Below are 72,089 nucleotides of genomic sequence, written 5' to 3'. Positions count from 1 at the left end.
CCTAACCGACGTTATCCTCTAAAATATTAATCGGAATCAGGCTTAATTGCCTGTTTCGGTGTGGTACCACTTTTCTACGTGATCCAAACCAGAAAAACCCAGGATCTGTCCATTCAAATATGCGAAAAATGCGAAGGTATGAGATAGATGATGGCAAATACCAGACCTAACCCAGACATAACCGGCGTTATCCTCTAAAATATTAATCGAAACCAGGTTTAATTGACTGTTTCAGTGTGGTACCACTTTACAACGTGATCCGAACCAGAAAAGACCCAGGATCTGGCCAACAAGCATGCGAGAAATGCGACTGTATGAGCCAGATGATGACAAATACCAGACCTAACCCAGACATAATCGGCGTTATCCTCGAGAATATTAATCGCAACCAGGTTTAATTGACTGTTACAGTGTCTTACCACATTACTACGTGATCCAAACCAGAAAAAGCCCAGGATCTGGTCAACAAGAATGTGAAAAATGCGAAAGTATGAGCCAGATTGGGGCAAATCCCAGACCTAATCCAGACATAACCGGCGTTATCCTCTAAAATATTAATCGCAACCAGGCTTAATTGACTGTTTGAGTGTGGTACCACTTTTCTACGTGATCCAAACGAGAAAAAGCCCAGGATCTGACCATTCAAATATGCGAAAAGTGCGAAGATATGAGCTAGATGATGCCAAATACCAGACCTAACCCAGACATGACCGGTGTAATCCTCTAAAATATTAATCGCAACCAGGTTTAATTGACTGTTTCAGTGTGGTAACACTTTACAACGTGATCCGAACGAGAAAAGACCCAGGATCTGGCCAACAAGTATGCGGAAAATGCGACTGTGTGAGCCAGATGGTGGCAAATACCAGACCTAACCCAGACATAACCGGCGTTATCCTCGAAAATATTAATCGCGACCAGGTTTAATTGACTGTTACAGTGTCTTACTACATTACTACGTGATCCAAACCAGAAAAAGCCCTGGATCTTGTCAACAAGTATGTGAAAAATGCGAAAGTATGAGCCAAATTGGGGCAAATACCAGTCCTAACACAGACCTAACCGACGTTATCCTCTAAAATATTAATCGGAATCAGGCTTAATTGCCTGCTTCGGTGTGGTACCACTTTTCTACGTGATCCAAACCAGAAAAACCCAGGATCTGTCCATTCAAATATGCGAAAAATGCGAAGGTATGTGCTAGATGATGGCAAATACCAGACCTAACCCAGACCTAACCGGTGTTATCCTCTAAAATATTAATCGGAATCAGGTTTAATTGACACTTTCGGTGTGGTACCACACTACTACGTGATCCAAACGAGAAAAAACCCAGGATGTGGCCATTCATGTATGGGAAAAATGCGAAAGTATGAGGGAGATGATTGCAGATACCAGACGTAACCCAGACCCAACCGGCGTTATACTATAAAATATTAATCGGAATCAGGTTTAATTGACACTTTCGGTGTGGTACCACATTACTACGTGATCCAAACGAGAAAAAACCCAGGATGTGGCCATTCATGTATGGGAAAAATGGGAAAGTATGAGCTAGATGATGGCAAATACCAGACCTAACCCAGACCTAACCGGTGCTATCCTCTAAAATATTCATCGAATCCAGGTTGAATTGACTATTTCAGTGTGGCACCACATTAATACGTGATCCTAACGAGAAAATAACCCAGGATCTGGTCAACAGGTATGCGAAAAATGCGAAAGTATGGGGGAGATGATTGCAAATACCAGACATAACCCAGACCTAACCGGTGTTATCCTTTAAAATGTTGATCGAAACCAGGTTTAATTGCCTGTTTGAGTGCGGTACCACTTTTCTACGTGATCCATACCAGAAAAAGCCCAGGATCTGGCCATTCAAATATGCGAATAATGCGAAAGTATGAGACTGATGATTGCAAATACCAGCACTAACCCAGACCTAATCGGCGTTGTCCTCCAAAATATTAATCGCAACCAGGTTGAGTTGACTGCTTCAGTGTGTTACCACGTTAATACGTGATCCAAACCAGAAAAAACCCAGGATCTGGTCAACAAGTGTGCGAAAAATGCGAATTACGAGTCTGATGATTGCAAATACCCAGACATAACCGGCGTTATCCTCTAAAATATTGATCGAAACCAGGTTTAATTGACTGTTTCAGTGTGGTACCACTTTACAACGTGATGCGAACCAGAAATGACCCAGGATCTGGCCAACAAGACTGTGAAAAATGCGAAAGTATGAGCCAGATTGGGGCAAATCCCATACCTAACCCAGACATAACCGGCGTTATCCTCTAAAATATTAATCGCAACCAGGTTTAATTACTGTTTCAGTGTGGCACCACTTTACAACGTGATCCAAACCAGAAAAAACCCTGGATCTGGTCAACAAGAATGTGAAAAATGCGAAAGTATGAGCCAGATTGGGGCAAATCCCAGACCTAATCCAGACATAACCGGCGTTATCCTCTAAAATATTAATCGCAACCAGGTTTTATTGACTGTTACAGTGTCTTACCACATTACTACGTGATCCAAACCAGAAAAAGCCCAGGATCTGGTCAACAAGAATGTGAAAAATGCGAAAGTATGAGCCAGATTGGGGCAAATCCCAGACCTAATCCAGACATAACCGGCGTTATCCTCTAAAATATTAATCGCAACCAGGTTTTATTGACTGTTTGAGTGTGGTACCACTTTTCTACGCGATCCAAACCAGAAAAAGCCCAGGATCTGGCCAATCAAATATGCGTAAAATGCGAAGATATGAGCTAGATGGTGGCAAATACCAGATCTAACCCAGACATGACCGGCGTTATCCTGTAAAATATTAATCGCAACCAGGTTTGGTTGACTGTTTCGTTGTGGTACCACGTTACTAGGTGATCCAAACCAGGAAAAAACCTGGATCTGGTAAACAAGTATGCGAAATATGCGAAAGTATGAGCTAGATGATGGCAAATACCAGACGTAACCCAGACATAACCGGAGTTATCCTCCAAAATATTAATCGCAACCAGGTTGAATTGACTATTTCAGTTCGGCATCACATGAGTACGTGATCATATCGAGAAAAGAACCCAGGATCTGGCCATCAACTATGCGAAAAATGCGACTGTATGAGCCAGATGATTGTAAATACCAGAACTAACCCAGACCTAACCGACGTTATCCTCTAAAATATTAATCGGAATCAGGATTAATTGACTCTTTGGTGTGGTAGCACATTGCTACGTAATTCAAATGAGAAAAAATCCAGGATCTGACCATTCAAGTATGCGAAAAATGCGAAAGTATGAGCTAGATGATGGCAAATACCAGACCTAACCCAGACCTAACCGGTGTTGTCCTCTAAAATATCGATCGAAAACAGGCTTAATTGACTGTTTGAGTGTGGTACCACATTACTACGTGATCCAAACGAGAAAAAACCCAGGATCTGGCCATTCAAGTATGCGAAAAATGCGAAAGTATGAGCTAGATGATGGCAAATACCAGACCTAACCCAGACCTAACCGGTGTTATCCTCGAAAATATTAATCGCAACCAGGTTTAATTGACTGTTTCGGTGTGGTACCACATTACTACGTGGTCCAAACCAGAAAGAACCAAGGATCTGGTCAACAAGTGTGCGAAAAATGCGAAAGTATGAGCCAGATTGGGGCAAATCCCGGACCTAACCCAGACATAACCGGCGTTATCCTCTAAAATATTACTCGCAACCAGGTTTAATTGACTGTTTCGGTGTGGTACCACATTACTACGAGATCCAAACCAGAAGAAGCACAGGATCTGGCCAACCAGTATGCGAAAATTGCGGAAGTATGAGCCAGATGATTTCAAATACCAGACCTAACGCATACAGAACCGGCGTTATCCACTAAAATATTAATCGGAACCTGGTTTCATTGATTGTTACAGTGTGGTACCACATTACTACGTGATCCAAATCAGAAAAAGCCCAGGATCAGGCCATTCAAGTATGCGAAAAATGCGAAAGTATGATTCTGATGATTGCAAATATCAGACCTAACCCAGACATAACCGGCGTTATCCTCGAAAATATTAATCGCGACCAGGTTTAATTGATTGTTACAGTGTCTTACCACATTATTACGTGATCCAAACCAGAAAAATCCCAGGATCTGGTCAACAAGAATGTGAAAAATGCGAAAGTATGAGCCAGATTGTGGCAAATCCCAGACCTAATCCAGACATAACCTGCGTTATCCTCTAAAATATTAATCGCAACCAGGTTTAAGTGACTGTTTCGGTGTGGTACCACTTTACAACGTGATCCGAACCAGAGAAGACCCAGGATCTGGCCAACAGGTATACGACAAATGCGACTGTATCAGCCATATGATTGCAAATACTAGAACTAACCCAGACCTAACCGACGTTATCCTCTAAAATAATAATCGGAATCAGGCTTATTTGACTCTTTCGGTGTGGTACCACAATACTACGTGATTCAAACCAGAAAAAGCCCAGGATCTGGCCATTCAAATATGCGAAAAATGCGAAAGTATGCGGCAGATGATTCCTAATGCCAGACCTCACAGAAACCTAACCGGTGTTATCCTCTAAAGTATTGATCGAAGCCAGGCTTAATTGACTGTTTCAGTGTGGTACCACATTACTACGTAATCCAAATCAGAAAAGCCCAGGATCTGACCAAAAAGTATGCGAAAAATGCGAAAGTATGAGGGAGATCATTGCAAATACCAGACGTAAGCCAGACCTAACCGGTGTTATCCTGTAAAATATTAATAGCAACCAGGTTTGATTGACTGCTCCGTTGTGGTACCACATTACTAGGTGATTCAAACCAGATAAAGCACAGGATCTGGTCATTCAAATATGCGAAAAATGCGAAAGTATGCGGCAGATGATTCCTAATGCCAGACCTCACAGAAACCTAACCGGTGTTATCCTCTGAAATATAGATCGAAGCCAGGCTTAATTGACTGTTTCAGTGTGGTACCACATTACTACGTGATCTAAACCAGTAATAACCCAGGAACTGGCCAACAAGTATGCGAAAAATGCGAAAGTATGAGACTGACGATTGCAAATACCAGACGCAACCCAGACCTAACCGGTTTCGTCCTCTAAAATATTAGCCGAAAGCAGGTATAATTGACTGTTTCAGTGTGGTACCCCTTTTCTACGTGATCCAAACCAGAAAAAGCCCAGGATCTTGCCCTTCAGGTATGCGAAAAATACGAAAGTCTGAGCTAGATGATGGCAAATATCAGACCTAACCCAGACATAACTGGTGTTACCCGCCAAAATATTAATCGAATCCAGGTTTAATTAACTATTTCAATGTGGCACCACATTAATACGTGATCCTAACCAGAAAAAGCCCAGGATCTGGCCAATCAAATATGCGTAAAATGCGAAGATATGAGCTAGATGGTGGCAAATACCAGATCTAACCCAGACATGACCGGCGTTATCCTGTAAAATATTAATCGCAACCAGGTTTGGTTGACTGTTTCGTTGTGGTACCACGTTACTAGGTGATCCAAACCAGGAAAAAACCTGGATCTGGTAAACAAGTATGCGAAATATGCGAAAGTATGAGCTAGATGATGGCAAATACCAGACGTAACCCAGACATAACCGGAGTTATCCTCCAAAATATTAATCGCAACCAGGTTGAATTGACTATTTCAGTTCGGCATCACATGAGTACGTGATCATATCGAGAAAAGAACCCAGGATCTGGCCATCAACTATGCGAAAAATGCGACTGTATGAGCCAGATGATTGTAAATACCAGAACTAACCCAGACCTAACCGACGTTATCCTCTAAAATATTAATCGGAATCAGGATTAATTGACTCTTTGGTGTGGTAGCACATTGCTACGTAATTCAAATGAGAAAAAATCCAGGATCTGACCATTCAAGTATGCGAAAAATGCGAAAGTATGAGCTAGATGATGGCAAATACCAGACCTAACCCAGACCTAACCGGTGTTGTCCTCTAAAATATCGATCGAAAACAGGCTTAATTGACTGTTTGAGTGTGGTACCACATTACTACGTGATCCAAACGAGAAAAAACCCAGGATCTGGCCATTCAAGTATGCGAAAAATGCGAAAGTATGAGCTAGATGATGGCAAATACCAGACCTAACCCAGACCTAACCGGTGTTATCCTCGAAAATATTAATCGCAACCAGGTTTAATTGACTGTTTCGGTGTGGTACCACATTACTACGTGGTCCAAACCAGAAAGAACCAAGGATCTGGTCAACAAGTGTGCGAAAAATGCGAAAGTATGAGCCAGATTGGGGCAAATCCCGGACCTAACCCAGACATAACCGGCGTTATCCTCTAAAATATTACTCGCAACCAGGTTTAATTGACTGTTTCGGTGTGGTACCACATTACTACGAGATCCAAACCAGAAGAAGCACAGGATCTGGCCAACCAGTATGCGAAAATTGCGGAAGTATGAGCCAGATGATTTCAAATACCAGACCTAACGCATACAGAACCGGCGTTATCCACTAAAATATTAATCGGAACCTGGTTTCATTGATTGTTACAGTGTGGTACCACATTACTACGTGATCCAAATCAGAAAAAGCCCAGGATCAGGCCATTCAAGTATGCGAAAAATGCGAAAGTATGATTCTGATGATTGCAAATATCAGACCTAACCCAGACATAACCGGCGTTATCCTCGAAAATATTAATCGCGACCAGGTTTAATTGATTGTTACAGTGTCTTACCACATTATTACGTGATCCAAACCAGAAAAATCCCAGGATCTGGTCAACAAGAATGTGAAAAATGCGAAAGTATGAGCCAGATTGTGGCAAATCCCAGACCTAATCCAGACATAACCTGCGTTATCCTCTAAAATATTAATCGCAACCAGGTTTAAGTGACTGTTTCGGTGTGGTACCACTTTACAACGTGATCCGAACCAGAGAAGACCCAGGATCTGGCCAACAGGTATACGACAAATGCGACTGTATCAGCCATATGATTGCAAATACTAGAACTAACCCAGACCTAACCGACGTTATCCTCTAAAATAATAATCGGAATCAGGCTTATTTGACTCTTTCGGTGTGGTACCACAATACTACGTGATTCAAACCAGAAAAAGCCCAGGATCTGGCCATTCAAATATGCGAAAAATGCGAAAGTATGCGGCAGATGATTCCTAATGCCAGACCTCACAGAAACCTAACCGGTGTTATCCTCTAAAGTATTGATCGAAGCCAGGCTTAATTGACTGTTTCAGTGTGGTACCACATTACTACGTAATCCAAATCAGAAAAGCCCAGGATCTGACCAAAAAGTATGCGAAAAATGCGAAAGTATGAGGGAGATCATTGCAAATACCAGACGTAAGCCAGACCTAACCGGTGTTATCCTGTAAAATATTAATAGCAACCAGGTTTGATTGACTGCTCCGTTGTGGTACCACATTACTAGGTGATTCAAACCAGATAAAGCACAGGATCTGGTCATTCAAATATGCGAAAAATGCGAAAGTATGCGGCAGATGATTCCTAATGCCAGACCTCACAGAAACCTAACCGGTGTTATCCTCTGAAATATAGATCGAAGCCAGGCTTAATTGACTGTTTCAGTGTGGTACCACATTACTACGTGATCTAAACCAGTAATAACCCAGGAACTGGCCAACAAGTATGCGAAAAATGCGAAAGTATGAGACTGACGATTGCAAATACCAGACGCAACCCAGACCTAACCGGTTTCGTCCTCTAAAATATTGGCCGAAAGCAGGTATAATTGACTGTTTCAGTGTGGTACCCCTTTTCTACGTGATCCAAACCAGAAAAAGCCCAGGATCTTGCCCTTCAGGTATGCGAAAAATACGAAAGTCTGAGCTAGATGATGGCAAATATCAGACCTAACCCAGACATAACTGGTGTTACCCGCCAAAATATTAATCGAATCCAGGTTTAATTAACTATTTCAATGTGGCACCACATTAATACGTGATCCTAACCAGAAAAAGCCCAGGATCTGGCCAATCAAATATGCGTAAAATGCGAAGATATGAGCTAGATGGTGGCAAATACCAGATCTAACCCAGACATGACCGGCGTTATCCTGTAAAATATTAATCGCAACCAGGTTTGGTTGACTGTTTCGTTGTGGTACCACGTTACTAGGTGATCCAAACCAGGAAAAAACCTGGATCTGGTAAACAAGTATGCGAAATATGCGAAAGTATGAGCTAGATGATGGCAAATACCAGACGTAACCCAGACATAACCGGAGTTATCCTCCAAAATATTAATCGCAACCAGGTTGAATTGACTATTTCAGTTCGGCATCACATGAGTACGTGATCATATCGAGAAAAGAACCCAGGATCTGGCCATCAACTATGCGAAAAATGCGACTGTATGAGCCAGATGATTGTAAATACCAGAACTAACCCAGACCTAACCGACGTTATCCTCTAAAATATTAATCGGAATCAGGATTAATTGACTCTTTGGTGTGGTAGCACATTGCTACGTAATTCAAATGAGAAAAAATCCAGGATCTGACCATTCAAGTATGCGAAAAATGCGAAAGTATGAGCTAGATGATGGCAAATACCAGACCTAACCCAGACCTAACCGGTGTTGTCCTCTAAAATATCGATCGAAAACAGGCTTAATTGACTGTTTGAGTGTGGTACCACATTACTACGTGATCCAAACGAGAAAAAACCCAGGATCTGGCCATTCAAGTATGCGAAAAATGCGAAAGTATGAGCTAGATGATGGCAAATACCAGACCTAACCCAGACCTAACCGGTGTTATCCTCGAAAATATTAATCGCAACCTGGTTTAATTGACTGTTTCGGTGTGGTACCACATTACTACGTGGTCCAAACCAGAAAGAACCAAGGATCTGGTCAACAAGTGTGCGAAAAATGCGAAAGTATGAGCCAGATTGGGGCAAATCCCGGACCTAACCCAGACATAACCGGCGTTATCCTCTAAAATATTACTCGCAACCAGGTTTAATTGACTGTTTCGGTGTGGTACCACATTACTACGAGATCCAAACCAGAAGAAGCACAGGATCTGGCCAACCAGTATGCGAAAATTGCGGAAGTATGAGCCAGATGATTTCAAATACCAGACCTAACGCATACAGAACCGGCGTTATCCACTAAAATATTAATCGGAACCTGGTTTCATTGATTGTTACAGTGTGGTACCACATTACTACGTGATCCAAATCAGAAAAAGCCCAGGATCAGGCCATTCAAGTATGCGAAAAATGCGAAAGTATGATTCTGATGATTGCAAATATCAGACCTAACCCAGACATAACCGGCGTTATCCTCGAAAATATTAATCGCGACCAGGTTTAATTGATTGTTACAGTGTCTTACCACATTATTACGTGATCCAAACCAGAAAAATCCCAGGATCTGGTCAACAAGAATGTGAAAAATGCGAAAGTATGAGCCAGATTGTGGCAAATCCCAGACCTAATCCAGACATAACCTGCGTTATCCTCTAAAATATTAATCGCAACCAGGTTTATGTGACTGTTTCGGTGTGGTACCACTTTACAACGTGATCCGAACCAGAGAAGACCCAGGATCTGGCCAACAGGTATACGACAAATGCGACTGTATCAGCCATATGATTGCAAATACTAGAACTAACCCAGACCTAACCGACGTTATCCTCTAAAATAATAATCGGAATCAGGCTTATTTGACTCTTTCGGTGTGGTACCACAATACTACGTGATTCAAACCAGAAAAAGCCCAGGATCTGGCCATTCAAATATGCGAAAAATGCGAAAGTATGCGGCAGATGATTCCTAATGCCAGACCTCACAGAAACCTAACCGGTGTTATCCTCTAAAGTATTGATCGAAGCCAGGCTTAATTGACTGTTTCAGTGTGGTACCACATTACTACGTAATCCAAATCAGAAAAGCCCAGGATCTGACCAAAAAGTATGCGAAAAATGCGAAAGTATGAGGGAGATCATTGCAAATACCAGACGTAAGCCAGACCTAACCGGTGTTATCCTGTAAAATATTAATAGCAACCAGGTTTGATTGACTGCTCCGTTGTGGTACCACATTACTAGGTGATTCAAACCAGATAAAGCACAGGATCTGGTCATTCAAATATGCGAAAAATGCGAAAGTATGCGGCAGATGATTCCTAATGCCAGACCTCACAGTAACCTAACCGGTGTTATCCTCTGAAATATAGATCGAAGCCAGGCTTAATTGACTGTTTCAGTGTGGTACCACATTACTACGTGATCTAAACCAGTAATAACCCAGGAACTGGCCAACAAGTATGCGAAAAATGCGAAAGTATGAGACTGACGATTGCAAATACCAGACGCAACCCAGACCTAACCGGTTTCGTCCTCTAAAATATTGGCCGAAAGCAGGTATAATTGACTGTTTCAGTGTGGTACCCCTTTTCTACGTGATCCAAACCAGAAAAAGCCCAGGATCTTGCCCTTCAGGTATGCGAAAAATACGAAAGTCTGAGCTAGATGATGGCAAATATCAGACCTAACCCAGACATAACTGGTGTTACCCGCCAAAATATTAATCGAATCCAGGTTTAATTAACTATTTCAATGTGGCACCACATTAATACGTGATCCTAACCAGAAAAAACTCAGGATCTGGCCATTCAAGTATGTGGAAATTGCGAAAGTTTGAGGTAGATGATGGCAAATACCAGACGTATCCCAGGCCTAACCGGTGTAATCCTCTAAAATATTGATCGAATCCTGGTCCAATTAACTATTTCAATGTGGCACCACTTTACTACGTGATCCGAACCAGAAAAAGGACAGGATCTGCCCAACAAGTATGCGAAAAATGCGATAGTATGAGCCAGATGATTCCAAAGACCAGACGTAACCCAGACATAAACGGTGTTATCCTCTAAAATATTGATCGAATCCAGGTTGAATTGACTATTTCAATGTGGCACCACATTAATACGTGATCCTAGCCAGAAAAAAGCCAGGATCGGCCCAACAAGTATGCGAAAAATGCGAAAGCATGAGCTAGATAATGGCAAATACCAGACATCACCTAGACATAACTGGCGTTTTGCTCTAAAATATAGATCGACACGAGGTTTAATTGACTGTTTAAGTGTGGCACCACCTTAATCCGTGATCTTAACGAGAAAAGAACCCAGGATTTGGCCAACAAGTGTGCGAAAAATGCGAAAGTATGAGGGTGATGATTGCAAATACCAGACCTAACCCAGACATAACCGGCGTTATCCTGTAAAATATTAATCGCAAGCAGGTTTAGTTGACTATTACTGTGTTGCACCACATTACTGCGTGATCCAGACCAGAAATAAACCCAGGATCTGGCCAACAAGTATGAGAAAAATGCGAAAGTACGTGCAAGATGAGGGCAAATACCAGTCCTAACCCAGACATAACCGGCGTTATCCTCTAAAATATTAATCGCAACCAGGTTTACTTGACTGTTTCAGTGTGGTACCACATTACTACGTGACCCAAACCAGAAAAAAACCAGGAACTATGCAACAAATATGCGAATAATGCGAAAGTACGAGCCAGATGAGGGTAAATACCAGACCTAACCCAGACCTAACCGGTGTTATCCTCCAAATTATTGTTCCGAACTAAGTTTAATGGACTGTTTCAGTGTGGTGCCACACTACTGCGTGATTCAAGCCGGAAAAACCCCAGGATCAGGCCAAGAGGTATGCGAGGAATGCGGAAGTAGAAGCCAGATTAGGGTAAATACCAGACCTAACCCAGACCTAACCGGTGTTATCCTCTAAAATATTGATAAGAACCAGGTTTCTTGGACTGTTTCAGTGTGGTACCACATTACTGCGTGATTCAAGCCAGAAAAAGCCCAGGATCAGGCCAACACGTATGCGAAGAATGCGAAAGTATGAGACAGATAAGGGCAAATCCCAGACCTAACACAGACCCAACCGGAGTTATCCTTTAAAATATTGATCGAAACCAAGTTGAATTGTCCGTTTCAGTCTGGTACCACATTACTACGTGATCCAAACCAGAAAAAAACACAGGATCTGGCCAACAGGTATGCGAAATATGCGAAGGTATGAGACATATGATTGCAAATACCAGACCTAACTCAGACCTAACCTGTGTTATCCTCTAAAATATTGATCGAATCCAGGTTTAACTGACTGTTTCAGTGGGGTACCACATGAGAACCTGCTCCAAACCAGAAAAAAAGCCCAGGATCTGGCAAAGATGTGTGCGAAATGTGCGAAAGCATGAGCCAGGTGAGGGCTAAATCCAGACCTAGCACACACCTAGCCGGTGTAATCCTCGAAAATATTGATCCGTACCAGGGTTAGTGGACTGTTTCAGTGCGGAGCCGCATTACTGCGTGATTCAAGCCAGAAAAAGCCCTGGATCAGGCCAACAGGTATGCCAAGAATGCGAAAGTATGAGACAGACGAGGACAAATCCCAGACCTAACCCAGACCCCACCGGAGTTATCCTTTAAAATATTGATCGAGGCCACGTTTAATTGGCTGTTCCAGTGTAGTAGCACATTACTACGAGATCCATACCAGAAAAAGCCCAGGATCTGGCCAACAAGTGTGCGAAGAATGCGCAAGTATGAACTAGATGATTTCAAATACCAGGCCCAACACAAACTTAACCGGTGTGATCCTCTAAAATATAGATCGAATCCAGGATTAGTTGTCCGCTTCAGTCTGGTACCACATTACTACGTGATCCAAACCAGATAAAAACACAGGATCTGGCCAACAAGTATGCGAAGAATGCGAAAGTATGAGCCAGATGAGTGTGAATACCAGACCTAACCCTGACCTAACCGGTGTTATCCTCTAAAATATTGATAAGAACCAGGTTTCTTGGACTGTTTCAGTGTGGTACCACATTACTGCGTGATTCAAGCCAGAAAAAGCCCAGGATCAGGCCAACACGTATGCGAAGAATGCGAAAGTATGAGACAGATAAGGGCAAATCCCAGACCTAACACAGACCCAACCGGAGTTATCCTTTAAAATATTGACCGAGGCCACGTTTAATGGACTGTTTCAGTGTGGTGCCACACTACTGCGAGATTCAAGCCGGAAAAAGGCCAGGATCTGGCCAACAGGAATGCGAAGAATGGGTAAGTATGAGCTAGATGATGGTAAATACCAGACCTAACACAAACCTAAACGGTGTTATCCTCTAAAATATTGATCGAAACCAAGTTGAATTGTCCGTTTCAGTCTGGTACCACATTACTACGTGATCCAAACCAGAAAAAAACACAGGATCTGGCCAACAGGTATGCGAAATATGCGAAGGTATGAGACATATGATTGCAAATACCAGACCTAACTCAGACCTAACCTGTGTTATCCTCTAAAATATTGATCGAATCCAGGTTTAACTGACTGTTTCAGTGGGGTACCACATGAGAACCTGCTCCAAACCAGAAAAAAAGCCCAGGATCTGGCAAAGATGTGTGCGAAATGTGGGAAAGCATGAGCCAGGTGAGGGCTAAATCCAGACCTAGCACACACCTAGCCGGTGTAATCCTCGAAAATATTGATCCGTACCAGGGTTAGTGGACTGTTTCAGTGCGGAGCCGCATTACTGCGTGATTCAAGCCAGAAAAAGCCCTGGATCAGGCCAACAGGTATGCCAAGAATGCGAAAGTATGAGACAGACGAGGACAAATCCCAGACCTAACCCAGACCCCACCGGAGTTATCCTTTAAAATATTGATCGAGGCCACGTTTAATTGGCTGTTCCAGTGTAGTAGCACATTACTACGAGATCCATACCAGAAAAAGCCCAGGATCTGGCCAACAAGTGTGCGAAGAATGCGCAAGTATGAACTAGATGATTTCAAATACCAGGCCCAACACAAACTTAACCGGTGTGATCCTCTAAAATATAGATCGAATCCAGGATTAGTTGTCCGCTTCAGTCTGGTACCACATTACTACGTGATCCAAACCAGATAAAAACACAGGATCTGGCCAACAAGTATGCGAAGAATGCGAAAGTATGAGCCAGATGAGTGTGAATACCAGACCTAACCCAGACCTAACCGGTGTTATCCTCTAAAATATTGATCAGAACCAGGTTTAGAGGACTGTTTCAGTGTGGAACCACACTACTGCGTGATTCAAGCCAGAAAAAGCCCAGGATCAGGCCAACAGGTATGCGAAGAATGCGAAAGTATGAGACAGATAAGGGCAATTCCCAGACCTACACGCGACCCAACCGGTGTTATACTTTTTTTCTTTTTTTTTTTTTTTTTTTTGTCGTGGGGAAAATCTTCGAAAGACTCCCTCCCACCTCCTTGGGGAGACGTGGGAGGGGTGTGTGGGATTCCCCGCGCTCGTACAACGACAGGCGCGGGACCTACCCACTAAAAACCCCACGGTGACCCTTCGGCACGCTTTGGGAGGATACCGGGAATCGCTCGAAGCATTCTTCCGGTATCCTCCCCGTGCCCGCGCTTTCGCGCCCATCCCCCGGGGGGACAATCGGTCCCCCCAGTAGACACACTGCCTCATAGCGGCGGGACGGGGCCACTCCATCCCGCCGCTATCCGTCCCGGGGCTGCGTTTAGTGGCGGCTGCGAGCCCCAACTCGCAACCGCCCGCGACCCCGTTTCCACCCCTCGGCGGCCGGGCGTTCATGGCCGCACCAGACCGCCGAGGGTGCCTCCCCTTGCGTCGGACCGGTAGGGGGAGGCACTCCTACCCCCAACCGGTCCGACCCGCCGCCGCCTGGCGGGAGGAGGGTCCCCTCAGGACCCCCCTCCCAGCCTAGGTCATCCGCCACGCCGAGGCGGCCGCCCGCGACGCCTTACGACCGGGCGACGACCTCGGGCCACCGCACGAGCGCGAGCTTCAGCGCGCCGCTGAAGCTCGCGTTCCCTCCCCGCGGCCTCCTTCTGCAACATTACGTTCTCGCAGAAGGAGGCCACGGCCCTCCACTTCTCCTCGCTGCCGAGCATGGCGGGGACCACGCCCGGCAGCGAGACATCCCGCCCGACGACGCCGACCAGGACACGGCGCTCCCCCTCCCACGCGGGGCATACCTCCAGGGTATGATCCGCCGTGTCCTGCTCAGCGTCGCAGTGGCAGCAACGCGCCGTCGGCTCCTTCCCTATCCGGCACAGGTATCTTCCGAAGCTGCCATGCCCGGAAAATACCTGTGCCATCCGGTAGGTGGGGCTGCCATGGCCTCTGTCCAGCCACTCCTTCAGGAGTGGCCGAACCGCCCCGACAGTCCGGTGCCCCGCGGTTGGCAGAGCCAGCCGCTCCTGCCACGCGAGCAACACGGACTGCCGGGCCTGGCGCTTCAAATCGCCCCAAGCAGGTTCCTGCCCGCCCGGGACCGCCCCCACCCCCGCGCGACGGTCGACGCGGTGCCGGTACATCACCGCGTGCGACCGCGCGAGCAGGTCCATGGGCGGCATCCCCGCTAGAACCGTCGCCGCCTCATGTGACACGGTCCGATACCCGCGGACGACCCTGAGCGCCATGCGCCTCTGCACCCGACGCAGCATAGTCATGCTGCGCCGGGAGGCAGCCAGGTCGTCCGCCCAGACGGGGGCCCCGTATAGGGCCACCGACTGGACCATTGCCACATAGAGGCGACGAACTCGACCCGCCGGGCCCCCCAGGTTGGGCAGGATCCGGCCCAGAGCCGCAACCATCCTTTCCAACCGGGGGACCAGGCAGCGGAAATGCTCCTCGAAACGCCAGTGGCTATCGAGGATCAGCCCTAGATACCTGATCTGGGGCTTCACCTCGATGTCAGCCCCACCCACCCGGATCAAAGGGGGTGGCGGATCCTGCCGAGGTGAATGAAACGCAATCACCTCGGGCTTATGGACCGCCACCGTCATCCCCATCCCCCTGATCCGGTCGACGACGCGTTGCGACCCCACCTCCGCGCGACGCATGGCCCTCCACCAGTGCGCCCCGACGGACAGCACCAGTGTGTCATCCGCATAACACACCGTGCTGACGCCGTCGGGGAGGCCGGCCCGCAACACCGAGTCGTACGCGATGTTCCACAGGAGTGGCCCGAGGACCGACCCCTGCGGAACACCGCAGTACACCTCCCTCCGCATATCACCATCCCGGCCCGGATACTCGATCCACCTGCCGCGGAGATAATCCCCGACGACCGCCCTGAGACAAGGGGGGACTCGATGATATTCGAGTCCCCTCCTTATCTCTTCCCAGGGGAGGGTGTTAAAGGCATTGGCAATATCCAAGGATATTGCCAATGCCACCCCTCCCCGGGAGACGGCCGCCTCCGAGAGGGCCCTCACACGACCTATCGCGTCGATAGTCGATCGGCCCCCCCCGGAAACCGAACTGGCGGTCGGCCAGACCGGGATCACCCCGCGACAGGTGCTCGACGAGGCGGGCAGCAATCACACGCTCGAAGAGCTTGCCCACCTCGTCGAGGAGACAAATGGGCCGGTATGCGGAGGGAGACTCCGCGGGCCGACCCTCCTTCCGGAGGAGGACCATCCTCGCCACCTTCCAACTGGGGGGGAATCGCCCGTCCCTCAGGCAGCGGTCGAACAACCGCCTGAGGTCGGCCCCAAGGACGCCCTGGGTCAAGACCCAAACCCGGCCGGGCACACCATCCGGACCCGGGGCCGTGTTACGAACCCCGAGCCGTCTGATGGCCGCTGCCAGCTCCTCCTGCGTGACCCCCAGCTCGGCCGTCCACTCCACTGGGACAGCCGCCGCCGCCGGAGGACGCGGTCCCCTCTCCCCAATTGGGAAGAGTGTATTGACCACGTCCTCCAGCAGCCGGGGGTCAAGACCCTCGGTGACGGGGGGCGCCCACGGGCGGAGCTTATTCAGCATCACCTTATATGGGCGCCCCCATGGATCGTCATCAAGGGTCTGGAGGAGCTCCTTCCATGCCTGGGTCTTGGCCCGTTTGATGGCGACCTGCAGAGCAACCCGCGCCACGCGGTATGCTCCATACAGGTCATCAGCTGCCCTCGCTCGCGCCACGCCGTCGCCTGTACGTTGACGACGGCGCGCGCGGGTGTACTGGCGTCGGGCGCGGACATTCGCGACTCGCAACTCCGCGATCGCGTCCGACCACCAGCACACCGCCCGGCGAGGAGAAGCCCGCCCGACCCGAGGCATCCCCGCGTCGCAAATATCCGCGACCAATGCTCCGAGCCGGGCGACCTCCTCCTCTATGCTCGGCAACTCGGCCGCTCCCTGCGGCCAAGTTGCAGCGAGGGCAGTTGCCATCAGGGCGTCCTTGTCCAGGCGCCGAAGCGCCCAGCGGCGTGGTGGGGCGCCACGCAGGCGGCCGTGTCGGGATGCACTCGCGGCGGCAGAAACCTCCATCCGGATGTACCGGTGATCGGAGAGTGTCTCTGCCCCCGCGACCACGTGCCAACCCGACACCATGCGCACGGCGTTGGGGGTCGCGAATCCAACATCCACGATGGACCCCCCATATCGCCGCACGCATGTGTGCTCCGACCCCCGGTTCAATACCCGGAGGTCGAGCCCCGCCGCCCAATCGCCCAGGATCCCGCCGCGAACGGAGTTCCTGGGGGATCCCCAAGCCACCGACTTGGCATTAAAATACCCCAGGACCAGCACCGGCCGGGCCGCGTAGCGCTGCACGCATGCCGCGACCTCGGCCAAGTACAGCTCAAACGCAGCGTGACCGCTACGGGGCGAAATGTAGCACCCCACCACAGCGACTCCCCCCCAGTCCACGGCGACGAATCCCCGACCGCGCTCCAACAAGGAGAACGGTGGGGACCCGTCGCCCCCTCCCCATACCGTCGCCCCCAAGCCGTCCGCGTCGTCCACCCAATGAGGGTGATCAGGGACGCGGTACGGCTCGGCGGCGACCGCCAGGCCAACCCCCCACTCCGCGAGGACTTGGGACATCAAGTCCTGTGCCGCGCGGCAGTGGTTGAGGTTGGCCTGGAGGAGGAGGCGGGGCGGCATTAATTAATAGCCGCGCCAGCCTCCTCCCGGCCGTCCGTCCCCGTAGCACCGTCCACCTCCATGGGTACGATGCCACCGCCCTCGGCACCGGAGCCGGTGCAGCCCGCCTCTTCCTCTCCTTCCGGGAGGGGGGGGGGAGCACTTCTTGCTCCCCACCCTGTGATCGGCTGGCCTCCCCATGTCCGCACACAGCGGGCAGTGGGAGGCCGCCGAGCACTGGCTCGCACGGTGCTCTTTGGCACCGCAGCGGTAACACTGACCGCTGCGGTCCACCGGCGAGGTGCACCACTGCCTCACGTGCCCCAATTCGAGGCAGCGGTGACACTGGAGCGGGCGCGGCGCGAGGATTTCCACTCGCGCCGAAACCCACCCCACCAACACCCTCCCGGATTCCGCCACCTTACGGGCGGCGGAGAGGGGGCACCGGGCCCACACCGACCCGAGGCCGGAGGGCGACCTGCGGATCTCTCCGATCCGCAGGTCCTCCACAGGACAGTCCCCCGCCCTCCCAAGGGCACGGGACACATCCTGTGCGCTGACCGAGTCGTCCAGCCCACAAACGCGCATCTCCGTGCGCTTCGTGGGCCGGGCGACCCGGACACCTCGCTCGCCCAGCTGCTCCCGGAGCCTCTGGGCGAGACGATCCGCCTTCGCGCCGCCTTCTGCACCGGGGATCTCCAGCAAGAGACCCCCGGTCACGGCCCTCTTCGCCCTCACGGAGGCGATGCCCAGCTCTTCCAGGGAGATATTCTCCCTGGCGAGCCGCATCGCCTCCGCGAGGGTCAGGTCGCCCCCCTGCGCAACGGTCAGCGTCACCGCTGCCGTTTTTGGGGGACGACCTGGTCGTCCCTTCCCGACCTTCGCGGCATTTACCTTGGCCGCCGCCGGCGGAGGCGGAGGCTGCGGTTGCGAGGCCTTCCCCGCCGCCCGCTACGCCTTCCGCCCCACCACCTCACTCCACGCCACCCCCCCTTGGGAGGGTGCTGTGGAGGAGGACGCGACCACCGCGACCACGGGTACACCACCCCCCTTGGGGGTCGCGACCCGGGGCCCTGGTGCCGCAACGCTGGGCGGAGACTTCACTCCGCCCTTCTTTGCCTTCCCCGACTGTACCGGAACAGGTCGGGGAGGCACCGCCTTCCTGCTGACCGCTCTTCCGGCGAGGAGCTCCTCCCGGAAGGCGGCCAGCTTGCCATCAATCATGTCCCCAATCCTCCTCAGAAGATCGTCTTCTGAGGAGGACGGGGACTTCTTCACGGGCGGAGTGCGGGTGGAGGGGCCCGTGGTGCCCCGCACCACTGCCGCCGCACTCCGCTTATTTACCTCCGCCGAGGGACGCGGCGGTGGAGGAGGAGGGAGGATGGGAGGGAGGGCCGCGCTGTTCCACAGCGCCTCTGCCCTCCTCCTCCCCTGTCACTCCTCCTCCAACAGGAGCTGCAGACGGGCGTTCCGCCCTCTGAGCTCCCGCGCCGCCTCCCTCATTTCCTCCGCCGCGGCCTTCAGGGCCTCCGCGCCACCGCTTTTCTGCCCCTTAAAGGCGCAGGCAGCGGCGACTTTCTCCACCCGCCTCAGGGACGAGGAGATCCTCTCCGATATCTCCTCGGTCACCTCGTCCCTGAGGCAACTCAGCCTCACCGACGGGCTCATCGCCCCGCCCACCTCGACGACGGCCTGCCCCGTCCTCTTCCTCTTAGAGCCTATGTGGCTCGTGCTGGAGGAGAAGGACGAGACCGACGCCGTCTCGTCGTCCTCCTCCACCCTCCACGAAGCCGGACCTGGCGCTGAGTGGGGCGCGAGCGCCGCCACCCTAACCCCAACCCCGTCTCTGTCCTCCCCAACCGACAAAACCCGCCCCATCCCCATTTTATTTTCTGTGTCCATAATAATCCCACGAGATGGTCGGAAATAAAGGCCCACCCGGGCAGAGCCGCCTTACCCGGGTAAGCCTAATACTCCGGGGGCTCGGCAGGTTCCCCGGAGGTGGTTGCTTGGGATTGGGCCTTCTCCCCCAACCATGCATCCCATCGCCGCGCACCATAGCTTAGGATTGGAGGGCGATTTTATAGAGTCGCCATACTCGTGGCCCAGGCGGTTAAGCCAAGACCCCCGTTCCTCCTGCCGTCACGTACCATTCACAAAACCAATAGGGAATTGTGAATGGGTCGTTGTGACGACCAACAGGAGGCTTACGGTGTGTGTATGACTCGGGTACCCCGGGTTCGTTAAGCCCGTACTGCAGCTGAAAGGCTGGCAGCCCCTGAGGGGATCTGGCTCATACTTTCGCATTTCTCGAATAGTAGTTGGCCAGATCCTGGCCTTTTTCTGGTTTGGATCACGTAGTAATGTGGTACCACACTGAAACAGTCAATCAAAGCTGGTTCCGATTAGTATTTTAGGGGATAACGCCGGTTATGTCTGGGTTAGGTCTGGTATTTGCTCTCATCTGGCTCGTACTTTCGCATTTTTCGCTTACTTGATGGCCAGATCTCGGGTTTTTTGTGGTTTGGATCCCGTCGTAATGTGGTTCGACACCGAAACAGTCAATTAAACCTGGGTACGATTAATATTTTGGAGGATAACACTGGTTATGTCTGTGTTAGTTCTGGTATTTGCAATCATCTGGCTCATACTTACGCGTTTTTCGCATACTTGTTGGGCAGATCCTGGGTTTTTTCTTGTTTGGATAACGTAGTAATGTGGAACCACACTGAGACACTCAATAAAAGCTGGTTCCGATTAGTATTTTTGGGGACACCGCTGGTTATGTTTGGGTTAGTTCTGGTATTTGCAATCATCTGGCTTATACTTTCGCGTTTTTCGCATACTTGTTGGCCGGATCCTGGCCTTTTTTTGATTTGGATCACGTAGTAATGCGGTACCACACCGAAACAATCAATTAAACCTGGTTGCGCTTGATATTTTAGAGGATAACGCCGGTTGTGTCTGGGTTAGGTCTGGTATTTGCCCTCATCTGGCTCGACCGGTGTTATACTTTAAAATATTGAACGAGGCCACGTTTAATTTTCTGTTCCAGTGTGGCACAACATTACTACGTGATCCAAACCAGACAAAGCCCAGGATCTGGCCAACAAGTGTGCGAAGAATGCGAAAGTATGAGCCAGATGAGTGTGAATACCAGACCTAACACAAACCTAAACGGTGCTATCCTCTAAAATATTGATCGAAACCAAGTTGAATTGTCCGTTTCAGTCTGGTACCACATTACAACGTGATCCAAACCAGAAAAAAACACAGGATCTGGTCTACAAGTATGCGAACAATGCGAAAGTATAAGCCAGATGTGGGTAAATACCAGACCTAGCACAAACCTAAACGGTGTTATCCTCTAAAATATTGATCGAGGCCACGTTTAATTGACTGTTTCAGTGTGGTGCCACACTACTGCGTGATTCAAGCCAGAAAAAGCCCAGGATCAGGCCAACAGCTATACGAAGAATGCGAAAGTATGAGCCAGGTGAGGGCAAAACCCAGACCTAACACAGGTCTAGCAGTTGTTATCCTCTAAAATATTGATCGGAACCAGGTTTAACTCACTGTTTCAGATTGGTACCACATTACTACATAATCCCAACCAGAAAAAGCCCAGGATCTGGCCAACAGGTATGCGAAAAATGCGAAAGAATGAGACAGATAAGGGTAAATACCTGACCTAACCCAGACCTAACCGGTGTTATCCTCTAAAATATTGATCGAATCCAGGTTTAATTGACTGTTTCAGTGTGGTACCACATGAGAACCTGCTCCAAACCAGAAGAAAAGTCCAGGCTCTGGCCAACAAGTGTGCGAAGAAAGCGAAAGAATGAGCCAGGTGAGTGCCAAACCCAGACCTGACACACACCTAGCCGGTGTTAACCTCTAAAATATTGTTCCGAACCAGGTTTAATGGACTGTTTCAGTGTGGTACCAAATCATTGCGTGATTCAAGCCAGAAAAAGCCCGGGATCAGGCCAACAGCTATACGAAGAATGCGAAAGTATGAGCCAGGTGAGGGCAAAACCCAGACCTAACACAGGCCTGGCAGTTGTTATCCTCTAAAATATTGATCGGAACCAGGTTTAACTCACTGTTTCAGTTTGGTACCACATTACTACATAATCCCAACCAGAAAAAGCCCCGGATCTGGCCAACAGGTATGCGAAGAATGCGAAAGTATGAGACAGATTATTGTAAATACCAGACCTACCACAATCCTAAACGGTGCTGTCCTCTAAAATATTGATCGAAACCAAGTTGAATTGACTGTTTCAGTGTGGCGCACGTGACTACCTGATCCAAACCAGAAAAAGGCCAGGTTCTGGCCAACAAGTATGCGAAGAATTTGAAAGTATGAGCCAGAAGGGGGTAAATACCAGACCTAACCCAGACCTACCCGGTGTTATGCTCTAAAATATTGATCGAATCCAGGTTTAATAGACTGTTTCGTTCTGGTACTACATTAGTACGTGAACCAAACCAGAAAAAAACCCGGGATCTGGCTAAGAAGTAGGCGAAAAATGCGAAAGTGTAAGCCAGACGAGGACAAATCCCAGACCCAACCCAGACCCAACCGGAGTTATCCTCTAAAATAGTGATCGGAACCAGGTTTAATGGACTGTTTCAGTGTGGTACCACACTACTGCGTGATTCAAGCCAGAAAAAGCCCAGGATCAGGCTAACAGGTATGCGAAGAATGCGAATGTATGAGACAGATGAGGGCAAATCCCAAGAACTAAATGTGACCCAACTGGAGTTATACTTTAAAATATTGATCGAGGCCAGGTTTAATTGACTGTTTCAGTGTGGTACCACATTACTACGTGATCCAAACCAGAAAAAGTCCAGGATCTGGCCAACAAGTGTGCGAAGACTGCGAAAGTATGAGCCAGATGATTGCAAATACCAGCGCTAACACAAACCTAAACGGTGTTATCCTCTAAAATATTGATCGAAACCAAGTTGAATTGTCTGCTACATTCTGGTACAAGATTACTACGGGAGCCAAACCAGAAAAATCCAAGGATCTGGCCAACAAGTATGCGAAAAATGCGAAGGTACGAGACAGATGAGAGCATATCCCAGACCTAACCCAGACCAAACCGGTGATATCCTCTAAAATATTGATCAGAACCAGGTTTCATGGACTGTTTCAGTTCGTTACCACAATACTGCGTTCCTCAAATCAGAAAAAAACAAAGGATCTGGCCAAGAAGTATGCGAAAAATACGAAAGTATCAGCCAGATGAGGGCAAATCCCTGACCCAAACGTGACCCAACCGGTGTTATCCTTTAAAATATTGATCGAGGCCACGTTTAATTGACTGTTCCAGTGTGGTACCACATTACTACGAGATCCAAACTAGAAAAAGTCCAGGATCTGGCCAACAAGTGTGCGAAGAATGCGAAAGTATGAGCCAGATGATTACAATTACCAGACGTAATCCAGACCTAACCGGTGTTATCGTCTGAAATATAGATCGAAACCAGGATTAGTTGACTGTTTCATTGTGGTACCACATTACAACGTGACCCAAAACAGAAAAAGCCCATGATCTGTCCGACAAGTATGCGGAGAATGTGAAAGTATGAGCCATGTGAGGGTAAATACCAGACCTAAACGTGACACAACCGGTGTTATCCTCTAAAATATTGATCGAAACCAAGTTGAATTGTCTGTTTCAGTCTGGTACCACATTACTACGTGATCCAAACCAAAAAAAAACACAGGATCTGGCCAACAAGTATGCGAAAGATGCGAAAGTATGAGCCAGATGATTGGTAACACCAGTCCTAACCCAGACCTAACCGGTGTTATCCCCTAAAATATTGATCAAAATCAGGTTTTATTTACTACTTCAGTGTAATACCGCATTACTACATGATCCAAATCAGAAAAAGCCCAGGATCTGGCCAACAAGTATGCGAAAAATGCGAAAGTATGAGCTAGATGATGGCAAATACCAGAACTAACCCGGACATAACCGGCGTTATCCTCCAAAATATTAATCGGAACCAGGTTTTTTTGACTGTTTCAGTGTGGTACCACATTACTACGTGATACAAACAAGAAAAAGCCCAGGATCTGGCCAACAAGTATGCGGAAGATGCGAAAGTATGAGCATGATTAATGCAAATACAAGACCTTACCCAGACATAACCGGCGTTATCCTCCAAAGTATTACTCGGAACCACGTTTAATTGACTGTTGTAGTGTGGTGCCACATAAGTACGTGATCCATATTAGAAGAAGCTCAGGATTTGCCAACATGTATGCGAAAAGTGCGAAAGTATGAGCCAGATGATAGCAAATACCAGACCTAACCCAGACCTAACCGGTGTTATCGCCTAAAATATTGCTCAAAACCAGGTTTTATTGACTTTTTCAGTGTGGTACCACATTAATACGTGATCCTAACCAGAAAAAAACCCAGGACCTGCCCAACAAGAATGCGAAAGTTGCGAAAGTATCAGGCAGATGACAGCAAATACCAGACGCAACCCAGTCCTAACCGGCGTTATCCTCTAAAATATTAATCGGAACCAGGTTGTATTGACTACTTCTGTGTGGTACAACATTAGTACGTGATCCTAACCAGAAAAAATCCCAGGATCCGGCCAACAAGTATGCGAAAGATGCGAAAGTATGAAGCAGATTATTGCAAATACCAGACCTAACTCAGACATAACGAGCGTCGTCCTCTAAAATATTATTCGGCACAATGTTGAATTGGCTATTTCGGTGTTGTACCACATTACTACGTGATCCAAACCAGAAAAAACCCAGGATCTGGCCAACAAGTATGCGAAATATGCGTAAGTATGAGGCAGATGGTTGCAAATACAAGACAAAACACAAACCTAATCGGCGTTATCCTCTGAAATATTATTCGAAACAAGGTTTAATTGACTGCTTCAGTGTGGTACTACTTTAATACGTGATGCTAACCAGAAAAAGCCCAGTATCTGGCCAACAAGTATGCGAAAAATGCGAAAGGATGAGCCATATGATTGCAAATACCAGACGCAACCAAGACCTGACCGGTGTCAGCCGCTACAATATTGATCGAATCCAGGATTAGTTGACTGTTTCAGTGTGGTACCACATTAATACGTGACCCATACCAGAAAAAGCCCAGGGTCTGGCCATTCAGGTATGCGAAAAATGCGAAAGTATGAGCTAGATGATGGCAAATACCAGATCTAACCCAGGCATAACCGGCGTTCTCCTCTAAAATATTAATCGGAACCAGGTTTTATTTACTATTTCAGTGCGGTACCAAGTTAATACGTGATCCTAACCAGAAAAAAACCCAGGATTAGGCCAAAAGGTTTGCGAAAAATACGAAAGTATGAGCCGGATGATTACGAATACCAGACGTAACCCAGACCTAACCGGTGTTATCCCCTAAAATATTGATCGAAACCAGGTTTTATTGACTATTTCAGTGTGGTACCACATTACTACGTGATCCAAATCAGAAAAAGCCCAGGATCTGGCCAACAAGTATGCGAAGTATGCGAAAGTATGAGGCAGACGTTTGTAAATACCAGACCTAACCCAGACCTAACCGGTGTTATCCCCTAAAATATTGATCGGAATAAGGTTTTATAGATTATTTCAGTGCGGTACCACATTAGTACGTGATCCAAACCAGAAAAAACCTAGGATGTGGCCAAAAAGTATGCCAAAAATGCGAAAGGATGAGCCATATGATTGCAAATACCAGACGCAACCAAGACCTAACCGGTGTCAGCCGCTACAATACTGATCGAATCCAGGATTAGTTGACTGTTACAGTGTGGTACCACATTACCACCTGATCCAAATCAGAAAAAGCCCAGGATCAGGCCAACAAGTATGCCAAAAATGCGAAAGGACGAGCCATATGATTGCAAATACCAGACGCAACCAAGACCTAACCGGTGTCAGCCGCTACAATATTGATCGAATCCAGGATTAGTTGACTGTTACAGTGTGGTACCATATTACTACGTGCTCCAAATCAGAAGAAGCCCAGGATCTGGCCAACAAGTATGCGAAAAATGCAAAAGTATGAGGCAGATGAATGCGTATACCAGTCGTAACCCAGATCTAACCGGTGTTATCCTCTGAAATATTGTTCGAAACCAGGTTTACTTGACTGTTTCAGTGTGGTACCACATTAGTACGTGACCCATACCAGAAAAAGCCCAGGATCTGGCCATTCAGGTATGCGAAAAATGCGAAAGTATGAGCTAGATGATGGCAAATACCAGATCTAACCCAGGCATAACCGGCGTTCTCCTCTAAAATATAAATCGGAACAAGGTTTTATTCATTATTTCAGTGTGGTACCACATTAATACGTGATGCTATCCAGAAAAAGACCCAGGACCTGGCCAACAAGTACGCGAAAGGTGCGAAAGTATCAGACAGATGACTGCAAATACCGGACGCAACCCAGACCTAACCGGCGTTATCCTCTAAAATATTAATCGGAACCAGGTTTTATTGATTACTTCTGTGTGGTACCGCATTACTACGTGATCCAAATCAGAAAAAGCCCAGTATCGGGCCAACAAGAGTGCGAAAAATGCGAAAGTATGAGGCAGATGATTGCAAATACCAGACGCAACCCAGACACAACCGGTGTCAGCCTCTACAATATTGATCGAATCCAGGTTGAATGGAATATTTCAGTGTGGCACCACATTAATACGTGATCCTAACCAGAAAAAAACCCAGGATATGGCCAAAAAGTATTCCAAAAATGCGAAAGGATGAGCCATATGATTGCAAATACCAGAACTAACCCAGACATAACCGGCGTTATCCACTGAAATATTAATCGGAACCAGGTTTTACTGACTGTTTCAGTGTGGTACCACATTACTGCGTGACCCAAGTCAGAAAAAGCCCAGGATCTGGCGAACAAGTATGCGAAAAATGCGAAAGTACGAGCCAGATGAGGGCAAATCCCAGACATAACCGAGATATAACTGGCGTTATCCTCTAATATATTAATCGGAACCAGGTTTAATTAACTGTTTCAGTGTGGTACCGCATTACTACGTTATCCAAACCAGAAAAAACCCAGGATCTGGCCAACAAGTATTTGAAAAATGCGAAAGTCCGAGCCAGATGAGGGCAAATACCAGACCTAACCCAGACGTAACCTGCGTTATCCTCTAAAATACTATTCGGAACCAGCTTCTATTGACTGTTTCAGAGTGGTACCACATTACTACGTTATCCAAACCAGAAAAAACCCAGGATCTGGCCAACAAGTATTTGAAAAATGCGAAAGTACGAGCCAGATGTGGGCAAATCCCAGACCTAACCGAGACATAACCGGCGCTATCCTCTAAAATATTAATCGCAACCAGGGTTAATTGACTGCTTCGATGTGGTACCACAATACTACGTGGGCAAAGCCAGAAAAAGGCCAGGATCTGGCCAACAAGTATGCGAAAAATGCGAAAGTACGAGCCAGATGAGGGCAAATACCAGACCTAACCCAGACATAATCGGCGTCATCCTCTAAAACATTAATCGGAACCCGGTTTAATTGACTGTTTCAGTGTGGTACCACATTACAACGTTATCCAAACCAGAAAAAACCCAGGATCTGGCCAACAAGTATTTGAAAAATGCGAAAGTACGAGCCAGATGAGGGCAAATCCCAGACCTAACCGAGACATAACCGGCGCTATCCTCTAAAATATTAATCGCAGCCAGGTTTAATTGACTGCTTCTATGTGGTACCACAATACTACGTGGTCAAAGCCAGAAAAAGGCCAGGATCTGGCCAACAAGTATGCGAAAAATGCGAAAGTACGAGCCAGATGAGGGCAAATCCCAGACCTAACCGAGATATAACCGGCGTTATCCTCTAAAATATTAATCGGAACCAGGTTTAATTAACTGTTTCAGTGTGGTACCGCATTACTACGTGATCCAAACTAGAAAGAGGCCAGGAACTGACCGACAAGTATGCGAAAAATGGGAAAGTACGAGCCAGATGAGGGGCAAATACCAGACCTAACCCAGCCATAACCGGCGTTATCCTCTAAAATATTAATCGGAGTTTATTGACTGTTTCGGTGTGGTACCACATTACTACGTGGTCCAAGCCAGAAATAGGCCAGGATCTGGCCAACAAGTATGTGAAAAATGCGAAAGTACGTGCCAGATGAGGGTAAATCCCAGACCTAACCGAGACATACCCTGCGTTATCCTCTAAAATATTAATCGCATCCTGGATTCTTTGACTGTTTCAGTGTGGTACCAGATTACTACGTGGTCAAAGCTAGAAAAAGGCCAGGATCTGGCCAACAAGTATGGGAAAAATGCGAAAGTACGAGCCAGATGAGGGCAAATCCCAGACCGAACCGAGACATAACCGGCGTTATCCTCTAAAATATTAATCGCATCCTTGATTAATTGACTGCTTCGGTGTGGAACCACATTACTACGGGATCCAAACCACAAAAGGCCCAGGATCTGGCCAACAAGTTTGCGAGAAATGCGAAAGTACGCGCCAGGAGAGGGCAAATCCCAGAACTAACCGAGACATAACCGGCGTTATCCTTTAAAATATTGATCGCAACCAGATTTAGTTGACAGTTTCGATGTGGTACCGCATTACTACGTCATCCAAACCAGAAAAAATGCCAGGATCTGGACCAATAGTAAGCGAAAAATGCGAAAGTACGAACCAGATGAGGGCAAATACCAGACCTAACCCTGACATAACCGGCGTTATCCTCTAAAATATTAATCGGAACCAGGTTTAATTGACTGCTTCGATGTGGTACCACAATACTACGTGATCCAAACCAGAAAAAGGCAAGGATCTGGCCAACAAGTTTGCGAGAAATACGAAAGCCCGAGCCAGATGAGGGCAAATACCAGACCTAACCCAGACATAACCGGCGTTATCCTCTAAAATATTGATCGAAACCAAGTTGAATTGTCCGTTTCAGTCTGGTACCACATTACTGCGTTATCCAAACCAGAAAAAAACACAGGATCTGGTCTACAAGTATGCGAAAAATGCGAAAGAATGAGACAGATAAGGGTAAATACCTGACCTAACCCAGACCTAACCGGTGTTATCCTCTAAAATATTGATCGAATCCAGGTTTAATTGACTGTTTCAGTGTGGTACCACATGAGAACCTGCTCCAAACCAGAAGAAAAGTCCAGGCTCTGGCCAACAAGTGTGCGAAGAAAGCGAAAGAATGAGCCAGGTGAGTGCCAAACCCAGACCTGACACACACCTAGCCGGTGTTAACCTCTAAAATATTGTTCCGAACCAGGTTTAATGGACTGTTTCAGTGTGGTACCAAATCATTGCGTGATTCAAGCCAGAAAAAGCCCGGGATCAGGCCAACAGCTATACGAAGAATGCGAAAGTATGAGCCAGGTGAGGGCAAAACCCAGACCTAACACAGGCCTGGCAGTTGTTATCCTCTAAAATATTGATCGGAACCAGGTTTAACTCACTGTTTCAGTTTGGTACCACATTACTACATAATCCCAACCAGAAAAAGCCCAGGATCTGGCCAACACGTATGCGAAGAATGCGAAAGTATGAGACAGATTATTGTAAATACCAGACCTACCACAATCCTAAACGGTGTTGTCCTCTAAAATATTGATCGAAACCAAGTTGAATTGACTGTTTCAGTGTGGCGCACGTGACTACCTGATCCAAACCAGAAAAAGGCCAGGTTCTGGCCAACAAGTATGCGAAAAGTGCGAAAGTATGAGCCAGATGATAGCAAATACCAGACCTAACCCAGACCTAACCGGTGTTATCGCCTAAAATATTGCTCAAAACCAGGTTTTATTGACTTTTTCTGTGTGGTATCACATTAATACGTGATCCTAACCAGAAAAAAACCCAGGACCTGCCCAACAAGAATGCGAAAGTTGCGAAAGTATCAGGCAGATGACAGCAAATACCAGACGCAACCCAGTCCTAACCGGCGTTATCCTCTAAAATATTAATCGGAACCAGGTTGTATTGACTACTTCTGTGTGGTACAACATTAGTACGTGATCCTAACCAGAAAAAATCCCAGGATCCGGCCAACAAGTATGCGAATGATGCGAAAGTATGAAGCAGATTATTGCAAATACCAGACCTAACTCAGACATAACGAGCGTCGTCCTCTAAAATATTATTCGGCACAATGTTGAATTGGCTATTTCGGTGTTGTACAACATTACTACGTGATCCAAATCAGAAAAAGCCCAGGATCTGGCCAACAAGTGTGCGAAAAATGCGAAAGTATGAGGCAGATGATTGCAAATACCAGACGCAACCCAGACACAACCGGTGTCAGCCTCTACAATATTGATCGAATCCAGGTTGAATGGAATATTTCAGTGTGGTATCACTTTAATACGTGATCCTAACCAGAAAAAAACCCAGGATCTGGCCAACAAGTATGCGAAAGTTGGGAAAGTATCAGGCAGATGATTGCAAATACCAGACCTAACCCAGACCTAACCGGTGTTATACCCTAAAATATTGATCGAAACCAGGTTTTATTGACTATTTCAGTGTGGTACCACATTAATACGTGATGCTATCCAGAAAAAGTCCCAGGATCTGGCCAACAAGTATGCGAAGTATGCGAAAGTATGAGGCAGACGTTTGTAAATACCAGACCTAACCCAGACCTAACCGGTGTTATCCCCTAAAATATTGATCGGAATAAGGTTTTATAGATTATTTCAGTGCGGTACCACATTAGTACGTGATCCAAACCAGAAAAAACCTAGGATGTGGCCAAAAAGTATGCCAAAAATGCGAAAGGATGAGCCATATGATTGCAAATACCAGACGCAACCAAGACCTAACCGGTGTCAGCCGCTACAATATTGATCGAATCCAGGATTAGTTGACTGTTACAGTGTGGTACCACACTACTACCTGATCCAAATCAGAAAAAGCCCAGGGTCAGGCCAACAAGTATGCCAAAAATGCGAAAGGACGAGCCATATGATTGCAAATACCAGACGCAACCAAGACCTAACCGGTGTCAGCCGCTACAATATTGATCGAATCCAAGATTAGTTGACTGTTACAGTGTGGTACCATATTACTACGTGCTCCAAATCAGAAGAAGCCCAGGATCTGGCCAACAAGTATGCGAAAAATGCAAAAGTATGAGGCAGATGAATGCGTATACCAGTCGTAACCCAGATCTAACCGGTGTTATCCTCTGAAATATTGTTCGAAACCAGGTTTACTTGACTGTTTCAGTGTGGCACCACATTAGTACGTGACCCATACCAGAAAAAGCCCAGGATCTGGCCATTCAGGTATGCGAAAAATGCGAAAGTATGAGCTAGATGATGGCAAATACCAGATCTAACCCAGGCATAACCGGCGTTCTCCTCTAAAATATAAATCGGAACAAGGTTTTATTGATTATTTCAGTGTGGTACCACATTAATACGTGATGCTATCCAGAAAAAGACCCAGGACCTGGCCAACAAGTACGCGAAAGGTGCGAAAGTATCAGACAGATGACTGCAAATACCGGACGCAACCCAGACCTAACCGGCGTTATCCTCTAAAATATTAATCGGAACCAGGTTTTATTGATTACTTCTGTGTGGTACCGCATTACTACGTGATCCAAATCAGAAAAAGCCCAGTATCGGGCCAACAAGAGTGCGAAAAATGCGAAAGTATGAGGCAGATGATTGCAAATACCAGACGCAACCCAGACACAACCGGTGTCAGCCTCTACAATATTGATCGAATCCAGGTTGAATGGAATATTTCAGTGTGGCACCACATTAATACGTGATCCTAACCAGAAAAAAACCCAGGATATGGCCAAAAAGTATTCCAAAAATGCGAAAGGATGAGCCATATGATTGCAAATACCAGAACTAACCCAGACATAACCGGCGTTATCCACTGAAATATTAATCGGAACCAGGTTTTACTGACTGTTTCAGTGTGGTACCACATTACTGCGTGACCCAAGTCAGAAAAAGCCCAGGATCTGGCGAACAAGTATGCGAAAAATGCGAAAGTACGAGCCAGATGAGGGCAAATCCCAGACATAACCGAGATATAACTGGCGTTATCCTCTAATATATTAATCGGAACCAGGTTTAATTAACTGTTTCAGTGTGGTACCGCATTACTACGTTATCCAAACCAGAAAAAACCCAGGATCTGGCCAACAAGTATTTGAAAAATGCGAAAGTCCGAGCCAGATGAGGGCAAATACCAGACCTAACCCAGACGTAACCTGCGTTATCCTCTAAAATACTATTCGGAACCAGCTTCTATTGACTGTTTCAGAGCGGTACCACGTTACTACGTTATCCAAACCAGAAAAAACCCAGGATCTGGCCAACAAGTATTTGAAAAATGCGAAAGTACGAGCCAGATGAGGGCAAATCCCAGACCTAACCGAGACATAACCGGCGCTATCCTCTAAAATATTAATCGCAGCTAGGTTTAATTGACTGCTTCTATGTGGTACCACAATACTACGTGGTCAAAGCCAGAAAAAGGCCAGGATCTGGCCAACAAGTATGCGAAAAATGGGAAAGTACGAGCCAGATGAGGGGCAAATACCAGACCTAACCCAGCCATAACCGGCGTTACCCTCTAAAATATTAATCGTATCCTGGATTCATTGACTGTTTCAGTGCGGTACCAGATTACTACGTGGTCAAAGCCAGAAAAAGGCCAGGATCTGGCCAACAAGTATGGGAGAAATGCGAAAGTACGAGCCAGATGAGGGCAAATCGCAGACCGAACCGAGACGTAGCCGGCGTTATCCTCTAAAATATTAATCGCATCCTTGATTAATTGACTGTTTCGGTGTGGAACCACATTACTACGGGATCCAAACCACAAAAGGCCCAGGATCTGGCCAACAAGTATGCGAAAAATGCGAAAGTACGAACCAGATGAGGGCAAATACCAGACCTAACCCTGACATAACCGGCGTTATCCTCTAAAATATTAATCGGAACCAGGTTTATTGACTGTTTCGGTGTGGTACCACATTACTACGTGGTCCACGCCAGAAAAAGGCCAGGATCTGGCCAACAAGTATGCGAAAAATGCGAAAGTACGAGCCAGATGAGGGCAAATCCCAGACCTAACCGAGGTATATCCGGCGTTATCCTCTAAAATATTAATCGGAACCAGGTTTAATTAATTGTTTCAGTGTGGTACCGCATTACTACGTGATCCAAACTGGAAAGAGGCCAGGAACTGACCGACAAGTATGCGAAAAATGGGAAAGTACGAGCCAGATGAGGGGCAAATACCAGACCTAACCCAGACATAACCGGCGTTATCCTCTAAAATATTAATCGGAACCAGGTTTATTGACTGTTTCGGTGTGGTACCACATTACTACGTGATCCAAACTGGAAAGAGGCCAGGAACTGACCGACAAGTATGCGAAAAATGGGAAAGTACGAGCCAGATGAGGGGCAAATACCAGACCTAACCCAGACATAACCGGCGTTATCCTCTAAAATATTAATCGGAACCAGGTTTATTGACTGTTTCGGTGTGGTACCACATTACTACGTGGTCCAAGCCAGAAAAAGGCCAGGATCTGGCCAACAAGTATGTGAAAAATGCGAAAGAACGTGCCAGATGAGGGCAAATCCCAGACCTAACCGAGACATACCCTGCGTTATCCTCTAAAATATTAATCGCATCCTGGATTCATTGACTGTTTCAGTGTGGTACCAGATTACTACGTGGTCAAAGCCAGAAAAAGGCCAGGATCTGGCCAACAAGTATGCGAAAAATGCGAAAGTACGAGCCAGATGAGGGCAAATGCCAGCCCTAACCCAGACATAACCGGCGTTATCCTCTAAAATATTAATCGGAACCAGGTTTCATTGACTGTTTCGGTGTGGTACCACAATACTACGTGGTACAAGCCAGAAAAAGGCCAGGATCTGGCCAACAAGTATGGGAAAAATGCGAAAGTACGAGCCAGATGAGGGCAAATCCCAGACCGAACCGAGACGTAACCGGCGTTATCCTCTAAAATATTAATCGCATCCTTGATTAATTGACTGTTTCGGTGTGGAACCACATTACTACGGGATCCAAACCACAAAAGGCCCAGGATCTGGCCAACAAGTATGCGAGAAATGCGAAAGTACGCGCCAGGAGAGGGCATATCCCAGAACTAACCGAGACATAACCGGCGTTATCCTCTAAAATATTGATCGCATCCAGATTTAGTTGACAGTTTCGATGTGGTACCGCATTACTACGTCATCCAAACCAGAAAAAATGCCAGGATCTGGACCAAAAGTAAGCGAAAAATGCGAAAGTACGAGCCAGATGAGGGCAAATACCAGACCTAACCCTGACATAACCGGCGTTATCCTCTAAAATATTAATCGGAACTAGGATTAATTGACTGCTTCGATGTGGTACCACAATACTACGTGATCCAAACCAGAAAAAGGCAAGGATCTGGCCAACAAGTTTGCGAGAAATGCGAAAGTCCGAGCCAGATGAGGGCAAATACCAGACATAACCGGCGTTATCCTCTAAAATATTAATCGGAACCAGGTTTATTGACTGTTTCGGTGTGGTACCACATTACTACGTGGTCCAAGCCAGAAAAAGACCAGGATCTGGCCAACAAGTATGTGAAAAATGCGAAAGTACGTGCCAGATGAGGGCAAATACCAGACCTAACCCAGACATAACCGGCGTTATCCTCTAAAATATTAATCGGAACCAGGTTTATTGACTGTTTCGGTGTGGTACCACATTACTACGTGGTCCAAGCCAGAAAAAGACCAGGATCTGGCCAACAAGTATGTGAAAAATGCGAAAGTACGTGCCAGATGAGGGCAAATCCCAGACCTAACCGAGACATAACCGGCGCTATCCTCTAAAATATTAATCGGAACCAGGTTTAATTAACTGTTTCAGTGTGGTACCGCATTACTACGTGATCCAAACTAGAAAGAGGCCAGGAACTGACCGACAAGTATGCGAAAAATGGGAAAGTACGAGCCAGATGAGGGGCAAATACCAGACCTAACCCAGACATAACCGGCGTTATCCTCTAAAACATTAATCGGAACCAGGTTTATTGACTGTTTCGGTGTGGTACCACATTACTACGTGGTCCAAACTAGAAAGAGGCCAGGAACTGACCGACAAGTATGCGAAAAATGGGAAAGTACGAGCCAGATGAGGGGCAAATACCAGACCTAACCCAGACATAAACGGCGTTATCCTCTAAAACATTAATCGGAACCAGGTTTATTGACTGTTTCGGTGTGGTACCACATTACTACGTGGTCCAAGCCAGAAAAAGGCCAGGATCTGGCCAACAAGTATGTGAAAAATGCGAAAGTACGAGCCAGATGAGGGCAAATCCCAGACCTAACCGAGACATACCCTGCGTTATCCTCTAAAATATTAATCGCATCCTGGATTCATTGACTGTTTCAGTGTGGTACCAGATTACTACGTGGTCAAAGCCAGAAAAGGACCAGGATCTGGCCAACAAGTATGGGAAAAATGCGAAAGTACGAGCCAGATGAGGGCAAATCGCAGACCGAACCGAGACGTAACCGGCGTTATCCTCTAAAATATTAATCGCATCCTTGATTAATTGACTGCTTCGGTGTGGAACCACATTACTACGGGATCCAAACCACAAAAGGGCCAGGATCTGGCCATCAAGTATGCGAGAAATGCGAAAGTACGCGCCAGGAGAGGGCAAATCCCAGAACTAACCGAGACATAACCGGCGTTATCCTCTAAAACATTAATCGGAACCAGGTTTATTGACTGTTTCGGTGTGGTACCACATTACTACGTGGTCCAAGCCAGAGAAAGGCCAGGATCTGGCCAACAAGTATGCGAAAAATGCGAAAGTACGAGCCAGATGAGGGCAAATCCCAGACCTAACCGAGACATAACCGGCGATATCCTATAAAATATTAATCGCGACCTGGTTTAATTTACTGCTTCGGTGTGGTACCACATTATTACGGGATCCAAAGCAGAAAGAACCCAGGATCTGGCCAACAAGTATGCGAAAAACACGAAAGTATGAGCCAGATGATTGCGAATACCAGAACTAACCCAGACGTAACCTGCGTTATCCTCTAAAATACTATTCGGAACCAGCTTCTATTGACTGTTTCAGTGTGGTACCACATTACTACGTGATCCAAACTAGAATTAGGCCCGGGATCTGGCCAACAAGTATGCGAAAAATGCGAAAGTACGAACCAGATGAGGGCAAATCCCAGACCTAACCGAGACATATCCGGCGTTATCCTCTAAAATATTAATCGCATCCTGGATTAATGGACTGTCTCGGTGTGGCACCTCATTACTACGGGATCCAAACCAGAAAAAACCCAGGATCTGGCCAACAAGTATGGGAAAAATGCGAAAGTACGAGCCAGATGAGGGCAAGTCCCAGACCGAACCGAGACATAACCGGCGTTATCCTCTAAAATATTAATCGCATCCTTGATTAATTGACTGCTTCGGTATGGAACCACATTACTACGGGATCCAAACCACAAAAGGCCCGGGATCTGGCCAACAAGTATGCGAGAAATGCGAAAGTACGAGCCAGATGAGGGCAAATCCCAGACCTAACCGAGACATAACCGGCGATATCCTTTAAAATATTAATCGCAACCTGGTTTAATTTACTGCTTCGGTGTGGAACCACATTATTACGGGATCCAAAGCAGAAAGAACCCAGGATCTGGCCAACAAGTATGCGAAAAACACGAAAGTATGAGCCAGATGATTGCGAATACCAGAACTAACCCAGACGTAACCTGCGTTATCCTCTAAAATACTATTCGGAACCAGCTACTATTGACTGTTTCAGTGTGGTACCACATTACTACGTGATCCAAATCAGAATTAGGCCCAGGATCTGGCCAACAAGTATGCGAAAAATGCGAAAGTACGAACCAGATGAGGGCAAATCTCAGACCTAACCGAGACATAACCGTCGTTATCCTCTAAAATATTAATCGCATCCTGGATTAATTGACTGTCTCGGTGTGGCACCTCATTACTACGGGATCCAAACCAGAAAAAACCCAGGATCTGGCCAACAAGTATGCGAAAAATGCGAAAGTACGAGCCAGATGAGGGCAAATCCGAGACCTAACCGACACATAACCGGCGTTATACTCTAAAATATTAATCGCATCCTGGATTAATTGACTGTTTCAGTGTGGTACCACATTACTACGTGGTCAAATCCAGAAAAAGCCCAGGATCTGGCCAACAAGTATGCGAAAAGTGCGAAAGTACGAGCCAGATGAGGGCAAATACCAGCCCTAACCCAGACATAACCGGCGTTATCTTGTAAAATATTAATCGCAAACAGGTTTAATTGACTGTTTCGGAGTGGTACCGCATTACTACATGATCCAAACCAGAAAAAGCCCTGGATCTGCCCAACTAGTATGCGAAAAACGCGTAAGTACGAGCCAGATGAGGGCAAATCCCAGACCTAACCGAGACATAACCGGCGTTATCCTCTAAAATATTGATCGCAACCAGGTTTAGTTGACAGTTTCGATGTGGTACCCCATTACTGCGTTATCCAAACCAGAAAAAGGACAGGATCTGGCCAACAAGTATGCGAAAAATGCGAAAGTACGAGCCAGATGATTGCTAATACCAGACCAAACCGAGACATAACCGGCGTTATCTTGTAAAATATTAATCGCAAACAGGTTTAATTGACTGTTTCGGAGTGGTACCGCATTACTACATGATCCAAACCAGAAAAAGCCCTGGATCTGCCCAACTAGTATGCGAAAAACGCGTAAGTACGAGCCAGATGAGGGCAAATCCCAGACCTAACCGAGACATAATCGGCGTTATCCTCTAAAATATTAATCGCAACCAGCTTTAATTGACTGTTTGGGTGTGCTACCGCATTACTACGTTATCCAAACCAGAAAATGGCCAGGATCTGGCCAACAAGTATGCGAAAAATGCGAAAGTATGTGCCTGATGATTGCAAATACCAGAACTAACCCAACCATAACCAGCGTTATCCTCCAAAATATTAATCGTAACCAGGTTTAATTGACTGTTCCGGTGTGGAACCACATTACGACGGGATCCAAACCACAAAAAACCCGAGATCTGGCCAACAAGTAAGCGAAAAATGCGAAAGTACGAGCCAGATGAGGGCAAATACCAGAACTAACCCAACCATAACCAGCGTTATCCTCCAAAATATTAATCGTAACCAGGTTTAATTGACTGTTCCGGTGTGGAACCACATTACGACGGGATCCAAACCACAAAAAACCCGAGATCTGGCCAACAAGTAAGCGAAAAATGCGAAAGTACGAGCCAGATGATTGCAAATACCAGATCTATCCCAGACATAACCAGCGTTATCCTCTAAAATACTAATCGGAACCAGCTTTTATTGACTGTTTCAGTGTGGTACCACATTACTACGCGATCCAAACCAGAAAAAGACCAGGATCTGGCCAACCAGTATGCGAGAAATGCGAAAGTTTGAGACAGATGAGGGCAAATCCCAGACCTAACCGAGACATAACCGGCGTTATCCTCTAAAATATTAATCGCTTCCTGGATTAATTGACTGCTTCGGTGTGGAACCACATTACTGCGGGATCCAAACCAGAAAAAGCCCAGGATCTGGCCAACAAGTAAGCGAAAAATGCGAAAGTACGAGCCACATGAGGGCAAATACCAGACCTAACCCAGACATAACCGGCGTTATCCTCTACAATATTACTCGGAACCAGGTTTAATTGACTGTTTCAGTGTGGTACCACATTACTACGTGGTCCAAGCCAGAAAAAGGCCAGGATCTGCCCAACAAGTATGCGAAAAATGCGAAAGTACGAGCCAGATGAGGGCAAATCCCAGACCTAACCGAGACATAGCCGGCGGTGTCCTCAAAAATACTAATCGGAACCAGCTTTTATTGACTGTTTCAGTGTGGTACCACATTACTACGTGATCCAAACCAGAAAAAGGCCAGGATCCGGCCAACAAGTATGCGAAGAACGCGAAAGTGTAAGCCAGATGATTGCAAATACCAGAACTAACCCATACATAACCAGCGGTGTCCTCAAAAATACTAATCGGAACCAGCTTTTATTGACTGTTTCAGTGTGGTACCACATTACTACGTGATACTAGCCTGAAAAAGCCCAGGATCTGGACAACAAGTATTCAAATAATTCGAAAGTACGAGCCAGATGAGGACAAATCCCAGACCTAACCGAGACATAACCGGCGTTATCCTCTAAAATATTAATCGCAACCAGGTTTGATTGACTGTTTCGGTGTGGTACCGCATTACTACGTGGTCCAAGCCAGAAAAAGGCTAGGCTCTGCCCAACAAGTATGCGAAAAATGCGAGTGTACGAGCCAGATGATTGCTAATACCAGACCAAACCGAGACATAACCGGCGTTATCCTGTAAAATATTAATCGCAAACAGGATTAATTGACTGTTTCGGAGTGGTACCGCATTACTACATGATCCAAACCAGAAAAAGCCCTGGATCTGCCCAACAAGTATGCGAAAAACGCGTAAGTATGAGCCAGATGATTGCAAATACCAGAACTAACCCAGACATAACCAGCGTTATCCTCTAGAATATTAATCGTAACCAGGTTTAATTGACTGTTTCGTTGTGGAACCACATTACGACGGGATCCAAACCACAGAAAACCCGAGATCTGGCCAACAAGTAAGCGAAAAATGCGAAAGTACGAGCCAGATGAGGGCAAATCCCAGACCTAACCGAGACATAACCGGCGATATCCTATAAAATATTAATCGCGACCTGGTTTAATTTACTGCTTCGGTGTGGTACCACATTATTACGGGATCCAAAGCAGAAAGAACCCAGGATCTGGCCAACAAGTATGCGAAAAACACGAAAGTATGAGCCAGATGATTGCGAATACCAGAACTAACCCAGACGTAACCTGCGTTATCCTCTAAAATACTATTCGGAACCAGCTTCTATTGACTGTTTCAGTGTGGTACCACATTACTACGTGGTCAAATCCAGAAAAAGCCCAGGATCTGGCCAACAAGTATGCGAAAAGTGCGAAAGTACGAGCCAGATGAGGGCAAATACCAGCCCTAACCCAGACATAACCGGCGTTATCTTGTAAAATATTAATCGCAAACAGGTTTAATTGACTGTTTCGGAGTGGTACCGCATTACTACATGATCCAAACCAGAAAAAGCCCTGGATCTGCCCAACTAGTATGCGAAAAACGCGTAAGTACGAGCCAGATGAGGGCAAATCCCAGACCTAACCGAGACATAACCGGCGTTATCCTCTAAAATATTGATCGCAACCAGGTTTAGTTGACAGTTTCGATGTGGTACCCCATTACTGCGTTATCCAAACCAGAAAAAGGACAGGATCTGGCCAACAAGTATTCGAGAAATGCGAAAGTACGAGCCAGATGAGGGCAAATCCCAGACCTAACCGAGACATAGCCGGCGGTGTCCTCAAAAATACTAATCGGAACCAGCTTTTATTGACTGTTTCAGTGTGGTACCACATTACTACGTGATCCTAGCCTGAAAAAGCCCAGGATCTGGACAACAAGTATGCGAATAATTCGAAAGTACGAGCCAGATGAGGACAAATCCCAGACCTAACCGAGACATAACCGGCGTTATCCTCTAAAATATTAATCGCAACCAGGTTTGATTGACTGTTTCGGTGTGGTACCGCATTACTACGTGGTCCAAGCCAGAAAAAGGCCAGGTTCTGCCCAACAAGTATGCGAAAAATGCGAAAGTACGAGCTAGATGATTGCTAATACCATACCAAACCGAGACATAACCAGCGTTATCCTCTAGAATGCTATTCGGAACCAGCTTTTATTGACAGTGTGTTACCACATTACTACGTGATCCAAGCCAGAAAAAGCCCAGGATCTGGCCAACAACTATGCGAAAAGTGCGAAAGTACGAGCCAGATGAGGGCAAATCCCAGACCTAACCGAGACATAACCGGCGTTATCCTCTAAAATATTAATCGCAACCAGCTTTAATTGACTGTTTAGGTGTGCTACCGCATTACGACGGAATCCAAACCACAAAAAACCCGAGATCTGGCCAACAAGTAAGCGAAAAATGCGAAAGTACGAGCCAGATGAGGGCAAATACCAGAGCTAACCCAGACATAACCGGCGTTATCCTCTAAAATATTACTCGGAACCAGGTTTAATTGACTGTTTCAGTGTGGTACCACATTATTACGTGGTCCAAGCCAGAAAAAGGCCAGGATCTGGCCAACAAGTATTTGAAAAATGCGAAAGTACAAGCCAGATGAGGGCAAATCCCAGACCTAACCGAGACATAGCCGGCGATATCCTTTAAAATATTAATCACAACCTGGTTTAGTTCACTGCTTCGGTGTGGAACCACATTATTACGGGATACAAAGCAGAAAAAACCCAGGGTCTGGCCAACAAGTATGCGAAAAATGCGAAAGTATGAGCCAGATGAGGTCAAATCTCAGACCTAACCGAGACATAACCTGCGTTATCCTCTAAAATATTAATCGCATCCTGGAATAATTGACTGCTTCGGTGTAGAACCACATTACTACGGGATCCAAACCAGAAAAAGGCCAAGATCTGGCCAACAAATATGCGAAAAATGCGAAAGTACGAGCCAGATGAGGGCAAATCCCAGACCTAACCGAGACATAACCGGGGCTATCCTCTAAAATATTAATCGCAACCAGGTTTAATTCACTGTTTCGGTGTGGTACCGCATTACTACGTGATCCAAACCAGAAAAAGGCCAGGATCCGGCCAACAAGTATGCGAAAAACGCGAAAGTGTAAGCCAGATGATTGCAAATACCAGAACTAACCCATACATAACCAGCGGTGTCCTCAAAAATACTAATCGGAACCAGCTTTTATTGACTGTTTCAGTGTGGTACCACATTACTACGTGATACTAGCCTGAAAAAGCCCAGGATCTGGACAACAAGTATTCAAATAATTCGAAAGTACGAGCCAGATGAGGACAAATCCCAGACCTAACCGAGACATAACCGGCGTTATCCTCTAAAATATTAATCGCAACCAGGTTTGATTGACTGTTTCGGTGTGGTACCGCATTACTACGTGGTCCAAGCCAGAAAAAGGCTAGGCTCTGCCCAACAAGTATGCGAAAAATGCGAATGTACGAGCCAGATGATTGCTAATACCAGACCAAACCGAGACATAACCGGCGTTATACTGTAAAATATTAATCGCAAACAGGATTAATTGACTGTTTCGGAGTGGTACCGCATTACTACATGATCCAAACCAGAAAAAGCCCTGGATCTGCCCAACAAGTATGCGAAAAACGCGTAAGTATGAGCCGGTGATTGCAAATACCAGAACTAACCCAGACATAACCAGCGTTATCCTCTAGAATATTAATCGTAACCAGGTTTAATTGACTGTTTCGTTGTGGAACCACATTAGGACGGGATCCAAACCACAAAAAACCCGAGATCTGGCCAACAAGTATGCGAAAAATGCGAAAGTACGAGCCAGATGAGGGCAAATGCCAGCCCTAACCCAGACATAACCGGCGTTATCCTCTAAAATATTAATCGGAACCAGGTTTCATTGACTGTTTCGGTGTGGTACCACAATACTACGTGGTACAAGCCAGAAAAAGGCCAGGATCTGGCCAACAAGTATGGGAAAAATGCGAAAGTACGAGCCAGATGAGGGCAAATACCAGACCGAACCGAGACATAACCGGCGTTATCCTCTAAAATATTAATCGCATCCTTGATTAATTGACTGCTTCGGTGTGGAACCACATTACTACGGGATCCAAACAACAAAAGGCCCAGGATCTGGCCAACAAGTATGCGAGAAATGCGAAAGTATGCGCCAGGAGAGGGCAAATCCCAGAACTAACCGAGACATAACCGGCGTTATCCTCTAAAATATTGATCGCATCCAGATTTAGTTGACAGTTTCGATGTGGTACCGCATTACTACGTCATCCAAACCAGAAAAAATGCCAGGATCTGGACCAAAAGTAAGCGAAAAATGCGAAAGTACGAACCAGATGAGGGCAAATACCAGACCTAACCCTGACATAACCGGCGTTATCCTCTAAAATATTAATCGGAACCAGGTTTAATTGACTGCTTCGATGTGGTACCACAATACTACGTGATCCAAACCAGAAAAAGGCAAGGATCTGGCCAACAAGTTTGCGAGAAATGCGAAAGTCCGAGCCAGATGAGGGCAAATACCAGCCCTAACCCAGACATAACCGGCGTTATCCTCTAAAATATTAATCGGAACCAGGTTTAATTGACTGTTTCGGTGTGGTACCACATTACTACGTGCTCCAAGCCAGAAAAAGGCCAGGATCTGGCCAACAAGTATGGGAAAAATGCGAAAGTACGAGCCAGATGAGGGCAAGTCCCAGACCGAACCGAGACATAACCGGCGTTATCCTCTAAAATATTAATCGCATCCTTGATTAATTGACTGCTTCGGTGTGGAACCACATTACTACGGGATCCAAACCACAAAAGGCCCAGGATCTGGCCAACAAGTATGCGAGAAATGCGAAAGTACGCGCCAGGAGAGGGCAAATCCCAGAACTAACCAAGACATAACCGGCGTTATCCTCTAAAATATTGATCGCAACCAGATTTAGTCGACAGTTTCGATGTGGTACCGCATTACTACGTCATCCAAACGAGAAAAAATGCCAGGATCTGGACCAAAAGTAAGCGAAAAATGCGCAAGTACGAACCAGATGAGGGCAAATACCAGACCTAACCCTGACATAACCGGCGTTATCCTCTAAAATATTAATCGGAACCAGGTTTAATTGACTGTTTCAGTGTGGTACCACATTACTACGTGGTCAATGCCAGAGAAAGGCCAGGATCTGGCCAACAAGTATGCGAAAAATGCGAAAGTACGAGCCAGATGAGGGCAAATCCCAGACCTAACCGAGACATAACCGGCGATATCCTTTAAAATATTAATCGCAACCTGGTTTAATTTACTGCTTCGGCGTGGAACCACATTATTACGGGATCCGAAGCAGAAAGAACCCAGGATCTGGCCAACAAGTATGCGAAAAACACGAAAGTATGAGCCAGATGATTGCGAATACCAGAACTAACCCAGACGTAACATGCGTTATCCTCTAAAATACTATTCGGAACCAGCTTCTATTGACTGTTTCAGTGTGGTACCACATTACTACGTGATCAAAACCAGAATTAGGCCCAGGATCTGGCAACAAGTATGCGAAAAATGCGAAAGTACGAACCAGATGAGGGCAAATCTCAGACCTAACCGAGACATAACCGTCGTTATCCTCTAAAATATTAATCGCATCCTGGATTAATTGACTGTCTCGGTGTGGCACCTCATTACTACGGGATACAAACCAGAAAAAACCCAGGATCTGGCCAACAAGTATGCGAAAAATGCGAAAGTACGAGCCAGATGGGGGCAAATCCCAGACCTAACCGACACATAACCGGCGTTATCCTCTAAAATATTAATCGCATCCTGGATTAATTGACTGTTTCAGTGTGTACCACATTACTACGTGGTCAAATCCAGAAAAAGCCGAGGATCTGGCCAACAAGTATGCGAAAAGTGCGAAAGTACGAGCCAGATGAGGGCAAATACCAGCCCTAACCCAGACATAACCGGCGTTATCCTCTAAAATATTAATCGGAACCAGGTGTAATTGACTGTTTCGGTGTGGTACCACATTACTACGTGGTCCAAGCCAGAAAAAGGCCAGGATCTGGCCAACAAGTATGGGAAAAATGCGAAAGTACGAGCCAGATGAGGGCAAGTCCCAGACCGAACCGAGACATAACCGGCGTTATCCTCTAAAATATTAATCGCATCCTGGATTAATTGACTGCTTCGGTGTGGAACCACATTACTACGGGATCCAAACCACAAAAGGCCCAGGATCTGACCAACAAGTATGCGAGAAATGCGAAAGTACGCGCCAGGAGAGGGCAAATCCCAGAACTGACCAAGACATAACCGGCGTTATCCTCTAAAATATTGATCGCAACCAGATTTAGTTGACAGTTTCGATGTGGTACCGCATTACTACGTCATCCAAACCAGAAAAAATGCCAGGATCTGGACCAAAAGTAAGAGAAAAATGCGCAAGTACGAACCAGATGAGGGCAAATACCAGACCTAACCCTGACATAACCGGCGTTATTCTCTAAAATATTAATCGGAACCAGGTTTAATTGACTGTTTCAGTGTGGTACCACATTACTGCGTTATCCAAACCAGAAGAAACCCAGGATCTGGCCAACAAGTATTTGAAAAATGCGAAAGTCTGAGCCAGATGAGGGCAAATCCCAGACCTAACCGAGACATAACCGGCGCTATCCTCTGAAATATTAATCGCAACCAGGTTTAATTGACTGCTTCGATGTGGTACCACAATACTACGTGGTCAAAGCCAGAAAAAGGCCAGGATCTGGCCAACAAGTATGCGAAAAATGCGAAAGTACGAGCCAGAAGAGGGCAAATCCCAGACCTAACCGAGATATAACCGGCGTTATCCTCTAAAATATTAATCGGAACCAGGTTTAATTAACTGTTTCAGTGTGGTACCGCATTACTACGTGATCCAAACTAGAAAGAGGCCAGGAACTGACCGACAAGTATGCGAAAAATGGGAAAGTACGAGCCAGATGAGGGGCAAATACCAGACCTAACCCAGACATAACCGGCGTTATCCTCTAAAATATTAATCGGAACCAGGTTTATTGACTGTTTCGGTGTGGTACCACATTACTACGTGGTCCAAGCCAGAAAAAGGCCAGGATCTGGCCAACAAGTATGTGAAAAATGCGAAAGTACGTGCCAGATGAGGGCAAATCCCAGACCTAACCGAGACATAACCGGCGTTATCCTCTAAAATATTAATCGCATCCTGGATTCATTGACTGTTTCACAGTGGTACCAGATTACTACGTGGTCAAAGCCAGAAAAAGGCCAGGATCTGGCCAACAAGTATGCGAAAAATGCGAAAGTACGAGCCAGATGAGGGCAAATGCCAGCCCTAACCCAGACATAACCGGCGTTATCCTCTAAAATATTAATCGGAACCAGGTTTCATTGACTGTTTCGGTGTGGTACCACAATACTACGTGGTACAAGCCAGAAAAAGGCCAGGATCTGGCCAACAAGTATGGGAAAAATGCGAAAGTACGAGCCAGATGAAGGCAAATACCAGACCGAACCGAGACATAACCGGCGTTATCCTCTAAAATATTAATCGCATCCTTGATTAATTGACTGCTTCGGTGTGGAACCACATTACTACGGGATCCAAACCACAAAAGGCCCAGGATCTGGCCAACAAGTATGCGAGAAATGCGAAAGTACGCGCCAGGAGAGGGCAAATCCCAGAACTAACCGAGACATAACCGGCGTTATCCTGTAAAATATTGATCGCATCCAGATTTAGTTGACAGTTTCGATGTGGTACCGCATTACTACGTCATCCAAACCAGAAAAAATGCCAGGATCTGGACCAAAAGTAAGCGAAAAATGCGAAAGTACGAACCAGATGAGGGCAAATACCAGACCTAACCCTGACATAACCGGCGTTATCCTCTAAAATATTAATCGGAACCAGGTTTAATTGACTGCTTCGATGTGGTACCACAATACTACGTGATCCAAACCAGAAAAAGGCAAGGATCTGGCCAACAAGTTTGCGAGAAATGCGAAAGTCCGAGCCAGATGAGGGCAAATACCAGACCTAACCCAGACATAACCGGCGTTATCCTCTAAAATATTAATCGGAACCAGGTTTAATTGACTGTTTCAGTGTGGTACCACATTACTGCGTTATCCAAACCAGAAAAAACCCAGGATCTGGCCAACAAGTATTTGAAAAATGCGAAAGTACGAGCCAGATGAGGGCAAATCCCAGACCTAACCGAGACATAACCGGCGCTATCCTCTGAAATATTAATCGCAACCAGGTTTAATTGACTGCTTCGATGTGGTACCACAATACTACGTGGTCAAAGCCAGAAAAAGGCCAGGATCTGGCCAACAAGTATGCGAAAAATGCGAAAGTACGAGCCAGATGAGGGCAAATCCCAGACCTAACCGAGATATAACTGGCGTTATCCTCTAATATATTAATCCGAACCAGGTTTAATTAACTGTTTCAGTGTGGTACCGCATTACTACGTGATGCAAACTAGAAAGAGGCCAGGAACTGACCGACAAGTATGCGAAAAATGCGAAAGTACGAGCCAGATGAGGGCAAATACCAGCCCTAACCCAGACATAACCGGCGTTATCCTCTAAAATATTAATCGGAACCAGGTTTAATTGACTGTTTCGGTGTGGTACCACATTACTACGTGCTCCAAGCCAGAAAAAGGCCAGGATCTGGCCAACAAGTATGGGAAAAATGCGAAAGTACGAGCCAGATGAGGGCAAATCCCAGACCTAACCGAGATATAACTGGCGTTATCCTCTAATATATTAATCCGAACCAGGTTTAATTAACTGTTTCAGTGTGGTACCGCATTACTACGTGATCCAAACTAGAAAGAGGCCAGGAACTGACCGACAAGTATGCGAAAAATGCGAAAGTACGAGCCAGATGAGGGCAAATACCAGCCCTAACCCAGACATAACCGGCGTTATCCTCTAAAATATTAATCGGAACCAGGTTTAATTGACTGTTTCGGTGTGGTACCACATTACTACGTGCTCCAAGCCAGAAAAAGGCCAGGATCTGGCCAACAAGTATGGGAAAAATGCGAAAGTACGAGCCAGATGAGGGCAAGTCCCAGACCGAACCGAGACATAACCGGCGTTATCCTCTAAAATATTAATCGCATCCTAGATTAATTGACTACTTCGGTGTGGAACCACATTACTACGGGATCCAAACCACAAAAGGCCCAGGATCTGGCCAACAAGTATGCGAGAAATGCGAAAGTACGCGCCAGGAGAGGGCAAATCCCAGAACTAACCAAGACATAACCGGCGTTATCCTCTAAAATATTGATCGCAACCAGATTTAGTTGACAGTTTCGATGTGGTACCGCATAACTACGTCATCCAAACCAGAAAAAATGCCAGGATCTGGACCAACAGTAAGCGAAAAATGCGCAAGTACGAACCAGATGAGGGCAAATACCAGACCTAACCCTGACATAACCGGCGTTATCCTCTAAAATATTAATCGGAACCAGGTTTAATTGACTGTTTCAGTGTGGTACCACATTACTACGTGGTCAATGCCAGAGAAAGGCCAGGATCTGGCCAACAAGTATGCGAAAAATGCGAAAGTACGAGCCAGATGAGGGCAAATCCCAGACCAAACCGAGACATAACCGGCGATATCCTTTAAAATATTAATCGCAACCTGGTTTAATTTACTGCTTCGGTGTGGAACCACATTATTACGGGATCCAAAGCAGAAAGAACCCAGGATCTGGCCAACAAGTATGCGAAAAACACGAAAGTATGAGCCAGATGATTGCGAATACCAGAACTAACCCAGACGTAACCTGCGTTATCCTCTAAAATACTATTCGGAACCAGCTTCTATTGACTGTTTCAGTGTGGTACCACATTACTACGTGATCCAAACCAGAATTAGGCCCAGGATCTGGCCAACAAGTATGCGAAAAATGCGAAAGTACGAACCAGATGAGGGCAAATCTCAGACCTAACCGAGACATAACCGTCGTTATCCTCTAAAATATTAATCGCATCCTGGATTAATTGACTGTCTCGGTGTGGCACATCATTACTACGGGATACAAACCAGAAAAAACCCAGGATCTGGCCAACAAGTATGCGAAAAATGCGATAGTACGAGCCAGATGAGGGCAAATCCCAGACCTAACCGACACATAACCGGCGTTATCCTCTAAAATATTAATCGCATCCTGGATTAATTGACTGTTTCAGTGTGGTACCACATTACTACGTGGTCAAATCCAGAAAAAGCCCAGGATCTGGCCAACAAGTATGCGAAAAGTGCGAAAGTACGAGCCAGATGAGGGCAAATACCAGCCCTAACCCAGACATAACCGGCGTTATCCTCTAAAATATTAATCGGAACCAGGTGTAATTGACTGTTTCGGTGTGGTACCACATTACTACGTGGTCCAAGCCAGAAAAAGGCCAGGATCTGGCCAACAAGTATGGGAAAAATGCGAAAGTACGAGCCAGATGAGGGCAAGTCCCAGACCGAACCGAGACATAACCGGCGTTATCCTCTAAAATATTAATCGCATCCTGGATTAATTGACTGCTTCGGTGTGGAACCACATTACTACGGGATCCAAACCACAAAAGGCCCAGGATCTGGCCAACAAGTAAGCGAAAAATGCGAAAGTACGAGCCAGATGAGGGCAAATACCAGACCTAACCCACACATAACCAGCGTTATCCTCCAAAATATTAATCGTAACCAGGTTTAATTGACTGTTTCGTTGTGGAACCACATTACGACAGGATCCATACCACAAAAAACACAGGGTCTGGCCAACAAGTATGCGAAAAACGCGAAAGTATGAGCCAGATGAGGGCAAATCCCAGACCTAACCGAGACATAACCTGCGTTATCCTCTAAAATATTAATCGCAACCAGGTTTAATTCACTGTTTCGGAGTGGTACCGCATTACTACGTGATCCAAACCAGAAAAAGGCCAGGATCTGGACAACAAGTATTCGAATAATTCGGAAGTACGAGCCAGATGAGGACAAATCCCAGACCTAACCGAGACATAACCGGCGTTATCCTCTAAAATATTAATCGCAACCAGGTTTGATTGACTGTTTCGGTGTGGTACCGCATTACTACGTGGTCCAAGCCAGAAAAAGGCCAGGATCTGCCCAACAAGTATGCGAAAAATGCGAAAGTACGAGCCAGATGATTGCTAATACCAGACCAAACCGAGACATAACCGGCGTTATCCTGTAAAATATTAATCGCAAACAGGTTTAATTGAATGTTTCGGAGTGGTACCGCATTACTACATGATCCAAACCAGAAAAAGCCCTGGATCTGCCCAACAAGTATGCGAAAAACGCGTAAGTATTAGCCAGATGATTGCAAATACCAGAACTAACCCAGACATAACCAGCGTTATCCTCTAGAATATTAATCGTAACCAGGTTTAATTGACTGTTTCGTTGTGGAACCACATTACCACGGGATCCAAACCACAAACAACCCGAGATCTGGCCAACAAGTAAGCGAAAAATGCGAAAGTACGAGCCAGATGAGGGCAAATACCAGACCTAACCCAGACATAACCGGCGTTATCCCCTAAAATACTAATCGGAACCAGCTTTTATTGACAGTTTCAGTGTGGTACCACATTACTACGTGATCCAAACCAGAAAAAGGCCAGGATCTGGCCAACAAGTATGCGAAAATTGCGAAAGTATGTGCCTGATGATTGCAAATACCAGAACTAACCCAAACACGACCAGCGTTATCCTCCAAAATATTCATCGGAACCAGGTTTAATTGACTGTTTCTGTGTGGTACCACATTACTACGTGATCCAAACCAGAAAAAGGCCAGGATCTCGCCAACAAGTATGCGAGAAATGCGAAAGTACGAGCCAGATGAGGGCAAATCCCTGAACTAAACCGAGACATAACCGGCGTTATCCTCTAAAATATTAATCGCAACCAGGTTTAATTGACTGTTTCAGTGTGGTACCACATTACTACGTGATCCAAACCACAAAAAACCCGAGACCTGGGCAACAAGTAAGCGAAAAATGCGAAAGTACGAGCCAGATGAGGGCAAATACCAGACCTAACCCAGACATAACCGGCGTTGTCCCCTAAAATACTAATCGCAACCAGCTTTAATTGACTGTTTAGGTGTGCTACCGCATTACTACGTGATCCAAACCAGAAAAAGGCCAGGATCTGGCCAACAAGTATGCGAAAAATGCGAAAGTATGTGCCTGATGAATGCAAATACTCGAACTAACCCAAACATAACCAGCGTTATCCTCCAAAATATTAGTCGTAACCAGGTTTAATTGACTGTTTCGGTGTGGAACCACATTACGACGGGATCCAAACCACAAAAAACCCGAGATCTGGCCAACAAGTAAGCGAAAAATGCGAAAGTACGAGCCAGATGAGGGCAAATACCAGACCTAACCCAAACATAACCGGCGTTATCCCCTAAAATACTAATCGGAACCAGCTTCTATTCACTGTTTCAGTGTGGCACCACATTACTACGTGATCCAAACCAGAAAAAGGCCAGGATCTGGCCAACAAGTATGCGAAAAATGCGAAAGTATGTGCCTGATGATTGCAAATACCAGAACTAACCCAAACACAACCAGCGTTGCCGTCCAAAATATTAATCGGAAGCAGGTTTAGTTGACTGTTTCAGTGTGGTACCGCATTACTGCCACGTCAAAGCATGAAAAAGCCCAGGATCTGGCCAACAAGTATGCGAAAAATGCGAAAGTACGAGGCAGATGAGGGCTAATCCCAGACCTAACCAAGACATAACCTGCGCTATCCTCTAAAATATTAATCGCAACCAGGTTTAATTGACTGCTTCGACGTGGTACCACAATACTACGTGGTCAAAGCCAGAAAAAGGCCAGGATCTGGCCAACAAGTATGCGAAAAATGCGAAAGTACGAGCCAGATGAGGGCAAATCCCAGACCTAACCGAGATATAACTGGCGTTATCCTCTAATATATTAATCGGAACCAGGTTTAATTAACTGTCTCAGTGTGGTACCGCATTACTACGTTATCCAAACCAGAAAAAACCCAGGATCTGGCCAACAAGCATTTGAAAAATGCGAAAGTACGAGCCAGATGAGAGCAAATCCCAGACCTAACCGAGACATAACCGGCGCTATCCTCTAAAATATTAACCGGAACCAGGTTTAATTAACTGTTTCTGTGTGGTACCGCATTACTACGTGATCCAAACTAGAAAGAGGCCAGGAACTGACCGACAAGTATGCGAAAAATGCGAAAGTACGAGCCAGATGAGGGCAAATACCAGCCCTAACCCAGACATAACCGGCGTTATCCTCTAAAATATTAATCGGAACCAGGTTTAATTGACTGTTTCGGTGTGGTACCACATTACTACGTGCTCCAAGCCAGAAAAGGGCCAGGATCTGGCCAACAAGTATGGGAAAAATGCGAAAGTACGAGCCAGATGAGGGCAAATCCCTGAACTAAACCGAGACATAACCGGCGTTATCCTCTAAAATATTAATCGCAACCAGGTTTAATTGACTGTTTCAGTGTGGTACCACATTACTACGTGATCCAAACCACAAAAAACCCGAGACCTGGGCAACAAGTAAGCGAAAAATGCGAAAGTACGAGCCAGATGAGGGCAAATACCAGACCTAACCCAGACATAACCGGCGTTGTCCCCTAAAATACTAATCGCAACCAGCTTTAATTGACTGTTTAGGTGTGCTACCGCATTACTACGTGATCCAAACCAGAAAAAGGCCAGGATCTGCCCAACAAGTATGCGAAAAATGCGAAAGTACGAGCCAGATGATTGCTAATACCAGACCAAACCGAGACATAACCGGCGTTATCCTGTAAAATATTAATCGCAAACAGGTTTAATTGAATGTTTCGGAGTGGTACCGCATCACTACATGATCCAAACCAGAAAAAGCCCTGAATCTGCCCAACAAGTATGCGAAAAACGCGTAAGTATGAGCCAGATGATTGCAAATACCAGAACTAACCCAGACATAACCAGCGTTATCCTCCAAAATATTCATCGGAACCAGGTTTAATTGACTGTTTCTGTGTGGTACCACATTACTACGTGATCCAAACCAGAAAAAGGCCAGGATCTCGCCAACAAGTATGCGAGAAATGCGAAAGTACGAGCCAGATGAGGGCAAATCCCTGAACTAAACCGAGACATAACCGGCGTTATCCTCTAAAATATTAATCGCAACCAGGTTTAATTGACTGTTTCAGTGTGGTACCACATTACTACGTGATCCAAACCACAAAAAACCCGAGACCTGGGCAACAAGTAAGCGAAAAATGCGAAAGTACGAGCCAGATGAGGGCAAATACCAGACCTAACCCAGACATAACCGGCGTTGTCCCCTAAAATACTAATCGCAACCAGCTTTAATTGACTGTTTAGGTGTGCTACCGCATTACTACGTGATCCAAACCAGAAAAAGGCCAGGATCTGGCCAACAAGTATGCGAAAAATGCGAAAGTATGTGCCTGATGAATGCAAATACTCGAACTAACCCAAACATAACCAGCGTTATCCTCCAAAATATTAGTCGTAACCAGGTTTAATTGACTGTTTCGGTGTGGAACCACATTACGACGGGATCCAAACCACAAAAAACCCGAGATCTGGCCAACAAGTAAGCGAAAAATGCGAAAGTACGAGCCAGATGAGGGCAAATACCAGACCTAACCCAAACATAACCGGCGGTATCCCCTAAAATACTAATCGGAACCAGCTTCTATTCACTGTTTCAGTGTGGCACCACATTACTACGTGATCCAAACCAGAAAAAGGCCAGGATCTGGCCAACAAGTATGCGAAAAATGCGAAAGTATGTGCCTGATGATTGCAAATACCAGAACTAACCCAAACACAACCAGCGTTGCCGTCCAAAATATTAATCGGAAGCAGGTTTAGTTGACTGTTTCAGTGTGGTACCGCATTACTGCCACGTCAAAGCATGAAAAAGCCCAGGATCTGGCCAACAAGTATGCGAAAAATGCGAAAGTACGAGGCAGATGAGGGCTAATCCCAGACCTAACCAAGACATAACCTGCGCTATCCTCTAAAATATTAATCGCAACCAGGTTTAATTGACTGCTTCGACGTGGTACCACAATACTACGTGGTCAAAGCCAGAAAAAGGCCAGGATCTGGCCAACAAGTATGTGAAAAATGCGAAAGTACGAGCCAGATGAGGGCAAATCCCAGACCTAACCGAGATATAACTGGCGTTATCCTCTAATATATTAATCGGAACCAGGTTTAATTAACTGTCTCAGTGTGGTACCGCATTACTACGTTATCCAAACCAGAAAAAACCCAGGATCTGGCCAACAAGCATTTGAAAAATGCGAAAGTACGAGCCAGATGAGAGCAAATCCCAGACCTAACCGAGACATAACCGGCGCTATCCTCTAAAATATTAACCGGAACCAGGTTTAATTAACTGTTTCTGTGTGGTACCGCATTACTACGTGATCCAAACTAGAAAGAGGCCAGGAACTGACCGACAAGTATGCGAAAAATGCGAAAGTACGAGCCAGATGAGGGCAAATACCAGCCCTAACCCAGACATAACCGGCGTTATCCTCTAAAATATTAATCGGAACCAGGTTTAATTGACTGTTTCGGTGTGGTACCACATTACTACGTGCTCCAAGCCAGAAAAAGGCCAGGATCTGGCCAACAAGTATGGGAAAAATGCGAAAGTACGAGCCAGATGAGGGCAAGTCCCAGACCGAACCGAGACATAACCGGCGTTATCCTCTAAAATATTAATCGCATCCTTGATTAATTGACTGCTTCGGTGTGGAACCACATTACTACGGGATCCAAACCACAAAAGGCCCAGGATCTGGCCAACAAGTATGCGAGAAATGCGAAAGTACGCGCCAGGAGAGGGCAAATCCCAGAACTAACCAAGACATAACCGGCGTTATCCTCTAAAATATTGATCGCAACCAGATTTAGTTGACAGTTTCGATGTGGTACCGCATTACTACGTCATCCAAACCAGAAAAAATGCCAGGATCTGGACCAACAGTAAGCGAAAAATGCGCAAGTACGAACCAGATGAGGGCAAATACCAGACCTAACCCTGACATAACCGGCGTTATCCTCTAAAATATTAATCGGAACCAGGTTTAATTGACTGTTTCAGTGTGGTACCACATTACTACGTGGTCAATGCCAGAGAAAGGCCAGGATCTGGCCAACAAGTATGCGAAAAATGCGAAAGTACGAGCCAGATGAGGGCAAATCCCAGACCAAACCGAGACATAACCGGCGATATCCTTTAAAATATTAATCGCAACCTGGTTTAATTTACTGCTTCGGTGTGGAACCACATTATTACGGGATCCAAAGCAGAAAGAACCCAGGATCTGGCCAACAAGTATGCGAAAAACACGAAAGTATGAGCCAGATGATTGCGAATACCAGAACTAACCCAGACGTAACCTGCGTTATCCTCTAAAATACTATTCGGAACCAGCTTCTATTGACTGTTTCAGTGTGGTACCACATTACTACGTGATCCAAACCAGAATTAGGCCCAGGATCTGGCCAACAAGTATGCGAAAAATGCGAAAGTACGAACCAGATGAGGGCAAATCTCAGACCTAACCGAGACATAACCGTCGTTATCCTCTAAAATATTAATCGCATCCTGGATTAATTGACTGTCTCGGTGTGGCACCTCATTACTACGGGATACAAACCAGAAAAAACCCAGGATCTGGCCAACAAGTATGCGAAAAATGCGAAAGTACGAGCCAGATGAGGGCAAATCCCAGACCTAACCGACACATAACCGGCGTTATCCTCTAAAATATTAATCGCATCCTGGATTAATTGACTGTTTCAGTGTGGTACCACATTACTACGTGGTCAAATCCAGAAAAGCCCAGGATCTGGCCAACAAGTATGCGAAAAGTGCGAAAGTACGAGCCAGATGAGGGCAAATACCAGCCCTAACCCAGACATAACCGGCGTTATCCTCTAAAATATTAATCGGAACCAGGTGTAATTGACTGTTTCGGTGTGGTACCACATTACTACGTGGTCCAAGCCAGAAAAAGGCCAGGATCTGGCCAACAAGTATGGGAAAAATGCGAAAGTACGAGCCAGATGAGGGCAAGTCCCAGACCGAACCGAGACATAACCGGCGTTATCCTCTAAAATATTAATCGCATCCTGGATTAATTGACTGCTTCGGTGTGGAACCACATTACCACGGGATCCAAACCACAAAAGGCCCAGGATCTGGCCAACAAGTAAGCGAAAAATGCGAAAGTACGAGCCAGATGAGGGCAAATACCAGACCTAACCCACACATAACCAGCGTTATCCTCCAAAATATTAATCGTAACCAGGTTTAATTGACTGTTTCGTTGTGGAACCACATTACGACGGGATCCAAACCACAAAAAACACAGGGTCTGGCCAACAAGTATGCGAAAAACGCGAAAGTATGAGCCAGATGAGGGCAAATCCCAGACCTAACCGAGACATAACCTGCGTTATCCTCTAAAATATTAATCGCATCCTGGAATAATTGACTGCTTCGGTGTGGAACCACATTACTACGGGATCCAAACCAGAAAAAGGCCAGGATCTGGCCAACAAATATGCGAAAAATGCGAAAGTACGAGCCAGATGAGGGCAAATCCCAGACCTAACCGAGACATAACCGGGGCTATCCTCTAAAATATTAATCGCAACCAGGTTTAATTCACTGTTTCGGAGTGGTACCGCATTACTACGTGATCCAAACCAGAAAAAGGCCAGGATCCGGCCAACAAGTATGCGAAAAACGCGAAAGTGTAAGCGAGATGATTGCAAATACCAGAACTAACCCATACATAACCAGCGGTGTCCTCAAAAATACTAATCGGAACCAGCTTTTATTGACTGTTTCAGTGTGGTACCACATTACTACGTGATCCTAGCCTGAAAAAGCCCAGGATCTGGACAACAAGTATTCGAATAATTCGGAAGTACGAGCCAGATGAGGACAAATCCCAGACCTAACCGAGACATAACCGGCGTTATCCTCTAAAATATTAATCGCAACCAGGTTTGATTGACTGTTTCGGTGTGGTACCGCATTACTACGTGGTCCAAGCCAGAAAAAGGCCAGGATCTGCCCAACAAGTATGCGAAAAATGCGAAAGTACGAGCCAGATGATTGCAAATACCAGAACTAACCCAAACATAACCAGCGTTATCCTCCAAAATATTAGTCGTAACCAGGTTTAATTGACTGTTTCGGTGTGGAACCACATTACGACGGGATCCAAACCACAAAAAACCCGAGATCTGGCCAACAAGTAAGCGAAAAATGCGAAAGTACGAGCCAGATGAGGGCAAATACCAGACCTAACCCAAACATAACCGGCGTTATCCCCTAAAATACTAATCGGAACCAGCTTTTATTCACTGTTTCAGTGTGGCACCACATTACTACGTGATCCAAACCAGAAAAAGGCCAGGATCTGGCCAACAAGTATGCGAAAAATGCGAAAGTATGTGCCTGATGATTGCAAATACCAGAACTAACCCAAACACAACCAGCGTTGCCCTCCAAAATATTAATCGGAACCAGGTTTAGTTGACTGTTTCAGTGTGGTACCGCATTACTGCCACGTCAATGCATGAAAAAGCCCAGGATCTGGCCAACAAGTATGCGAAAAATGCGAAAGTACGAGGCAGATGAGGGCAAATCCCAGACCTAACCAAGACATAACCTGCGCTATCCTCTAAAATATTAATCGCAACCAGGTTTAGTTTACTATTTCGGTGTGGTACCGTATTACTACGTGATCCAAACCAGAAAAAGGCCAGGATCTGGCCAACAAGTATGCGAAAAATGCGAAAGTTCGAGCCAGATGAGGCCAAATCCCAGACCTAACCCAAACATAACCGGCGTTATCCCCTAAAATACTAATCGGAACCAGCTTTTATTCACTGTTTCAGTGTGGCACCACATTACTACGTGATCCAAACCAGAAAAAGGCCAGGATCTGGCCAACAAGTATGCGAAAAATGCGAAAGTATGTGCCTGATGATTGCAAATACCAGAACTAACCCAAACACAACCAGCGTTGCCCTCCAAAATATTAATCGGAACCAGGTTTAGTTGACTGTTTCAGTGTGGTACCGCATTACTGCCACGTCAATGCATGAAAAAGCCCAGGATCTGGCCAACAAGTATGCGAAAAATGCGAAAGTACGAGGCAGATGAGGGCAAATCCCAGACCTAACCAAGACATAACCTGCGCTATCCTCTAAAATATTAATCGCAACCAGGTTTAGTTTACTATTTCGGTGTGGTACCGTATTACTACGTGATCCAAACCAGAAAAAGGCCAGGATCTGGCCAACAAGTATGCGAAAAATGCGAAAGTTCGAGCCAGATGAGGCCAAATCCCAGACCTAACCGAGACATAACCGGCGATATCCTCTAAAATATTAATCGCATCCTGGATTAATTGACTGCTTCAGTGTGGTACCACATTACTACGCGACCCAAACCAGAAAAAGGCCTGGATCTGGCCAACAAGTATGCGAGAAATGCGAAAGTATGAGCCAGATGATTGCAAATACCAGAACTAACCCAGACATAACCAGCGTTATCCTCTAAAATATTACTCGGAACCAGGTTTAATTGACTGTTTCAGTGTGGTACCACATTACTACGTGGTCCAAGCCAGAAAAAGGCCAGGATCTGGCCGACAAGTATTTGAAAAATGCGAAAGTACGAGACAGATGAGGGCAAATCCCAGACCTAACCGAGACATAGCCGGCGATATCCTTTAAAATATTAATCGCAACCTGGTTTAATTCACTGCTTCGGTGTGGAGCCACATTATTACGGGATCGAAAGCAGAAAAAACCCAGGTTCTGGCCAACAAGTATGCGAAAAACGCGAAAGTATGAGCCAGATGTGGGCAAATCCCAGACCTAACCGAGACATAACCGGCGTTATCCTCTAAAATATTACTCGGAACCAGGTTTAATTGACTGTTTCAGTGTGGTACCACATTACTACGTGGTCCAAGCCAGAAAAAGGCCAGGATCTGGCCGACAAGTATTTGAAAAATGCGAAAGTACGAGACAGATGAGGGCAAATCCCAGACCTAACCGAGACATAGCCGGCGATATCCTTTAAAATATTAATCGCAACCTGGTTTAATTCACTGCTTCGGTGTGGAGCCACATTATTACGGGATCGAAAGCAGAAAAAACCCAGGTTCTGGCCAACAAGAATGCGAAAAACGCGAAAGTATGAGCCAGATGTGGGCAAATCCCAGACCTAACCGAGACATAACCGGCGTTATCCTCTAAAATATTAATCGCATCCTGGAATAATTGACTGTTTCGGTGTGGAACCACATTACTACGGGATCCAAACCAGAAAAAGCCCAGTATCTGGCCAACAAGTATGCGAAAAATGCGAAAGTACGAGCCAGATGAGGGCAAATCCCAGACCTAACCGAGACATAACGGGCGCTATCCTCTAAAATATTAACCGCAACCAAGTTTGATTGACTGTTTCGATGTGGTACCGCATTACTACGTTATCCAAACCAGAAAAAATGCCTTGATCTGGCCCAGAGGTAAGCGAAAAATGCGAAAGTACGAGCCAGCTAAGGGCAAATACCAGACCTAACCCTGACATAACCGGCGTTATCCTCTAAAAGATTATTCGGAACCAGCTTTTATTGACTGTTTCGGTGTGGTATCACTTTACTACGTGGACCAAGCCAGAAAAATGCCAGGATCTGGCCTACAAGTATGGGAAAAATGCGAAAGTACGTGCCAGATGAGGGCAAATCCCAGACATAACCGAGACATAACCGCCGTTATCCTCTAAAATATTAATCGCATCCTGGATAAATTGAATGTTTCAGTGTGGTACCAGATTACTACGTGGTCAAAGCCAGAAAAAGGCCAGGATCTGGCCAACAAGTATGCGAAAAATGCGAAAGTACGAGCCAGATGAGGGCAAATCCCAGACCTAACCGAGACATAACCGGCGTTATCCTCTAAAATATTAATCGCATCCTGGATTAATTGACTGCTTCGGTGTGGTACCGCATTACTACGTTATCCAAACCAGAAAAAATGCCAGGATCTGGACCAAAAGTAAGCGAAAAATGCGAAAGTACGAGCCAGATGAGGTCATATCCCAGACCTAACAGAGACATAGCCGGCGATATTCTTTAAAATATTAATCGCAACCAGGTTTAGTTGACTGTTCCGGTGTGGTACCACATTACTACGTGGTCCATGCCAGAAAAAGGCCAGGATCTGGCCAACAAGTATGGGAAAACTGCGAAAGTACGAGCCAGATGAAGGCATATACCAGACCTAACCCTGACATAACCGGCGTTATCCTCTAAAATATTAATCGGAACCAGGTTTAATTGACTGTTTCAGTGTGGTACCACATTACTACGTGGTCAATGCCAGAGAACGGCCAGGATCTGGCCAACAAGTATGCGAAAAATGCGAAAGTACGAGCCAGATGAGGGCAAATCCCAGACCTAACCGAGACATAACCGGCGATATCCTTTAAAATATTAATCGCAACCTGGTTTAATTTACTGCTTCGGTGTGGAACCACATTATTACGGGATCCAAAGCAGAAAAAACCCAGGATCTGGCCAACAAGTATGCGAGAAACGCGAAAGTATGAGCCAGATGATTGCGAATACCAGAACTAACCCAGACATAACCAGCGGTGTCCTCAAAAATACTAATCGGAACCAGCTTTTATTGACTGCTTCAGTGTGCTACCGCGTTACTACATGATCCAAACCAGAAAAAGGCCAGGATCTGGCCAACAAGTATGCGAAAAATGCGAAAGTATGTGCCTGATGATTGCAAATACCAGAACTAACCCAAACATAACCAGCGTTATCCTCCAAAATATTAATCGTAACCAGGTTTAATTGACTGTTTCGGTGTGGAACCACATTACGACGGGAAGCAAACCACAAAAAACCCGAGATCTGGCCAACAAGTAAGCGAAAAATGCGAAAGTACGAGCCAGATGAGGGCAAATACCAGACCTAACCCAGACATAACCGGCGAAATCCTCTAAAATATGAATCGAAACCAGGTTTAATTGATTGTAACCGTGTGGTACCGCATTACTACGTGCTCCAAACCAGAAAAAGGCCAGGATCCGGCCAACAAGTATGCGAAAAACGCGAAAGTATAAGCCAGATGATTGCAAATACCAGAACTAACCCAGACATAACCAGCGGTGTCCTCAAAAATACTAATCGGAACCAGCTTTTATTGACTGTTTCAGTGTGGTACCACATTACTACGTGGTCCAAGCCAGAAAAAGCCCAGGATCTGGCCAACAAGTACGCGAAAAATGCGAAAGTACGAGCCAGATGATTGCTAATACCAGACCAAACCGAGGCATAACCGGCGTTATCCTGTAAAATATTAATCGCCAAAAGGTTTAATTGACTGTTTCGGTGTGGTACCGCATTGCTACATGATCCAAACCAGAAAAAGCCCTGGATCTGGCCAACAAGTATGCGAAAAATGCGAAAGTACGAGCCAGATGAGTGCAAATACCAGAACTAACCCAAACGTAACCAGCGTTATCCTCCAAACTATTAATCGGAACCAGCTTTTATTGAGTGTTTCGGTGTGGTACCACATTACTACGTTATCCAAACATGAAAAAACCCAGGATCTGCCCAACAAGTATGCGAAAAACGCGTAAGTAAGAGCCAGATGATTGCAAATACCAGAACTAACCCAGACATAACCAGCGTTATCCTCTAAAATATTAATCGCATCCTGGATTAATTGACTGCTTCGGTGTGGAACCACATTACTGCGGGATCCAAACCAGAAAAAGCCCAGGATCTGGCCAACAAGTAAGCGAAAAATGCGAAAGTATGAGCCAGATGAGGGCAAATACCAGACCTAACCCAGACATAACCGGCGTTATCCTCTAAAATATTACTCGGAACCAGGTTTAATTGACTGTTTCAGTGTGGTACCACATTACTACGTGGTCCAAGCCAGAAAAAGGCCAGGATCTGGTCGACAAGTATTTGAAAAATGCGAAAGTACGAGACAGATGAGGGCAAATCCCAGACCTAACCGAGACATAGCCGGCGATATCCTTTAAAATATTAATCGCAACCTGGTTTAATTCACTGCTTCGGTGTGGAGCCACATTATTACGGGATCGAAAGCAGAAAAAACCCAGGTTCTGGCCAACAAGTATGCGAAAAACGCGAAAGTATGAGCCAGATGTGGGCAAATCCCAGACCTAACCGAGACATAACCGGCGTTATCCTCTAAAATATTAATCGCATCCTGGAATAATTGACTGTTTCGGTGTGGAACCACATTACTACGGGATCCAAACCAGAAAAAGCCCAGTATCTGGCCAACAAGTATGCGAAAAATGCGAAAGTACGAGCCAGATGAGGGCAAATCCCAGACCTAACCGAGACATAACGGGCGCTATCCTCTAAAATATTAACCGCAACCAAGTTTGATTGACTGTTTCGATGTGGTACCGCATTACTACGTTATCCAAACCAGAAAAAATGCCTTGATCTGGCCCAGAGGTAAGCGAAAAATGCGAAAGTACGAGCCAGCTAAGGGCAAATACCAGACCTAACCCTGACATAACCGGCGTTATCCTCTAAAAGATTATTCGGAACCAGCTTTTATTGACTGTTTCGGTGTGGTATCACTTTACTACGTGGACCAAGCCAGAAAAATGCCAGGATCTGGCCTACAAGTATGGGAAAAATGCGAAAGTACGTGCCAGATGAGGGCAAATCCCAGACATAACCGAGACATAACCGCCGTTATCCTCTAAAATATTAATCGCATCCTGGATAAATTGAATGTTTCAGTGTGGTACCAGATTACTACGTGGTCAAAGCCAGAAAAAGGCCAGGATCTGGCCAACAAGTATGCGAAAAATGCGAAAGTACGAGCCAGATGAGGGCAAATCCCAGACCTAACCGAGACATAACCGGCGTTATCCTCTAAAATATTAATCGCATCCTGGATTAATTGACTGCTTCGGTGTGGTACCGCATTACTACGTTATCCAAACCAGAAAAAATGCCAGGATCTGGACCAAAAGTAAGCGAAAAATGCGAAAGTACGAGCCAGATGAGGTCATATCCCAGACCTAACAGAGACATAGCCGGCGATATTCTTTAAAATATTAATCGCAACCAGGTTTAGTTGACTGTTCCGGTGTGGTACCACATTACTACGTGGTCCATGCCAGAAAAAGGCCAGGATCTGGCCAACAAGTATGGGAAAACTGCGAAAGTACGAGCCAGATGAAGGCAAATACCAGACCTAACCCTGACATAACCGGCGTTATCCTCTAAAATATTAATCGGAACCAGGTTTAATTGACTGTTTCAGTGTGGTACCACATTACTACGTGGTCAATGCCAGAGAACGGCCAGGATCTGGCCAACAAGTATGCGAAAAATGCGAAAGTACGAGCCAGATGAGGGCAAATCCCAGACCTAACCGAGACATAACCGGCGATATCCTTTAAAATATTAATCGCAACCTGGTTTAATTTACTGCTTCGGTGTGGAACCACATTATTACGGGATCCAAAGCAGAAAAAACCCAGGATCTGGCCAACAAGTATGCGAGAAACGCGAAAGTATGAGCCAGATGATTGCGAATACCAGAACTAACCCAGACATAACCAGCGGTGTCCTCAAAAATACTAATCGGAACCAGCTTTTATTGACTGCTTCAGTGTGCTACCGCGTTACTACATGATCCAAACCAGAAAAAGGCCAGGATCTGGCCAACAAGTATGCGAAAAATGCGAAAGTATGTGCCTGATGATTGCAAATACCAGAACTAACCCAAACATAACCAGCGTTATCCTCCAAAATATTAATCGTAACCGGGTTTAATTGACTGTTTCGGTGTGGAACCACATTACGACGGGAAGCAAACCACAAAAAACCCGAGATCTGGCCAACAAGTAAGCGAAAAATGCGAAAGTACGAGCCAGATGAGGGCAAATACCAGACCTAACCCAGACATAACCGGCGAAATCCTCTAAAATATGAATCGAAACCAGGTTTAATTGATTGTAACCGTGTGGTACCGCATTACTACGTGCTCCAAACCAGAAAAAGGCCAGGATCCGGCCAACAAGTATGCGAAAAACGCGAAAGTATAAGCCAGATGATTGCAAATACCAGAACTAACCCAGACATAACCAGCGGTGTCCTCAAAAATACTAATCGGAACCAGCTTTTATTGACTGTTTCAGTGTGGTACCACATTACTACGTGGTCCAAGCCAGAAAAAGCCCAGGATCTGGCCAACAAGTACGCGAAAAATGCGAAAGTACGAGCCAGATGATTGCTAATACCAGACCAAACCGAGGCATAACCGGCGTTATCCTGTAAAATATTAATCGCCAAAAGGTTTAATTGACTGTTTCGGTGTGGTACCGCATTGCTACATGATCCAAACCAGAAAAAGCCCTGGATCTGGCCAACAAGTATGCGAAAAATGCGAAAGTACGAGCCAGATGAGTGCAAATACCAGAACTAACCCAAACGTAACCAGCGTTATCCTCCAAACTATTAATCGGAACCAGCTTTTATTGAGTGTTTCGGTGTGGTACCACATTACTACGTTATCCAAACATGAAAAAACCCAGGATCTGCCCAACAAGTATGCGAAAAACGCGTAAGTAAGAGCCAGATGATTGCAAATACCAGAACTAACCCAGACATAACCAGCGTTATCCTCTAAAATATTAATCGCATCCTGGATTAATTGACTGCTTCGGTGTGGAACCACATTACTGCGGGATCCAAACCAGAAAAAGCCCAGGATCTGGCCAACAAGTAAGCGAAAAATGCGAAAGTATGAGCCAGATGAGGGCAAATCCCAGACCTAACCCAGACATAACCGGCGTTATCCTCTAAAATATTACTCGGAACCAGGTTTAATTGACTGTTTCAGTGTGGTACCACATTACTACGTGGTCCAAGCCAGAAAAAGGCCAGGATCTGGCCGACAAGTATGCGATAAATGCGAAAGTACGAGCCAGATGAGGGCAAATCCCAGACCTAACCGAGACATAACGGGCGCTATCCTCTAAAATATTAATCGCATCCTGGATTAATTGACTGCTTCGGTGTGGAACCACATTACTGCGGGATCCAAACCAGAAAAAGCCCAGGATCTGGCCAACAAGTAAGCGAAAAATGCGAAAGTACGAGCCAGATGAGGGCAAATCCCAGACCTAACCGAGACATAACCTGCGTTATCCTCTAAAATATTAATCGCATCCTGGATTAATTGACTGTTTCAGTGTGGTACCAGATTACTACGTGGTCAAAGCCAGAAAAAGGCCAGGATCTGGCCAACAAGTATGCGAAAAATGCGAAAGTACGAACCGGATGAGGGCAAATCCCAGACCTAACCGAGACATAACCGACGTTATCCTCTAAAATATTAATCGCAACCAGGTTTAATTGACTGTTTCGGTTATGGCACCGCATTACTACGTGATCCAAACCAGAAAAAATGCCTGGATCTGCCCAACAAGTAAGCGAAAAATGCGAAAGTACGAGCCAGATGAGGACAAATCCCAGACCTAACCGAGACATAACCGGCGTTATCCTCTAAAATATTAATCGCAACCAGGTTTGATTGGCTGTTTCGGTGTGGTACCGCATTACTACGTGGTCCAAGCCAGAAAAAGGCCAGGATCTGCCCAACAAGTATGCGAGAAATGCGAAAGTACGAGCCAGATGATTGCTAATACAAGACCAAACCGAGATATAACCGGCGTTATCCTCTAAAATATTAATCGGAACTAGGTTTAATTGACTGTTTCAGTGTGGTACCGCATTACTACGTGATCCAAGCCAGAAAAAGGCCAGGAACTGGCCGACAAGTATGCGAAAAATGCGAAAGTACGAGCCAGATGAGGGCAAATACCAGACCTAACCCAGACATAATAACCGGCGTTATCCTCTAAAATATTAATCGGAACCAGGTTTAATTGACTGTTTCGGTGTGGTACCACATTGCTACGTGGTCCAAGCCAGAAAAAGGCCAGGATCTGGCCAACAAGTATGTGAAAAATGCGAAATTACGAGCCAGATGAGGGCAAATACCAGACCTAACCCAGACATAACCGGCGTTATCCTCTGAAATATTAATCGGAACCAGCTATTATTGACTGATTCAGTGTGGTACCACATTACTACGGGATCCAACCAAGGAAAAACCCAGTATCTGGCCAACAAGTATGCGAAAAATGCGAAAGTACGAGCCAGATGAGGGCAAAACCCAGACCTAACCCAGACATAACTGGCGTTATCCTCTAAAATATCAATCGCAACCAGGTTTAATTGATTGTTTCCGTATGGTACCGCATTACTACGTGATCCCAACCAGAAAAAGGCCTGGATCCGGCCAACAAGTATGCGAAAAACGCGAAAGTATAAGCCAGATGATTGCAAATACCAGAACTAACCCAGACATAACCAGCGGTGTCCTCAAAAATACTAATCGGAACCAGCTTTTATTGACAGTATCAGTGTGGTACCACATTACTACGTGGTCCAAGCCTGAAAAAGCCCAGTATCTGGCCAACAAGTACACGAAAAATGCGAAAGTACGTGCCAGATGGGGACAAATCCCAGACCTAACCGAGACATAACCGGCGTTATCCTCTAAAATATTAATCGCAACCAGCTTTAATTGACTGTTTCGGTGTGGTACCGCATTACTACGTGATCCAAACCAGAAAAAGGCCAGGATCCGGCCAACAAGTATGCGAAAAACGCGAAAGTATAAGCCAGATGATTGCAAATACCAGAACTAAGCCAGACATAACCAGCGTTGTCCTCAAAAATACTAATCGGAACCAGCTTTGATTGACTCTTTCAGTGTGGTTCCACATTAGTACGTGATCGAAACCAGAAAAAGGCCTGGATCCGGCCAACAAGTATGCGAAAAACGCGAAAGTATAAGCCAGATGATTGCAAATACCAGAACTAATCCAAACATAACCAGCGTTATCCTCCAAAATATTAATCGGAGCCAGGTTTAATTGACTGTTTCAGTGTGGTACCACATTACTGCCACGTCAAACCCTGAAAAAGCCCAGGATCTGGCCAACAAGTATGCGAAAAATGCGAAAGTACGAGCCAGATGACGGCAAATCCCAGATCTAACCGAGACATAACCTGCGCTATCCTCTAAAATATTAATCGCAACCAGGTTTATTTTACTGTTTCGGTGTGGTACCGTATTACTACGTGATCCAAGCCAGAAAAAGCCCAGGATCTGGCCAACAAGTATGCGAGAAATGCGAAAGTACGAGCCAGATGAGAGCAAATACCAAAACTAACCCAAACGTAACCAGCGTTATCCTCCAAACTATTAATCCGAACCAGCTTTTATTGAGTGTTTCAGTGTGGTACCACATTACTACGTTATCCAAACCAGAAAAGACCCAGGATCTGCCCAACAAGTATGCGAAAAACGCGAAAGTACGAGCCAGATGATTGCAAATACCAGAACTAACCCAGACATTACCGGCGTTATCCTCTAAAATATTAATCGCAACCAGGTTTGATTGACTGAATCGGTGTGGTACCACATTACTGCCATGTCAAAGCCTGAAAAAGCCCACGATCTGGCCAACAAGTATGCGAAATATGCGAAAGTACGTGCCAGATGATTGCTAATACCAGACCTAACCGAGACATAACAGGCGTTATCCTTAAAATATCAATCGCAACCAGGTTTAATTGATTGTTTCGGTGTGGTACCGCATTACCTCGTGATCCAGACCAGAAAAAGGCCAGGATCCGGCCAAAAAGTATGCGAAAAACGCGAAAGTATAAGCCAGACGATTGCAAATACCAGAACTAACCCAGACATAACCAGCGGTGTCCCCGAAAATACTAATCGGAAACAGGTTTCATTGACTGTTTCAGTGTGGTACCACGTTACTACGTGGTCCAAGCCTGAAAAAGCCCAGGATCTGGCCAACAAGTATGCGAAAAATGCGAAAGTAGGAGCCAGATGTGTGCAAGTACCAGAACTAACCCAAACGTAACCAGCGTTATCCTCTAAAATATTAATCCCAAACAGGTTTAGTTGACTCTTTCGGTGTGGAACCACCTTACGACGGGATCCAAACCACAAAAAACCCGAGATCTGGCCAACAAGTAAGCGAAAAATGCGAAAGTACGAGGGAGATGAGGGCAAATACCAGACCTAACCAAGACGTAACCGGCGCTATCCTCTAAAATATTAATCGCAACCAGGTTTAATTTACTGTTTCGGTGTGGTACCGTATTACTACGTGATCCAAACCAGAAAAAGGCCAGGATCTGGCCAACAAGTATGCGAAAAATGCGAAAGTACGAGCCAGATGAGGGCAAATATCAGACCTAACTTAGACACAACCGGCGTTATCCTCTAAAATATTAATCGCAACCAGGATTAATTTACTGTTTCGGTGTGGTGCCGCATTACAACGTGATCCAATCCAGAAAAAGTCAAGGATCTGGCCAACAACTATGCGAAAAATACGAAAGTACGAGCCAGATGAGGGCAAATACCAGAACTAACCGAGGCATAACCTGCGTTATCCTCTAAAATATTAATCGGAACCAGGTTTAATTGACTGTTTCAGTGTGGTACCACATCACTGCCATGTCAAAGCCTGAAAAAGCCCAGGATCTGGCCAACAAGTATGCGAAAAATGCGAAAGTACGAGCCAGATGTGGGCAAATCCCAGACCTAACCGAGACATAACCTGCGCTATCCTCTTAAATATTAATAGCAACCACGTTTAGTGACTGTTTCGGTGTGGAACCTCATTACCACGGGATCCAAACCCGAAAAAACCCAGGATCTGGCCAACAAGTATGCGAAAAGTGCGAAATTACGAGCCAGATGGGGGCAAATAACAGACCTAACCGCGACATAACCGGCGTTATCCTTTAAAATATTAATCGCAACCAGGATTAATTGACTGTTTCAGTGTGGTACCACATTACTGCCATGTCAAAGCCTGAAAAAGCCCACGATCTGGCCAACAAGTATGCGAAAAATGCGAAAGTACGAGCCAGATGAATGCTAATACCAGACCTAACCGAGACATAACCGGCGTTATCCTCTAAAATATCAATCGCAACCAGGTTTAATTGATTGTTTCGGTGTGGTACCGCATTACTTCGTGATCCAAACCAGATAAAGGCCAGGATCCGGCCAAAAAGTATGCGAAAAACGCGAAAATATAAGCCAGACGATTGCAAATACCAGAACTAACCCAGACATAACCAGCGGTGTCCTCGATAATACTAATCGGAAACAGGTTTCATGGACTGTTTCAGTGTGGTACCACGTTACTACGTGGTCCAAGCCTGAAAAAGCCCAGGATCTGGCCAACAAGTATGCGAAAAATGCGAAAGTAGGAGCCAGATGTGTGCAAGTACCAGAACTAACCCAAACGCAACCAGCGTTATCCTCTAAAATATTAATCCCAAACAGGTTTAGTTGACTGTTTCGGTGTGGAACCACCTTACGACGGGATCCAAACCACAAAAACCCCGAAATCTGGCCAACAAGTAAGCGAAAAATGCGAAAGTACGAGCGAGATGAGGGCAAATACCAGACCTAACCAAGACGTAACCGGCGATATCCTCTAAAATATTAATCGCAACCAGGTTTAATTTACTGTTTCGGTGTGGTACCGTATTACTACGTGATCCAAACCAGAAAAAGGCCAGGATCTGGCCAACAAGTATGCGAAAAATGCGAAAGTACGAGCCAGATGAGGGCAAATATCAGACCTAACTTAGACACAACCGGCGTTATCCTCTAAAATATTAATCGCAACCAGGATTAATTTACTGTTTCGGTGTGGTGCCGCATTACAACGTGATCCAATCCAGAAAAAGTCAAGGATCTGGCCAACAAGTATGCGAAAAATGCGAAAGTACGAGCCAGATGAGGGCAAATGCCAGAACTAACCGAGGCATAACCTGCGTTATCCTCTAAAATATTAATCGGAACCAGGTTTAATTGACTGTTTCAGTGTGGTACCACATCACTGCCATGTCAAAGCCTGAAAAAGCCCAGGATCTGGCCAACAAGTATGCGAGTAATGCGAAAGTACGAGCCAGATGTGGGCAAATCCCAGACCTAACCGAGACATAACCTGCGCTATCCTCTTAAATATTAATAGCAACCACGTTTAATTGACTGTTTCGGTGTGGAACCTCATTACTACGGGATCCAAACCAGAAAAAACCCAGGATCTGGCCAACAAGTATGCGAAAAAAGCGAAAGTACGAGCCAGATGATTGCAAATACCAGAACTAACCCAGACATTACCGGCGTTATCCTCTAAAATATTAATCGCAAACAGGTTTGATTGACTGTTTCGGTGTGGTACCGCATTCCTACGTGGTCCAAGCCAGAAAAAGGCCAGGATCTGCCCAACAAGTATGCGAAAAACGCGTAAGTATGAGCCAGATGATTGCATATACCAGAAGTAACCCAGGCATAACCAGCGATATCCACTAAAATACTATTCGGAACCAGCTTTTATTGACAGTGTGGAACCTCATTACTACGGGATCCAAACCAGAAAAAACCCTGGATCTGGCCAACAAGTATGCGAAAAACGCGAATGTACGAGCCAGATGATTGCAAATACCAGAACTTACCCAGACATTACCGGCGTTATCCTCTAAAATATTAATCGCAACCAGGTTTGATTGACTGTTTCGGTGTGGTACCGCATTACTACGTGGTCCAAGCCAGAAAAAGGCCAGGATCTGCCCAACAAGTATGCGAAAAATGCGAAAGTACGAGCCGGATGATTGCTAATACCAGACCAAACCGAGACATAACCGGCGTTATCCTCTAAAGTATTAATCGCAACCAGGTTTGAATGGCTGTTTCGGTGTGGTACCGCAATACTACGTGGTCCAAGCCAGAAAAAGGCCAGGATCTGCCCAACAAGTATGCGAAAAATGCGAAAGTACGAGCCGGATGATTGCTAATACCAGACCAAACCGAGACATAACCGGCGTTATCCACTAAAATATTAATCGCAAACAGGTTTAATTGACTGTTTCGGTGTGGTACCGCATTACTACATGATCCAAACCAGAAAAAGCCCTGAATCTGGCCAACAAGTATGCGAAAAATGCGAAAGTACGAGCCAGATGAGTGCAAACACCAGAACTAACCCAAACGTAAACAGCGTTATCCTGTAAACTATTAATCGGAACCAGCTTTTATTGACTGTTTCAGTGTGGTGCCACATTACTACGACATCCAAACCAGAAAAAACCCAGGATCTGCCCAACAAGTATGCGAAAAACGCGTATGTATGAGCCAGATGATTGCAAATACCGGAAATAACCCAGACATAACCAGCGTTATCCTCTAAAATACTATTCGGAACCAGCTTTTATTGACAGTGTGGTACCACATTACTACGTGGTCCAAGCCTGAAAAAGCCCAGTATCTGGCCAACAAGTACACGAAAAATGCGAAAGTACGTGCCAGATGGGGACAAATCCCAGACCTAACCGAGACATAACCGGCGTTATCCTCTAAAATATTAATCGCAACCAGCTTTAATTGACTGTTTCGGTGTGGTACCGCATTACTACGTGATCCAAACCAGAAAAAGGCCAGGATCCGGCCAACAAGTATGCGAAAAACGCGAAAGTATAAGCCAGATGATTGCAAATACCAGAACTAAGCCAGACATAACCAGCGTTGTCCTCAAAAATACTAATCGGAACCAGCTTTGATTGACTCTTTCAGTGTGGTTCCACATTAGTACGTGATCGAAACCAGAAAAAGGCCTGGATCCGGCCAACAAGTATGCGAAAAACGCGAAAGTATAAGCCAGATGATTGCAAATACCAGAACTAATCCAAACATAACCAGCGTTATCCTCCAAAATATTAATCGGAGCCAGGTTTAATTGACTGTTTCAGTGTGGTACCACATTACTGCCACGTCAAACCCTGAAAAAGCCCAGGATCTGGCCAACAAGTATGCGAAAAATGCGAAAGTACGAGCCAGATGACGGCAAATCCCAGATCTAACCGAGACATAACCTGCGCTATCCTCTAAAATATTAATCGCAACCAGGTTTATTT

This window comes from Colletes latitarsis, chromosome 1 (assembly GCF_051014445.1).
Source record: "Colletes latitarsis isolate SP2378_abdomen chromosome 1, iyColLati1, whole genome shotgun sequence".
Lineage (NCBI taxonomy): Eukaryota > Metazoa > Arthropoda > Insecta > Hymenoptera > Colletidae > Colletes > Colletes latitarsis.
This window is presented reverse-complemented; position numbering follows the sequence as displayed.